At 40.0% G+C, this 68,067-nt stretch overlaps 1 protein-coding gene across 1 annotated transcript; it reads left to right on the forward strand.

Annotated features, from left to right (window-relative positions):
• The first annotated feature begins 23,346 nt into the window (after positions 1-23,346).
• BMS1 (BMS1 ribosome biogenesis factor) lies at positions 23,347-59,440 on the forward strand. Its single transcript, XM_060769056.2, has 23 exons — positions 23,347-23,435; positions 26,096-26,322; positions 27,325-27,515; positions 28,940-29,019; positions 30,307-30,495; positions 31,044-31,186; positions 32,540-32,661; positions 34,589-34,785; positions 36,233-36,372; positions 37,626-38,392; positions 40,488-40,589; positions 41,249-41,400; positions 42,921-43,002; positions 44,134-44,210; positions 45,648-45,833; positions 46,429-46,617; positions 49,686-49,866; positions 50,940-50,998; positions 53,609-53,731; positions 54,783-54,930; positions 57,400-57,575; positions 57,909-58,070; positions 58,966-59,440. The coding sequence occupies exons 2-23, from the start codon at positions 26,147-26,149 to the stop codon at positions 59,194-59,196; spliced, it is 3,873 nt and encodes a 1,290-aa protein (XP_060625039.2). The 5' UTR covers positions 23,347-23,435; positions 26,096-26,146; the 3' UTR covers positions 59,197-59,440.
• Positions 59,441-68,067: the final 8,627 nt, after the last annotated feature.

Raw genomic sequence — 68,067 nt, forward strand, 5'->3', positions numbered from 1 at the left:
ATGTATTTTTTTATTTTTTGGCCTTTTTAAGCCTCTTCCACTGTGTTTTTCAGTGTTTTTTTTAATGAGTGATGGTCACTCCTTGGCCTGATAGGTGTATTCTGTCCAAATTTGGTGTCAATCCGCTCAGTGGTTTTTGAGTTATATTAATCCCACAAACGAACATTACATTTTTATTTATATAGATTGCATAAATATTGTAAAGCAAGGGTTTGGGAAAATAAGCCATTTACAAGACAGTTTGCCCAGGGGACCACCTTTTGACTCAGTATTTACTCAGTCTTGGGGGAGGCTCTTTCCTGCCTTCCCTCCTGAGGCCGAAGGAAAGAAAGGGGAGCCCTTCCCACAATACATTAAACTCCCCCTTTGGCCAAAATATGGCCCTGATCCAGCCTGGTGAGCTGTGAGGAAACCCTCCAACTTCCCTTCAGTTCCAGATCCGGGGCCTTCAGAGAAATCTCAGCCAGGAAAGAAACGTTGGTTCAACGGCCCTTTTTCCTCCTCCCTCTCTTTGGAAACTTTTGTGCCGCCTTTCAGGAACATTTCCCCAAAGCACAGCACAATGTGGAAATCATGTAAACATTCAGGTGTCATTGAAAACATAAAGACATCGAACATTTCATAGGAATCACGCAAAAAACTAAACCCGAGTGGGGAGGTGAGAGGAGACAAGAGAGGGAATGGACTCTTCTGAAGGAAAGAAGGAGAAGAGAGAGAAGAGAGTCCCCCAAGGAAGGAAGGAAGGAGACCCAGTCAGGCTGGCCCTGGAGGGAGGGATTCAGGCCTCTTTCCCTTTAAATCTGGTATTTCAAACTGGGGTTTGGGAGGAAAAAGAGAATGAGAAGGGAATTCGGTTTGAGACTGAATGTGTAAGTTGGCATTGAAAGGTCTTCCCTTTCTTTCTTTTGAGAAACGAGCTTTCTGTCTTCTTTGAAGGAAATGCTCTCAAGGCACAACACTCTTGACATTTTTTAAATACAATATAATTAAAGAAAATATAATACACCAGGACAGAAGATGGAAAACATGACAGAGAGCACCAAAACCAGGAGGAAAAGAGCCCTGTGGGAGAGAAAGAGGGTCCAGAATGGGCTTGAATGAAGGGCCTGAGGATTTCTTCCCTCCTGAATTCCCTTTTTTTACATTCAGAAGGATGTTACAGGAGGGAAGAATCTATTTGTCTAAACAGTAAACAAATCATAGAATCATAGAATCAAAGAGTTGGAAGAGACCTCCTGGGCCATCCAGTCCAACCCCCTGCCAAGAAGCAGGAATATTGCATTCAAATCACCCCTGACAGATGGCCATCCAGCCTCTGTTTAAAAGCTTCCAAAGAAGGAGCCTCCACCACACTCTGAGGCAGAGAGTTCCACTGCTGAACAGCTCTCACAGTCAGAAAGTTCTTCCTCATGTTCAGGTGGAATCTCCTTTCTTGTAGTTTAAAGCCATTGTTCAAGTCTCCAGGGCAGCAGAAAAAGCTTGCTCCGTCTTCCCTATGATTTACTTAGACTGGCAGAGAGTTCCACTGCTGAACTGCTCTCACAGTCAGGAAGTTCTTTCTCATGTTCAGATGGAATTTGAAATTATTCATTTCAAATGCTTCCCACAGATAGGGGAAAGGAAAAAAAGAAAACATAAAAAGATGGAAAGAAAGTATAGGAAGAAATATATAAGAAAAGACGAATAGGAGGAAAAATGGAGCAAAAAACTAAAATAGATTTAAAAGAAAATTGGATAACAATGGCATTTGACACCACAAAAAAATTGGAAAGTATTACAAAAATACAAACAGGAAATGCAGGGAAACAGAAGGTTCATATTTCCACATGTGGTGAATGTGCAACAAAGCCAAAAACTACTGGAGAAATTCAGAAAAATATTCAAGAAATTTTAGAGAGAAAAAATCCATTAAAACCGGAAACTTTGCTACTGGGACTCTATGAACAAAAAATGGATACAAACAAAGATAAAATATTATTTCTATTAACTACCACAGCAAGGCTAGAAAATGAAAGAGATAGCCGAAGAGGAAGACTGGATGAGAAAAAAAATTCAAGATATAAGATATATGGATCAATTAACCTTCCTGATCTCCAAAAACAAAGGAAACCCAAAAAGAGAGACAAATTGGGACCCAGTTACAGAATATTTAAAAAGAAACAAAGAAATAAGATGAAGAGAAAGAAGGGGGGAAAAGAAGAAAAGAAAGGAAAAAAAAAGGGGGGGGGGAGGATGTGAGAAGAAAGAAGAAAAACAGAAATAGAAGGAAAGGGGGATACCTGAGAGCCAGACACCAAACCACTATTTTTTGTGTTGGGGGGGGGGGGTCTTTAAGGCACGCTTTTTTTACTTTCAATATTATTTATTTATTTCTTCCACCTTTTCTAGCTTTTCTTCGTTGCTTTTAATTGTTTTTACTGATACCCGAGAGCCAAATACCAAACCACTACTTTTTGTGGGGGGGGGGGTTTTTTGGGGGGGGGGTTCTTTAGGGCACGCTTTCCCCCCAATATTTATTATTATTATTATTATTATTATTATTATTATTATTATTTACTTATTCATTTATTTATTTATTTCTTCCACCTTTTCTAGCTTTTCTTCGTTGCTTTTAATTGTTTTTATGGATACCCGAGAGCCAAACACCAAACCACTATTTTTTGTGTTTTTTGGAGGGGAGGGGGGGGGGTTCTTTAGGGCACGCTTTCCCCCCAATATTTATTATTATTATTATTATTATTATTATTATTATTTACTTATTTATTTATTTCTTCCACCTTTTCTAGCTTTTCTTCGTTGTTTTTAATTGTTTTTATGGATACCCGAGAGCCAAACACCAAACCACTATTTTTTGTGTTGGGGGGGGGGGATTCTTTAGGGCACACCTTTCCCCCCAATATTTATTATTATTATTATTATTATTATTATTATTATTATTATTTCCTCCACTTTTTCTAGCTTAATTGCTTTTAATTGTTTTTATGGAAAATTTTCAATAAAGATTATTTTAAAAAATGTTTTCAGTGTTTTAAAAGGCAACGGAGGAGCAAATGGCGAATCTGGATCCTGTTATAACGGGTGGTTGGGGCACTGGGAGAACTGGTTAGGGAGAACTGGTTGTGCTTCAACACAAGAATCCTTGGTGCCATCCTTTTGGGAAATTTCAGGGCTGAAAATGCAGACCATTTAACATTTATTTATTGAAAACTTATTTACCCCTGAAAGGGCCAAGGAGAGCCTCCCTTCTTCTTAAACCCTCCAAACAAAGAACAGCAGAGGAAGGAAAAGGGTAGGGAAGGAATGGGGAGAAATGCGATTTATACAGAAGCACAAAAGAGCAGCCTTGGTTTCAGGGCCCGTCCACACAGACCTATATCCCGAAATATCAAGGCCGAAAATCCCACATTATCTGAGTGTAGACTCACATAACCCAGTTTAAAACAGACATTGTGGGATTTTCTGCCTTGATATTCTGGGATATAGGGCTGGGTGGAAGGACACAAAGAAGGATGAGATTGGTAAACATCCCTGGAAAAAAAAAACCCTAAATATATTAACCAATATACATTCTACGGTTTAGTTTAGTCGTGTATGTGTGTTACAGTAAGTGTATGTGTGTATCAAAACAGTATGTCTATATTGTTGTGTGGTATATATATATTTCAATAAATACATTTTTGTTCTTTGACTTGAATTCGTTTTGGGCTTCTGGTGACCCAAGTTCTATCAGGGGTTTTATATCCACATGCATATTTTATTTTATTATTTTATCATTATTTATTGACTGTATTTGTATACCACTCTTCTCAGCCCTTCAAGCGACTCAGAGTATATTATATAGTGTATGTTTTGATATAAGTCCGTCAAAGGGAAGTCTCAAGCTTGGCGTTTTAAGAATGATATTTTAATTACTTTTAACTTTTACTCAAGTTCTAATGTATATTAGTTCACTATTACAGCAGTCTTAGGATAGTGGTTAGTGTCTATTTGTGTACTTTTTCGTTTTGTCTTTTCTGTTGATATGGTCAGTGGACTAATCAATAAACTTCGTATATATATATATTTCAGTATATACATTGTTGTTGCTCGTTGACTTTAATTCGTTTTCGGCTTCTGGCGACCCCAAGAGAAACCTATCACGGGTTTTATGTCCACATGCATATATTATATAGTATATATTCTGATATAAGCCAGTCAAAGGGAAGTCTCAAGCTAGAATGCTTTAAAATATGGTAAAATCCATCTGGTATATACTATTCTTGATTCAAGGACATGGGGAAAAAAGTGTTCCTTTTGCAAACCCGCCTTTGAACATGAGAGTTGTAGCCCCCAGATATCTGAATTTCAGAGTGTTTGGCCTCAAAACTAGAGGCTTTTCTTACCCCAAAGCTGAAGATGTCATACTACCGCACGACTAATATTTTTTTCCTCATTAGGCTTTTAAATTTGTGAGTTGAGGGTGGCATTTTGGTCTTGCCTTCTTCAACCTTCCTTTTTCCCTGTTTTCCCTCTTCTCCTCTTTCCTTCCTTCCTTCCAACTAGATTCATTTCTGTCCAGTTCTGCCCCAGGCCAGTTGCCAACCAGAATCTGTCTCAGAAAAGCCTCCCCAAACCTGGTTTCAATGCACTCTGAAATCTCCATTCAGGCTTCCCTCATTGCCAGCATACTCTCTCAGTTGGCTGAATTCAACTGGTAGAGCAGTCTCTCTAGCAATAGAGAGAGGATTAAAGATGGATGACTGTGTGAACGACCAGAAAGTTGAGAAAGAAATTATTGAATTATATAGATGTAAGTAAATTACATGACTAATAGATTCCAAATTAAAAATAAAATAGTATAAATGTTGTATAGTTTTCGGCTGGCCCCTCCAAGCTGAAAACTAGCCATGTTTTGATTGTAGGTGAACTATAAATCCCAGTAACTGCAACTCCCAAATGTCATGTTTCCCCCCCCCCCTAAACTCCATCGTTGGTGGAGTTCAGAATGCTCTTTGATTGTAGGTGAACTATAAATCCCAGAAACTGCAACTCCCAAATGTCATGGTTTCCCCCCCCCCCCCAAGACTCCATCGTTGGTGGGGTTCAGAATGCTCTTTGATTGTAGGTGAACTATAAATCCCAGAAACTGCAACTCCCAAATGTCATGGTTTCCCCCCCCCCCAAGACTCCATCGTTGGTGGGGTTCAGAATGCTCTTTGATTGTAGGTGAACTATAAATCCCAGAAACTGCAACTCCCAAATGTCATGGTTTCCCCCCCCCCCCCAAGACTCCATCGTTGGTGGGGTTCAGAATGCTCTTTGATTGTAGGTGAACTATAAATCCCAGAAACTTCAACTCCCAAATGTCATGGTTTTCCCCCCCCCAAGACTCCATCGTTGGTGGGGTTCAGAATGCTCTTTGATTGTAGGTGAACTATAAATCCCAGAAACTGCAACTCCCAAATGTCATGGTTCCCCCCCCCCCCAAGACTCCATCGTTGGTGGGGTTCAGAATGCTCTTTGATTGTAGGTGAACTATAAATCCCAGAAACTGCAACTCCCAAATGTCATGGTTTCCCCCCCCCCCAAGACTCCATCGTTGGTGGGGTTCAGAATGCTCTTTGATTGTAGGTGAACTATAAATCCCAGAAACTGCAACTCCCAAATGTCATGGTTTCCCCCCCCCCCCCCAAGACTCCATCGTTGGTGGAATTCAGAATGCTCTTTGATTGTAGGTGAACTATAAATCCTAGCAACTACAACTCCAAAATTACAAAATCAATTACCCCCCCCCCCCACCCACCCACCCAACACACACTGCATAATCCGTTTTATCTTCACAATCACCCATTCTTTTCTGATCTGACACCATGCCTACTCAAAGGAAAGAACACAATGACACGGCTTCGCATGGATCGTAGTTTGCTGCTGCTTCATGCAGAATTGTTTCGCTAGCAAAACTGGCTCGTAGCCTCGGGGGAAAAAAGGCGGGGCTTTGGAGCCAGCTCTAGCACAAGCTCGCTCTCGCTTCCTGTAGTTTGCTACGGCTCTTAGATCACCCGAGTGCAATTGCCCATTAGTTACTATGGGGATAAATGGGGGGAAGAGAGGGGTGGTTTCCTTTTCCTTGGCGTCCTCTTCTGGGGTCCCTTTGGATGAGGGCCAGGGAAGGGCCCCAGGCAGGAACCAAGCAGAGGCGCCCCTTTTCCCATCCTCTGGGGTGCTTTGGGCTGCTGGGTGCCTTCAAATCCTTTGTGAACGATGGCGCCCTTAAGGGACACCCATCAAGGGGCTCTCTGGGCCAGATAGGTTTGCCTTGGCCTCTCTCTGAGGTTGAGAGAGTGTGACCAGCCCAAGGTCAACCCAGGAGTTTCAGCAGGTCGACTTACCAAACGAGCAAGCCAACAAAACACACATTCCCAAGTTCTGGCTATGTGTGGACTTGTAGGGTTGTAATTATTATTAGTAGTATTATTATTAGTATTATTATTACTAGCCGTCGCCTGCCACGCCTTGCTGTGGCCCACTCTGGTGGTCATGGGGGTTCTGTGTGGAAGGTTTGGCCCAATTCTATCGTTGGTGGGGGTTCAGAATGCTCTGTGATTGTAGATGAACTATAAATCCCAGCAACTACAATTCCCGAATGTCAAGATTCTATTTTCCCCAAACTCCATCAGTGTTCACATTTGGGCATATTGAGTATTCGTGTAGAGTTTGGTCCAGATCCATCATTGTATGAGTGCACAGTGATCTCTGGATGTAAGTGAACTACAACTCCAAAACCCAAGGACACTGCCCACCAAACCCTTCCAGTATTTCCTGTTGAGAACTGTGTGCCAAGTTTGGTTCAATTCCATAGTTGGTGGGGTTCAGAATGCTCTTTGATTGTAGGTGAACTATAAATCCCAGCAACTACAACTCCCAAGTGACAAAATCAATTTTTTTGAGTGAAGAACATACATTGGCTTGATAGGTGTCTTGTGTCCAAATTTGGTGTCAATTCGTCCAGTGGTTTTTAGTTCTGTTAATCCCACAAACGAACATTACATTTTTATTTATATAGATTATTACAATTCGAAGAGAAAGTAAAGCATTGCATACATATGTGTGTGTCTTTATACAGAGCTGTAGCAAAGGGAGGGGGTTAGGGGTTCACCCCTCCAATTTTTTTTTCAGGTTGAAAAAAAACCCGGTTTATTCACGAATTTAAACTGGTGAACCCAATCCCCCTGCTGCTAAGTCTACAAGAAGCAAAACTTAAAGGAGTCTCTCCAGAACTGCAAGCACTTTCTCAAGCAAATTTTGACCATGTATTCAGTCCTGACTTGCAGAACTAGCAGATAGAGTGGAAGCAACCAAGTCGGCTCATCCATAACTGGCAGGTAAAGTCTAAGGTAGTGGTTCTCAAAATGTGGGTCCCCAGATGTTTTTGCCTTCAACTCCCAGAAATCGTAACAGCTGGTAAACTGACTGGGATTTCTGGGAGTTGTAGGCCAAAACACCTGGGGACCCACAGGTTGAGAACCACTACCTTAGACTTTACCTACCAGGTATGGATGAGCCTACTTGGTTGCTTCCACTATAGGCATGAGAGGGATTTGAAGCCCCCCCCCCCCCCAATGAAGGAGACCAGAAAATCGATTTAATTAAGCCTATATAAAATATAGCATGAACCATACGATTTACATTATTTTGTGTTATGGAATTACTCTTCCTGATTCGATAAAAAAAAATTCTGGCTATGGCCTTGTGTGTATAGTGTGCGCGCTCATATAAAGGAACACAAATAGCCCAAAGCTTTGCCTAGAGAGAACTGCCTCAGCTTCCCTCTTGGGCTGAGAGAGTGTGCCTCTCCCTAGGATTTCCTGGGGCCCTTCTCTGCCTTTGGAGAACGAGGCAGTCCTTGAAGAGAGAAGCAGGAACTACAAAGAGAGCCCCCCCCCCCCACCTCCTTGCTCCATCCTCCCTCTCCCTGAGGGATGCCTGCCTGCTTACCTGGGGTCCCCCCCTTCTAAATGGGCGCAGCTGGGCCCCTCTCTGCCTGCCATGGGAGAAGTAGTTTCCCAGGGCCTTGAGCCTTCCCTGCCTCAAAGTAGTCTCCCCTCCCTGTGCAACGAATCCCACAATTGCATAAGATTGGGGCATACCATTTAAACGGATCTAATTCTACAACAGATGGGGAACCTTAATAGCCCCACAAAGTACCCATGGTGCCTTTTTTCGGGAACTGAGGCCTGAAACGGATCTGCATTTTCCCCTAGTGTAGAGCTCTTGTTAAGGCCGTGGTTAATAGGCGAGAAAGCGGAAAATAAGCACAAAGAAACACATTTTCCCAATTCCCAAACAAACAGACTAACAGTAAAGTGTATTGGTATCCCTCCTCCTCTCTCCAGGGGACTCGGGGCGGCTTACAACAGAGATAATACAATTATAAGTCAATACACGAAGCACATCTTCATTCAGTTTTGAAATAAAACCCTACCCCAAACCCTGGACTAAACCTCAAAGGGACTGAGTTTGAACCCGAGTTCCCAAGGCCCCCCTCCTTCCCCTCCTCCCCCAATCCTGGCAATGGGCCGGAGGGGAGGCAACGAGGTGCGAAGCGGGCCTTGGGGCTGAGCCCAAACAGGGGAAATTGGGGGGAGGGGTCAGAAAGGAGGGTCAAAGGGGGAGTGGCCAAGGGAGGGGGCTGGCCTATAAAGGCCGGGGTCGTGCTGGGGTCCCCACATTCCGTCGCTCAGACAGAGACCCCAGAGCAGCACCTCTTTCTCCTCCTCTACGATGAACAAGATGAACAACAGCCATCCAGCCGGGAAGCCAGCAGGCCGTCCAGGTGAGGCCGGGGGTGAGGCAGGCGGGAGCTCCTCAGGACGGGCCTTGAGAGATGCCGGCGGGGTCTCATCCCTATCCTACCCTACCCTACCCTACCCTAGGCTGGTCCTGCACTGCCAAGCAAGGCATTGACGGAGGCCAGTGCCCTTGGGGCCAACGGGCCTTCTGCCCAGTCCCTAACCCTAACCCTGGCTTCTTTTCCCGGGAACAAGCGAGGCAGGGCCGGGTCTGGACTTGGGATCTCTAGTTCTCCTCTCTCAGCTCGGTTGTGGGGCTCAGAGAGGAGAAGGGGGGCAGGAGGGGCTGGAGCCGGACTGGGTTATAAGGCAGTTTGATGGGATGGGGGCAGAGACACAGAATGCCGCCTAGCCCCCTTCAGACGGCACTACACGAGAGTCGACGCTGACCACACAATGGGTTTCACTTGGTGGTGTGGATCCAGCCTCAGGCCCCATCTCCGCTGCTCTATAATGCAGTTTCAGCATGCGGATTAACCGCGTTAGGCTGGATTATATTACATGCCGGTGTGCAGATTCATAGAATTCAGTGTAGTTCACTTGCAATCTGAACCCGCATGATGGGGCAGTGCAGATGGGGCCTCCGTCTCCTTTAAAGGGGAAACAGAGCCAGGATTCCAGGGTCCCTTGAAGAACTTGCCCTTGGAAGGGGGCGCCCCTATCATTTCCTTGGCTCAATTGAAAGAACATATTTTGGGGAGGGGGGAGATGTAGGATTCCCCAAAGCCTTTGCTTGGGGCACCCTTGGGTTGCTCTCTCTCTCTCTTTAAGGCGCAGGTCCTTCCACTGCCAGCCCCGTAAAGGAGGGTCTGGGGTCAGTGGGGGGGGGGTCTCTTCCTGGGCCTCTGACGAAGGTGGTGGTGGGGGGTGGGGGGAGAGCCAAGCGCCGGCTGAGAGGCTGACCCTCTCTCTCTCTCTCTCTCTCTTCTTTCTTTCTCATTCTCTTTTTTTCTCTCTCTTTCTCTCTCTTTCTCTCTCTTTCTCTCTCTTTCTCTCTCTTTCTCTCTCTTTCTCTCTCTTTCTCTCTCTTTCTCTCTCTTTCTCTCTCTTTCTCCCTTTCTTTCTCTTTTCTTTCTCCCTCTCCCTCTTTCCCTTCGGTAGGAAGCCCCGTGGCCTCAGGCAGCGAAGGACCGAAGGCCACGAAGCGGCGGCGGGAGAGGACCAAATTCAGTGCCGAGCAGGTGGCGACTTTGCAGGCCTTCTTCGACGAGGACCCCTACCCGGACCACGGGCAGTGCCAGGAGCTCGCCGGGAAGATCGGCGTGGGGGAAAGCCGGGTCTCGGTAAGGAAGGGAGAGAGGGAGGAAGAGAAAGAGAGAAGCGGGAAGGGGGCTCTGTTGGGCAGGAGCCTTGCTCCTTTTTGCCTTCTCTCCCAAGGCCATGGGAGCCTCTGCTGGGGACCTTTCCAGCAGGTGCTGCCTCTGCAAGGACCGCGTCTGGTGCTTTTCTTTGCAGGGACTTTTTGCAACCCCCTCCCCTCGCCTTCTTCTCCAAGCCACTACCTTGTCTTCAGCCTGGACCTGGTTTTGTCTCCCTTCTCTAAAGGAAAGGGAGAGCTGAGTCCAAAATGGAAAGCTTGCCATTCTTCGGGTTTCTATATATAATGTCCTTTCTTTACCCTGAGAAGCTTGGAAAGTGGAACTCGAAGCATACTTTTGTAGGCCTTTCCCTTTGGGGTTTGCTTTACCTTTTTCAGGGGGTGGCTTTGAGGCAGGAAAGAGGAGGCTGGGCAGGGCACTGTAGGACTCACCCAAGTTCTGTTTCCCTGCTGTTTATTCACCAAGAGATTTACCAAAAGGCATGTTTTATTAAACAAAAACTTAGTACTTCATCACACTAGAGAGTGAATCCACTTTAAACCGGTTTCTGCCTCCTGCAAAATTCTGGGGTTTGTGCTTTAATGAAGCTGTTAAAGAGTTTTCCTTAAAGTACAAAGCTTAAACTCCAGACCCTGCAGGAGGCAGAAACCTGATTTAAAGTGGATTCAGCCTCACTAAACTACAAACCCCAGAATTCTGCAGGAGGCAGAAACTGGATTTAAAGTAGATTCTTTCTCTAGTATGAGATATTGTATCACCAAGATGAGATCCTTTCCAGTGTTTGCAATGTAAAAATATAATTCTTATATTTTATTATTAGTAGTATTATATTGTATTACATTATAATATTATATATTGTATCACCAAGCTGAGATCTTTTCCAGTGTTTGTAATATAAAAATATAATTCTTATATTTTATTAGTAGTAGTATTATATTTTATTACATTATACTATTATATATTGTATCACCAAGCTGAGATCCTTTCCAGTGTTTGTAATATAAAATATAATTCTTATATTTTATTATTAGTAATATTATATTTTATTACATTATAATATTATATATTGTATCACCAAGCTGAGATCCTTTCCAGTGTTTGTAATATAAAATATAATTCTTATATTTTATTATTAGTAATATTATATTTTATTACATTATAATATTATATATTGTATCACCAAGCTGAGATCCTTTCCAATGTTTGTAATATAAAAATATAATTCTTATATTTTATTAGTAGTAGTATTATTTTATTACATTATACTATTATTTATTGTATCACCAAGCTGAGATCCTTTCCAGTGTTTATAATATAAAATATAATACTTATATTTTATTATTAGTAGTATTATATTGTATTACATTATAATATTATTATATATTATATATTGTATCACCAAGCTGAGATCCTTACCTGTGTTTGCAATATAAAAATATCATTCTTATGTTTTATTATTAGTATTATATTGTACTACATTATAATATTATTATATATTATATATTGTATCACCAAGCTGAGATCCTTTCCAATGTTTGTTATATAAAAATATAATTCTTATATTTTATTATTAGTAGTATTATATTGTATTACATTATAATATTATTATATAATATATTATTATATATTATATATTGTATCACCAAGCTGAGATCCTTTCCAGTGTTTGTAATATAAAATATAATACTTATATTTTATTATTAGTAATATTATATTTTATTACATTATAATATTATATATTGTATCACCAAGCTGAGATCCTTTCCAGTGTTTGTAATATAAAATATAATTCTTATATTTTATTATTAGTAGTATTATATTGTATTACATTATAATATTACTATATAATAATATTATATATTATACAGGGTTAGTCAAAATGCATAGGCCAATAAGCCATTCAATTGAATGGCTTATTGGCCTATGCATTTGGACTAACCCTGTATATTGTATCATCAAACTGAGATCCTTTCCTGTGTCTGTTTCACTGGCCTGCAGCACCCCCTGGTGGCCCTCCTTGGCCAGGAGGCTTTGGGACAAGAAGGGAGGTCACCTAAGCCCAGTCAGTGGCCCCTTCTACACTGTCCTGCATCCCAGGATCTTATCCCAGATTATCTGGCAGTGGAGACTCTTATATTCCAGTTCAAAGCAGATGGGATCAGATCTTGGGATATAAGGACAGTGTAGAAGGGGGTTTCTGGGTATCAGCAAACTCTAGGAGGGAGATCTCATTGGTGAGAAGGGGCAGCCATACTGGAAAGTCACACAGAGAGACTGGGATAATGTGCCTATATTCTCTGCAGAAAATGGTAATGATAAGCAAGTGCTCCCTATCAATGTGGAGAAAACAAGCCAGGCAGGCATCAAACCTAGTAACATGCACATTTTCTCCACAAGAGAGGAAATGTGCACATGGAGGATGCTATGGAAACTTGTCCCATCTCATGCCAGCTTCATAGTATGTTCAACCTCCAAATGTAGGGGAGGAAGGAGTAATGCAAATTTCCTCCACAAGAGCACATGAGCCCCATGTCATGCCAGCTACACTGCACATTCATCCTCCAAAAGTAGTTTTCACAGAAGGGGAGGAAGGAGTAATCCTAAAAACTAGGTAGGCTCTCTCCTGGGCTCCAGTGCTCTTGAGAGGCAAGTCTTTGATGTGTTTCTGTGTCAAGAAGTATGTATTCCCTGTCTGGAAATAATAAACAACATTCTCCTGTTTTAGGTCTGGTTTCAGAATAGGCGAGCCCGGCACCCAAAGGGTGAGGAAGGAGATGAGGGGAAGAAGGCAGCGAAGCGACCCAGGAGTGCCAAGAGGGCAGCCCCCCAGAGCCGGACAGGAGCCCTCCCTCCCCCCACAGCAGCAGCGGCAACACAGAGGATGATGGCGCAGTCCAGCTGGACCGGATATTTTGGTTCTCATCAGACCTGGGCAAGCCAGGACCAACTTCTCACAAGAAGCTACGAGTGTGAAAGCAGTCAGTTTGGGAGTGGGCAAGCCCCTCCTTTCAGCTACAGTCACCACTGGAGTCCCAATGTCCAAAATCCTCATTTGTTTGGCACTGGCGTTCAAGATTGGAGACCGCAACAACAGAGCCAGCCCACGCCTCAGGACTCAGGTTTTCATTTTGGCTCCTACTGTCAAGGCCAGGTTTATACCACAGAAAGCCAACAGGAGCCAGGACAGGCTACAGTTGTTGTCCAGGACTCTGTGCTAAATACCGGAAAAACAGGAGCCATAATGGACATCATACGATATTTAGAAGATGATGGTTGTGCAGTGCCCGCCACACCTGGGATCAGCCCGGCCCTCCCTGGAGAGGTGCCCTCCGTGGAGCACAATCCCTTGGGCACTTGCCAGCCACATCTTCCATCCACAGCACAGTGGCCATGTCCACAGTGGGGGACCCTGCCGGGGCAGGACAATCTATTACATCTACCAAGCTATCAGGGTCCCTTTTAAATGGCACTTGGCAATTGCATCCACAAGCACTAAAATAACTGCCTTTAATATTTATGCATTTACAGAGATTTATTGGATATTTCTGACTGATTTTCTTTTGCTAACATTTTGTAATAAAGTTTTTTCTTAAAAGTTGGGTTGTCTGTGATTTTTCTACAATTTTTACCCAACTCTTTGCTTCCTTCCTGGGCTGAAGAGTAGAAACCGGTTGCAGTTGTCATCAAGGGTCATCTTCTCCTCAGTTTAAGAGGCAACCAAAGTTTTAATGCAATTTAGAATTAAGTATAATGATTATCAGAATGGTTTGGACTATGATGGCACATTATTTATTTACAACATTTATATGCCGCCCTGGAAGGGGACTCAGAGCAGCTTACAAGATATACATACATACAATATATTATATTATTAGCATAGTACAATATCGGTATTCTATATTACTATATTATACTATACCATTATATTGTAATATTATTAGTAATATTACATGTAGTATAAAATATATAATTATATTGTAGTATTATTATTATTAGTAGTATTTTTAAAGATTTTTATTATGTTTTACACCAAGCCAAATTCCAAGTGTTACACATATAAATCCTGAGTAATTCAACAAATATTAAAGACATTATGCTAATTTACACTGGTGTATATTACATTATCTCCACCTTCCCTCTCTCCCTCTAGTAGTAGTAGTATATTGTGGTTTTATATAATACAATATAATGTGGTTTTATAGTAGTAATTTTAATGTTTTATATATTTTAATGTTTTATAATCTTGTTTTTAAACTTTTCATTGAAATGTTTATTTAATTGTACAGTATATTGGATGTTTATTGTTTTTAAGGCATTGAATTATTGCCTATGCTGTCCCCTTCTGGTTGAGGAAAGGTGGGATATAAATATAGTAAATAAATAAAATAAATAAACTTAAGGTGGTTTTTCTCTCCTTTTTAATACTGATGGGCTCTTCCTCCAAGTTTAGGAGTTACTCACCCAGTTAGTTAAGGTAGAAGTGAAGATTAGCACACTGGAAGGCAATAATGTGTCATTCTCAAGTTTGCTAAAACACTTAAGGACTGAAAGGTAAGGGGTCAGTAGAATGAAGACCTGGGAAGTTTAAGTTAAGCAGGAGCTTATCTTCATCAGAAAGGAATCAGCAGGAGGTAAATGTGCTTTGCCTTGCCATTGTTCCTGCCTATATCATGGTCTATAAACACAGACAAATAGACTACTGGCTAAGTCTGCAATCATGATGCTGAAAGATCTGGGGCTGTCACAACCTTTTCACTTTTCATGGCAAGTTCAATATTAGATCTATCTCAGACCAAAACATTCAGAATGTAAGGAGGTTATCAAAACCAGACAAAAATTTTCCTATGTTTAAAGAATCCAGAGTTCCTTAAACAGATGAAATCCCGCAATGCATTTTTCAGGTCTCCAAAAAGATAGGTTTTGTTTAGAATTCTCAGAATCCCCCAATCAGTCCCGTACATAGTTTGAATGCAGCTCTCTGTGAACCCAACCCCCCCCACCCCAACAATATGTTTTACCATATGATCCAAAATGTCATCAGAGTGTCCTTTAAGATGGCAAAAACGAGGAAGAAATGGGAAGGGCAAGAACCTGCCTCCTCCACTCCCCACCACAGCTGTGAGTATAACCAAGTTAGCATTTAAATCAGTTTGCAGCCATTGAAGTAACTTGGGAACAAAGGGAGAAACAAGGAAAAGAGAGAAATTAGAAGCAGTTGAAAAAAGTGGGAGGATAGGAGATGAAATGGAGTTGCCCATAGCCCCTTCCACACAGCTGAATAAAATTTCCACATCTGCTTTGAACTGGGATATATAGCAGTGTGTTCTCAGATAAACCCAGTTTTGTGGGTTATTCTTCCTTTATATTCTAGATCAGTGGTTCTCAACCTGGGGTCCCCAGATGTTTTTGGCCTTCACCTCCCAGAAAATCCTAACAGCTGGTAAACTGGCAGGAATTTCTGGGAGTTGTGGGCCAAAAACATCTGGGGACCCCCAGGTTGAGAACCACTGTTCTAGATTATATGGCTGTGTGGAAGGGCCCCTTGTTGTAAAGGAACAGTTAGAAAACATCTGATGTCTTTCCTCTTGCTGCCTTTTCAGTTCTGCATGCATTAACATTCCAGACATAGAATCATAGAGTTGGAAGTGACCTCATGGGCCATCCAGTCCAACCCCCTGCCAAGAAGCAGGAAAATTACATTTAAAGCACCCCTGACAGATGGCCATCCAGCCTCTGTTTAAAAGCTTCCAAAGAAGGAGCCTCCACCACACTCCTGGGGTAGAGAGTTCCACTGCTGAACAGCTCTCACAGTCAGGAAGTTCTTCTTAATGTTCAGATGGAATCTCCTTTCTTGTAGTTTGAAGCCATTGTTCTGCATCCTAGTCTACAGTCTCCTAGTCTCTATTATTATTACATTGTATTGTATGTGTATTTGTTATGCTGTTGTTTTATTGAGGTTCTTTGGCCTTTGTAAGCCCCATCGAGTCCTTTGGGAGATATTAGCAGGGTACAAATAAAGTTAATGATAATAATAATAATAATACAATAATAATAATTGTATTGTATTACATTATAATAATATTACATTATAATATTATATGTATATACAATATATTACAGTACATTATATTATTAGCATAGCGCAGGAGGTGGAGCTGTCCCCTGCCCCCCCCCCCCCCTTTCACTCTGGCCTAGCATTGGAGCATTGAACTCCAAAACTCCAGATGATCTCCCAATGGCTTAATGTAGATATTAAACAACACGGGGCATAATATTGAGCCCTGTGGGAATGACTGTGGGGCCGAGAATGTGTCCCCCAAACCACACCTTCTGGGAACGATCCCCCAGGAAGGACCAGAGCCACTGTATAACCCTCCAAGACCCATTCCCACAAAGTATCCTGGGTGTTTTGGCTTACAATTCACAGAAATCCCAGACAGTTTACCAGCGGTTAGGATTTCTGGGAGTTGAAGGCCAAAACATCTGAGGACCCACAGGTTGAGAACCACTGGACTACAAGCTACTTTCATTGCCTTTATTTATTTATTTAATATTCTCCTTTCTCCCAGGACTGGCCCTGAGATATAGCCTACAACACGTATTTAAATTTAAAGCACACACAGTTAAAATGCATAAAATAGCTAAAAACAAATTTAAATAAACACATTAAAGACAGTAACATTGGAACTCTGTTACAGCCATAATGCTCACCAAATACGCTTATTATGGTCTCTTGTTGTTGTGCCGAACTGAACAACAGCCAAATTATCTGAAAGTTGTGTTCTTGTCAAGATTTTGGTAAACTTTAATATTCCCTCAATAAAAGCAGGAATCTGAATCCAACCCCTTTTCTCTCTCTCTCTTGAAAACCAAATGAATTAAAGTACTCAAATCAATGCATCACACTGGTTCTCCTGTCCACCAGCTAGTCTATGGAGTCAAGCCCATTAATTTCAGATGTGAGTGGGCAACCTGAGGCAATTCAGATGCTGCTGGACTTGAACTTTCATTGACACTCACAACTGGCTCTGGTTTTCTTGGGCAGGGAGATGGGCTAGATGATATTTCCAATTCTTTGACCCAAAGTATTTCTGGATGACCACAAGATGCCCAAATTGCATTAGGATTCTCCCTATGGTAGTGGTGGGGAAATGCTACTGCTATTCCTGCCCCCCAAGTCCAAGAGATGACAGGTGTGATAATATACCAGTCAAAGTCTGGATTAGACCTGTAGTTGCTTGCTAAACTGCAGTCACAGGAGTATTCTTATCTGCACTTTCCTTTCTGAGTAACCTGGCTCAAGTGGAGATCCAAGGAGCTGATCTTTGCTTTGGTGCTATTGTTTAAGTGAAATCTTCCCTGAGGCAGGGAGACTGATAAAAGAAAGCAGGGGGGGCTTAGTTTAACAGCTTAACCAGAGAAGGACTGTGTATCCCATCCCCACAACACAATGCTACCAGTTGCTTTTGCTTACATCTTTATTTTGTTTTTGCTTAGGTCTGTGTTTATTTCAATGTATTTCATCGTGTTGAGCTATCAACCATACAAAACAGACAAACCTGGATAAAGTATATATTTTTAAAGACCTATTTCAGAAGATATTGGGGCAGCACACCATAGAATTAGACTGAATCACTTAATAAAACTTGAATTTATTTTTCATGTCAGGAGCGACTTGAGAAACTGCAAGTCACTTCTGGTGTGAGAGAATTGGCCATCTGCAAAGATGCTGCCAAGGGGATGCCCAGATGTTTTGATGTTTTACCATATTTGTGGGAGGCTTCTCTCATGTCCCCGCTGGAGCTGACAGAGGGAGCTCATCCATGCTGTCTCTGGATTCGAACCTCTGACCTGTAGGTCTTTAGTCCTGTCAGGACAAGGGTTTAACCCATTGCGTCACTGAGGGCAATTTCAATTTGAAATTGAAATTGTAACACATAAACTTCTAAAAACCATTGAAAATTTAGGAATTCTTGTCTAAACAACTTGTAGCCCTGCTGTTGGTCACCGGAACAGATACATTTGAAACTTTTTTTGTACTTCAATTTCATTTGCATTGTGGTATAGTGGTTAGTGCCTGAACTCAGACTGGGAAGATTCAGGTTTGTATGTTCCTTCAGCCTGGAGATTAATAAAATACCCTTGAGCCAAATGTGGCCTCTCAGCCTAATGAATTTCATAGGAAGGTTGTTTTGAACATAAGGGGGGCAGGAAAGATGTCATGCCTTGCCTTGAGCTCACTGGAGAAAAAGCAAGTAATGAATCTAAATAATAAATTAATAACAATAATAACCCTACATCATGTATTTTTTAATTTTATCCTGAAAATATACTTGCAGTCTTAGGGCACATCAACACTGACCACTTACTGCAAAGCAGGGGGAGTCAAACAGCTGTAGGCAACTAAACAACACAAAGAGCTGATCTGGGTTAATGTGGGCCAAATCTATCTAAAAGCAACCTTGAATCACATTAACCAGTGAGAAGTTGCTCTGAGATGGAACTGGTTGCAAATGTTTACATGGCTAACCTGTATTTCCTGGGTTCAATGGGACCACTATTTACCTCTTCACACTAGAGAATGAATCCATTTTAAAACAGATTGCTGCCTCCTGCAGAATTCTAGGGTATGTAGTTTAGGAATAGAATCATAGAATCAAAGATTGGAAGAGACTTCATAGGCCATCCAGTCCAACCCCCTGCCAAGAAGCAGGAATATTGCATTCAAATCACCCCTGACGGATGGCCATCCAGCCTCTGTTTCAAAGCTTCCAAAGAAGGAGCCTCCACCACACTCCGGGGCAGAGAGTTCCACTGCTGAGCGGCTCTCACAGTCAGGAAGTTCTTCCTCATGTTCAGCTGGAGTCTCCTCTCTTGTAGTTTGAACCCATTGTTCTGCATCCTAGTCTCCAGGGAAGCAGAAAACAAGCTTGCTCCTTCCTCCCTGTGGCTTCCTCTCACATATTTATACATGGCTATCATATCTCCTCTTAGCCTTCTCTTCTTCAGGCTAAACATGCCCAGCTCCTTAAGCCGCTCCTCATATGGCTTGTTCTCCAGACCCTTGATCATTTTAGTCGCCCTCCTCTGGACACATTCCAGCTTGTCAATATGTGTCCAGAGGAGGGTGACTAAAATGATCATTAAACTACAAACTCCAGAATTCTGCAAGAAGCAGAAACTGGATTTAAAGTGGATTCATTCTCTAGTGTGATGAAGTAGAAAGTCAGACTACACAGAGAAGCCACTGAAATCCACAAACATATGAACAATTTCAGCAGAAAATGAACAAAATCTGGCTACCAGTATTAAAAAAAACTCCAAAATTAGGACAGTAAAAAAAGAGCAACACTCAAAACACAGGGGAATTTCAGTCATGAAACAATCAGGGCCGGCCAATACCTCCCAACAAAGGATTCCCCTGGGCAGCAACTGGCCAGGCTTTGAAGCTGCAAGGCCATTCAACGTTAATCCAGGTGGCCAAGTGCAACATTCACACTTGCCTCAAGCAGACAAGAGTTCTTTCTCCCACCCTGGACATTCCACAGATATATAAACATCACTTGTCCTAGTTTCCAACAGACTCCTCAACCTTTGAGGATGCCTGCCACAGGTTTGGGTGAAACGCCAGGAGAGAATGCTTCTGGAACATGGCCATACAGCCTGGAAAACTCACAACAACCCAGTGATTCCAGCCATGAAAGCCTTCGATGATACAAATCTCAGGATGCTATAAGATTGTTAGATTTGCCACTCCTGGATATGTGGTAAGTGTAGATTCACCTACAGTGATTATGATGCCAAGTATTCGGGAAAGAAGTACACTATTAATAATATTTCTCATTCATCATAACACCTTTGTTTTCAAAACTATTCTCTGACATTTTGCAGGTCTTTTTGTCTAAGAGGTACATTATAATTTTATTTAATTTCAAGAAAAAAAGAAAAGAAAAGTGGGGGTTTATTTTATTTATCGTGTCAGAAGTGAATTGAGAATACTGGTGTGAGAAAGGGGAAGTGAATCACCCCCACCAACAATCAGCAAGACCCCTTCCAGAAAAAAAAAAACCCCAAAAAAACATGATGGCTATTCTTCTGGAATGTAGATGTTTTACCTGGGCCTTCTCTCTGTTCTATGCCTTCTTAACCCCACCAACTGATAACAGTCCACAGAAACATGGAGGCACAGGATAACAATATCTTTTCCTCTTTTTTGCAAAGGAGATGTGAAAGAGCATGTTTCTAAACTTGCCATTTATTAACTTGTAGAAAGCTCCTGATTATCCAACCTGATATAGATTATCAACTTTAAAAATGTAAATTTATAAAGTGAAAAGACAGTTTGTATAACCCCAGTCAATACAATTTTATTATTTTTATGCTTGAAATCCACGTCCTCTTAAAAGTGAAAAGAAGAGCTGAGATAAATTTAGTTTGTAGGTTGTAAAATTTAATGCAATAGTTAGCAACCTCAAATTTATAATTACTTTTACAGATCTTTCCAGTGTGTAAATATGCATTCCAAGGTCAGAGGGAATCATATTCACTTTGCAATCACCTTTTAAAATGATAGGTTGAGCTAAATGATATGATAAATCAATCTTTCAAGCGATTAGTAAACATTTGATTATTGATCAAGTCTCAGACCCCTTCCACACAGCTGAATAAAATCCCACATTTTCTGCTTTGAACTGGAATATATGACAGTGTGGACTCGAATAACCCAGTTCAAAGCTGATAATGTGAGATTTTCTGCCTTGATATTCTGGGTTATATGGCTGTGTGAAAGAGTCCTCAGTATAGATGCCTTTTTGAGAGTAAAGTGGGAATCTAAAGTACAATTTAATACATTCAGACATTGTTAATGGCTGAAAGGAAAATACAGTATGTTTTTATATATAACTTCTAAAATTAAGACTGTATCCCAAAATGCATTAGAGGGGAGGATATTTTGTTAATTTATAGCACTTTTGGGGGAATGTGTGCCTTCATGTTACCAGTTGCCATGTAGCAACCCCATGAACGTTACAGGATTTTCTTAGGCAAGGAGTTCTCAAAGGCAATTGCCATGGGCTTCCTCTGAAATATAGATTATGGCACCTAGAATTGTTTGGTGATCTCCCATCCAGGTACTAACCAGGACTGATTTTGCTTAGTTTCCAGGACCACACAAAATCTGGGGCTTACTGTGGCTAAATCAGAGCCACTTACTGATCCATGAAAAAAGAGCAGGACAGTCCTTTCCTTAGCTCCATGTTCTGAGATTCGGAATTCAGCCTGCTGGAATGGCAGCTGTATGGTACCTGTAAAGAAACAGAAGTTTATCAGAGATAGATTCTGTGGAATAATAGAGGCAGACTTGTTTTAATTCTCTCCCTTCTTCTGAGAATGGATGAGGGATGAGAGCTCTGAATAAGGAAAGGCCTATGGAACTAGCTCAAGTCCCATCTTATGAATTGCCTACCTTCAGGCCAGGGAAAAGCTCAGGAAGTAGGCCTAGGAATTTAGGCAGCCATTTTGTGAAATGGTGCATGGAGGCAGCCATCTTAGAGTACCCATTTCCTAGAGGGGGCGGATCTTAGGAGCAGCCTGGAGGGAAATGTGGAGAAGCTTTGTAATTGGCTGGGAGAGAGTGGGCAGAGCTTAGCTTGAGTGCAGAAAAAATTGCCTGTAAAAGGGGTTTTTAAAATCTGACATCTGTCAGGATCTGTGTGTTGAAGAAGAGAGTCAGGGTCTGAGGATTGAAGAAGAAAGGTTTTGGGAGAGTTAGGAGAAGAGAAGTCATAGAAGCCAAAGTTGGTCAGTTAGTAGAGATAGATAACTATTGGGAAGAATCGCTGATATAGAGAATAGACAGATCCAAGGGAAAGGACTGTCTGGAGTTTAGAAATACTAGTCTGAGGGAAGCCTGCTAGTTTCCTGAAGGAGGGAGTGAAGAATTGTGTCTGGAACTAAGTATTGAACTGTTTTAAAGTAACCATACGCTGCAATTCATTATTGCAACCGTTAAGCTTAAGTGCCTGTATTGTTGAAGTTCACACAAATAAACAACTTTGTTCTTTTGTTAAACAACAACTGTCTCAAGTGTGCCTCTATGTGAAATAGTTCCATAGCAGTTTTAGAGAAATAGAGTTTAAGATTGGTGGCAGCATGTATTTAAAAGAATCTCAGTGATATTTACCTCAGAGTTCAGAGCCCTGAGTGCAAATACACCACATTCAAGCAACTAAAAACCTCTGGCCTGAAACTGACTCATAGCTAAAGCTATTGCATGGCCCATGAGGCTGAATAAGGCACAGAAGGACTGAGGCCCTTTCTACACTGCCAGATAAAATCCAGGTTATTTGCCATGAACTGGATGCATGGCTGTGTACACTCATATGGGAGTTAGCTGCATTAAGATCACTACTGACAGAAAGGTCATGAGTTTGAAGTCACCCCGGGTCAGAGTGAGCTTCTGACCAATTTGTGTAGCTTGCTGTCAACCTTTGCAGCCCAAAAGACAGTTGCATCTGTCAGGTAGGAAATTTAGGTACTGCTTATGCGGGAAGGGTAATTTATCTAATTTATGAGGCCATAAAAATCTCCAGCAAGCATGCAAAGAATGAGGAAGTACTTCATCAGTGTCACAAATGGACGGTGAAGCAACAGCTCCCCTAGTGGCCAGAATACCCTCATGAAAAGCTGGATTGTTAAATAGCCTCTGTGTGTCTGTCTATATATGTTGTGTGCCTATGTATGGCATTGAATGTTTGCCATATATATGTACATTGTAATCCGCCCTGAGTCCCCTGCGGGGTGAGAAGGGTGGAATATAAATACTGTAAATAAATAAATATGATCCAGTTCAAAGCAGATAGTCTGGATCATTCGGTTTGATAATCTGGATTATATGACAGTGTAGACAGGCTTGAGTTTCCCGTCTCCCTTCCTCCTTTCCTCATCATCGAAGCAAATCATCCCAGGCTGTTGTTTCCGGGGGGAAAGAAGCTGCAAACGGACCGCACCTTTCCTTGGCTTACACAGTCTCCCTTTGAGGTGTCCTACCTGCTCTCTGCTCCGCCTACGAAACAAAAGTCAACATTCGGTTGCCATGGTTTCCTTTCGACGCTCGGTTGCCATGGTTTCCTTTCGGTGTAGCAAGCACGGCCTTCCCCCACAGGCGGAACCAAATGTTTCGGGTTGCTGTTTCCGGGAGGACGGAAGTGGGAGACGGGACGGCCAGACACGCTGCCTGCTTGCCTGGTCCGTGCTCTGCTGATGGAGTCAGAGGGCTCGGCGAGGACAGGTACGTTTAGGGAGGCCGGATCTTGGCAATGCGGGGCGAGGCTGGTGGGGTGTCACGAGGATCAGGATCTGCCCCAGGGCCCCTCCAGGTAGACCCTACATCCCAAGTTTTCTGCTTTAAACTGGATCATATGAGTCCCCACTGCCAGATAATCTGGGACAAACAGAAAACCTGGGATCAGACCTTGGGATATAGGTCCTGCCTGGAAGGCCCCCCAATGCCTGGGAATGTGTGTCTGGCCTAGATCTGAGGCTCTGCTGTTCTCATCCACGAATACAGCAGGACTTACCTCCATTTGCAAGGCTGCCTTGATTTATTGCTCTAACTTGCCAAGATTCTTGGGGAGACGGGGTTTCTGTGCATATTTAGACTCCTTCTACACTGTCCTTATAGCCCAGGATGTGATCCCAGGTTATCTTCTTTGAACTGGATTATATTAGTCTCCATTGCCATTGCTTCCTCCAGGGGCAAACCAAGAATGGGCAGCTTGGAAGTCCCTGAACAGATTCAGAAGTAGAGTGGGCAGATCAAAAGTCAACATGGCAAAATGCAAATGCAGGCCCACACTTCCCGGGACTGTGGCACAGCTGGCTGGGAGTCAGCTGCATTAAGATCACTACTGACCGAAAGGTCATGAGTTTGAAGCCAGCCCGGGTCAGAGTGGGCTTCCAACCAATTTGTGTAGCTTGCTGTCGGCCTTTGCAGCCCAAAAGACAGTTGTATCTGTCAAGTAGGAAATTGGGGTACCGCTTATGGGGGAGGCTAATTTACGACGCCATAAAAGTCTCCAGCAAGCATGCAAAGAATGAGAAAGTACTCCATCAGTGTCACTAATGGACAGTGAAGCGACAGCTCCCCTGGTGGCCAGAATACCCTCATGAAAAAAATGGATGGTTAAATAGCCTCTGAGAGTCTGTCTATATTTGTTGTGTGCCTATGGCATTGAATGTTTGCCATGAAATATGTACATTATAATCTGCCCTGAGTCCTCTCCGGGATGAGAAGGGCGGAATATAAATACTGCAAATAAATAAATAAATAAATAAATAAAATGGCACTGCCTAAAACAGTGGTTCTCAACCTGGTGTCCCCAGGTGTTTTGGCCTACAACTCCCAGAAATCCCAGCCAGTTTACCAGCTGTTAGGATTTCTGGGAGTTGAAGGCCAAAAACATCTGGGGATCCCAGGTTGAGAACCACTGCCCCTAAAAGAATCCCACACCTTGTGTGACAGTGGAGCAGATCAGACAACTCTGCATCTGTATGCTTGTCCATTGTGCCCTGCCTCATGTACAGAGGAGGAATTGTTGGAGGCTACAGACAATGCCATTGCTGTTGCCCATTTTTGGTCAAAAGATATTTAGCCGCCTGCGCTCCTTCTTTTTTTATCAGTTTTATACTAATTTATGCAATGCTTTTGATATGAAATAAATAAATTGCCATATATTCGAGGATAAGAAAATAATATTTGATCAGATCCTGTAATATAAAGACAGTGTGAAAGAGCCTTGTAAATAGATCCAGATCTTATAAATAGCCCAGGATCTGATCCCAGGTTATCTGCTTTGAACTGGATTATATGAGTCTACACCACCAGATAATCTGGGATAAAAAGATAAACTGGAATCAGATCCTAGGATATAATGCCTCCACATATCTAGATTTCTATAAGCCTTTCCCTTTCTTACTTATTTCTAACCTATTTCCCCCCCCCTCCCCCAATGAAAACTTTTCTTTTTACTCCTCATTTCTCAAATAGTTTACTTTGTTGTATTCTTGTTTGGAGATATACAGCCATCTTTGCCCCCTTCTACAATGCCAGATAAAATCCAGATTATCTGCTTTTATCTGAATTGTATGGTAATTTAGACTCATATAATCCATGGTTACCTCCAGGTTGGACTACTGTAACACATACTATATGGCCTTTGAATGTGGCCCGGAAACTGCAGTTGGTCCAAAGATCAGTGGCCAGGTTGCTAACGGGAGCTTGTTACAGGGAGCAGCCATCCCCCCTTTTTAAACAGCTCCACTGGCTTCCAATAAGTTTGCGGTCCCAATTCAAGGTGCAGGTTATTATCTAAAAAAGCCTTAAATGGTTCAGGACCTGCCTATCTTTGCAATTGCATCTTCCCCTATGAACCAGCACACACCCTAAGATCACCCAGGGAGGCTCTTCTCTCGCTTTCGCCACTGTCTTAAAGCGCAGTTGGTGGAGATGAGGGAGACGGCCTTCTTGGTGATGGCCCCCTGGCTCTGGCTATGGTTAATTTGTGCACTTTTGCTTGCATGCTAATGATTACACATGTATTCATCAGAAACTTCCAAGTGATAGCTACAGAACTGAAATGACATTGGTCCCATTGATAGGTAGCCTTCACCAGGAACCTTACTGGGGAATGTGTTGGTTTTGCTGGAATTCTCAGTAGCTCTTGATACCAGGAGTGTCCTGCTAGGTTGCTTCTCAAAATAGGGAAACTAGTGTCCAACACCAAGTACCCAAGGCTAACATAGAATATTGAATTGGGAGTGACCACAAGGGCCATCCAGTGCAACCCCCTGAATGTGTTGGTGTTAATAATTGTTAATAGGATTTGGCTTCTCACACATATGAAAATAACAGGCTTTACAGTACATTTTTGTTTATCTGGTATTGGGAAGGACATTGATTCTCCTGTTGGCTGTGGAGATAGCTGACCACTGAGAAGAAGCATGGAGGAAAATAACAAGAAACGGCATAGCAAGAGGCACAGTGGACCAAAGGCTGGGAAGAAACAGAAGCGTCACTTGAAAGACTTAGGACTTGAAGATGAGGAAGATGCCCGGAAACGAAACCCAAAGGCTTTTGCAGTTCAGTCTGCAGTGCGGATGGCCAGAACATTCCACAGGTATATTGCAACTATATTTTGTTATGCTACCACTGCCCCTGGTAACATTTCAGGCTCCCATCACCCAAGGCTGGCAGTGTAGTCATTGTGACACAGTGTTTCTCATAGTGCTTTGTAGAATTTCCATGTAATTTCTGTGTAGTATGAGATGTGATATAGAGCCAAATGTAACTGATATTCAGTTAGCATTTTGGGCTCTTATGGCATTTTTAGGTTATATGAAACATAAATGAAATTGTGTTTAGACTTGGTTCCTATCTCCAAGATATTTCATTATGAAAATGCTAGTATTTCAAAATTGGGGGAGGGGGGGTCTGAAATAAGGAACATTTCCCAGCCCAAGCCTTTCTGATAAGGGATACTCAATCTGTATTATTTTTTGGACAACTAAAGTGTAGAAATAATAATAATACTTTGTTTATAGACCGCTCTCTCTCCCTGAGCAGAATTTAATGTTTAAGTTTGAAGCAGGGATGGGTAGCTTAAGGCCCTCCAAATGTTGCTAGACTGCAGCTTCTCACAATCCTCAACATCAGATTTGCTGTGAGCTGTCACCCAACATCTGGGAGAACTAGGTTTATAAAGTGTATATATGAGACGCTTTATAAAAGGAATGTTGTGTTTTGACTTGGGTCCCATTTCCAAGATATCGCACAATGTTCATGTATGCAAATACAAGTATTCCAAAATTTGAAACAAATCCGAAATATTTCTGTTTTCAAGCATTTCAGATAAGAGATGCTTAACTTGGATTTCACTTTTATAAGACAGCTGCAATGCCTTTTAGTCTTTCCTGTAAACCCAATTTAAAATATTGGCCTTGACTTTAAAAACTCTACGTGACTTGGGTTTTGATTATATTGGGGAATCTCTTCACATGCCTCTGTAACTGTATTCCCCTACCGTTGTCGTATCCATGAGAGAGCTTGGCACTAGTTATGGTGCTTTCATTTGTTAATAGCAGCTATTTTAAAATAATTTTATTTTGTTTTAAAAAATCAGGACCCAGGATTTGAAGACAAAAAAGCACCATATCCCTGTGGTTGATCGTGCTCCACTAGAACCTCCTCCAGTGGTGGTGGTGGTGGTTGGCCCTCCAAAGGTTGGAAAGAGTACTCTGATCAAATGTCTCATTAGGAATTTCACAAGGCAGAAGTTAGTTGAAATCCGGGGTCCTGTAACTATTGTCTCAGGTAAGAATAGAAGTTCACATACAAATTTGCATTTTGCATTTATTCTTGTCTTCAATTGCGCAAAAGCATACGTAATACTCCTTGGAGTTTATAAGCTTAATCACCATTATTTGAACTTCTGCATGTAGAACAGTTGAGCAAAGTTTTGGATCGATTGCTTTTGTTTTGTAAGTTTATTCTTTTCCTTATAGTCTTATTGCTTCAAGAGCTGAAACTGTAGTTGTAACTTGTTTTGTTCTCTCAGAAATCATACCGAAGTGTAATTAGCACAAACTGTAAATTGCAAATTCATTTTCCAACCATGCCTGCTGATTCTAGCATATTGGCTAAATTATATGGTTTATCAACCATCATGATAAACCATAATTCAGCTTCCTTAATAATAATTTGGTGTAATTTATTAATCGGGCCATTGTAAATAGCTTTTATTTCCAGCAATGTAATCTAGGAGGCTCCATCCACTGAGATGCTATTTTATTTAGAGTTGAGGAAACTAGTGTGCATTCTAGCTTTAGAGGAAAATAAACAGTATTGGAAATGAAAGAAAGGTACCCATGATAAACTGAAAGCAGAGAATATATTACATTTTCCAAACTAATATCAACACAGCCCAACTAAAATTAATTATTGGTATCTTGGTTTTAAAGGCCTGTTTCTGGGGTTATTTCATGCACTGATTCAGAAAATTGCATTGGATAGGCTACACCAGCTCTAATTTCTTAGATATGATTATCATGTTTCTTTATGGGAAAGCAGATGGAGACTGGTATGTTACATTTTCTTACGTATCTCAAAAACTACAGCTGACAGAGGAAAACTGGTCCCGTTTTTGGAATCAGCAAGTCGCATATGCCCAGAAACAGATCTAATAGTTCAAGCACCAAAGTGTGTTGGCCAGTTTTATTGATAGTTCTACCTAGAGTAGACTCATTGAATCAATGGGATTTACAGAAGATTTTTTTAGTTCATCCAACAATGAATGTACTGTAGTTTAGTTTCCCAATAGAATTCAGGACTATGGGCAAAATCCAGCCAATATAGTTATGTCTTCTCATTGAGCATGGGTGCTATACATAACCATATGAATGATATGTACATACAATAATAAAATAAGCCAGATCTGTTTTGGTTTTACTTTCTGATAATCAGAGTTTAACAGAGTTTGCATTGTTTTAATTAATTGGTTTTTAAGATTGACATATTTGATTTTACTCTGTGTTTATATGTAGCATCAAATTGTGCTTTTTGTGTGAGCTGCCCTGAGTCCCCTTTGGAGCGAGAGGGGCGGGATATAAAAGCAGTAAATAAGAATAGCAGAAAACCATTATTTCTTGGACATATGGTTTTACTGCTTTGAAAAATGATCTTTACCCTATTATAGTATTAGACAATACAGTTTTGTGCTCTTTCCTTTTTCTTTACAGGTAAAAAACGTAGGCTAACCATAATAGAATGTGGATGTGACATTAATACAATGATTGACCTGGCTAAAATTGCTGATTTGGTAAGTTAGTACATTATTGGATGAACAGGTTTTTAGCAGGTTTTCTAGCTCTAAAACCTGCATTGGAAAAAAAGTCTGCTAATACCGAGATGTGTGTGATTGCTGTTCACATTGTAGAGTTGGTCTCTGTCCAATTCTACAAGAGCTTTGTTGTGTGGTCTCATACAATTACTCGGAAGAGAGTCCTATTTATTCAATTGCTTCACTGCATGCGTTTCATGTGTCATAAGCTTTTGAAAACTGCAAGTCATGCAAGGAGTTTAGCTTCAGTTGTAAACATATGAAATAAATGACTGCATGGGTTTGTAATGGACAGGGTTTTTTAACAAGTTCAGGAAAAAGGAAGTAAAATGTCAAATCTGTGAATGTGGAGAACTGACTATATATGTTTTATTTGAAAAGAAAGAAGGGGCTGTTGGTTATACTTTTAATTTGAATCACTTGATCCCTTTTCTTTAAATAATTATATATATATTTCCATATTTTTCTGCAAAATCCTATTGTTCTCTTCCCACATTAACTATCAATCCAGAAAGTACTGTGGTACAGAGATTAGATTGGAAATTATGTTGGTAATTCAAAAAACGGCCTTTTTTTAGCAGACAAAACTTAAACTTCTTTTCCTCCTGGGAATTACTATAAAGTAATTACTATACTATTACTATACTATATAATTACTATAAAGTAAAGCAATTACTGTGAAGAAGGGTAAGTTCTTGGGGTATGCACACAGTTCTGGCTCTTGAATATTTTATCTTTCTTAATGACTGTTACTTGTAGTTGTCTGTTTGTCTCTTAGATGTTATTGATGTTTAAGTGGACTTGATGTTACTTTACTATATAGCTCCAATGTGACATATTATTTTACTATATAACTCCGACGTGACATATTACTTCACTTTACTATGTACTGTTTTGTAGATCTTCCCTCCTTCTCACTCTCTACCTTCCAGTACTATACTAACAGAACACACTAACTGTCTCCCCAAGAAGCCAGAAGGCTCAGGGCTGAGGCTCCGCCCCTCAGAAGATCCTTAAAGGGGCAGGGCAAGGGAGGCTCTAAATGCTAATGGGAAAAGACTATCTAAACTGACCCTCTTCAGAACTGTACATACAATGTGAAACCCACCTACCTAAAAGGGCATGATTAAGCGTAATTAGTGAGGGTTTATCTGATGGCATGATACCTACCTTCTGAAAACCCAGTTGGGAATTAGTTCCTTAGACTGAGAATTTGTTGCAAGCCAATTGTTTTTTGGTTGATTTTTTTGGTCATTTCTTTCTCAGGTTTTGATGCTAATTGATGCTAGTTTTGGATTTGAGATGGAAACGTTTGAATTTCTGAACATTTGCCAGGTACACGGCTTTCCCAAAATAATGGGCATTCTTACACACTTGGATACCTTTAAAAATAACAAGCAACTTAAGAAGACGAAAAAGAGGCTAAAGCACAGGTTCTGGACTGAAGTTTATCAGGTATGATATTACAGGACCATTGTATATGCAAACTTCATCAAAAAGGGGGAAAAGCATAACTTCCCACATTATTTGAATGTGCTTTGGAGTTGCATTTAGCATTATATACTGAAACACTAATAGGCAGAGATCAATTTCTTTAGATAAATTAATTTTTTTTCCTGAGATGGGTTGTCTCTCGCAGCAAGCCAAGGAACTGGAGGAAACATGACTTTTTATGTTATAAGCATTATGCTGCTTCATGTTGCCTGCTCATAGCAGATGACAAAATAAATACACTGTGTGGCTGTGTTGCTAAATATGACAATTGAGAGATCAGGACTTGACATGGCGATGCTGGGTTTTAGTAGCAATGCTTTTGTGATTTGTTCTTGTGCCTGCTCTTTTCAGGGAAACTTGGTTATATATTCAGTATCATAATATGTGCTACTATTATTCTTGTATAAAGTTAAAGTATGAACATGACCATGTGAATGCTTTGATAAGAAAATCCCAGCTACACTGGAAAAACAATGGTATTGAGATGCTTTTTGTATTTGTGAATATAGGGTGCCAAATTATTCTATCTCTCTGGGATGGTACATGGAGAGTATCAAAAACAGGAAATCCACAATCTGGGGCGCTTTATCTCTGTTATGAAATTTCGTCCCCTTACATGGCAGACATCTCATCCATATGTTTTAGCAGACAGGTAATTTCTATTTGCAATATTTCTGATTGTATGCACCCAGTGTGAAATTGCTTTGGATCTTTCCAATGTTTATCCCGATAGAGGCAGCCAAGTTTGTTTTCAGACTTTCAGAAATGAGTTATGTTGACTGGGTAACTAATGCAGACATTTCAAATCTATGGGTCACCCTAAATATTGTGTTGCATAAAGTCTTTGCATGTATGTGAACTGTCTAAAGAACTATATTTCCTGTAAGCTGGGAAGATGTGAAATTTAACTGTCAATAGCCATTATCTTCAGTGTGGTTAAAGGTAACACGACAAATGGTAAAAAGTTGGGCTACACAAATTACACTATGTAACACAATTTAATTTTTTTTTCTGTTCCTGGTTTGAAAGTGTTATTTCCTGTTTAATTGTGCAGTACTTACTTTGAAAGTATATACTCCAGAAACTTTGTTTTTGTGGCTGCCACAAACTATGTTGAATTGGTTGAGATTATATGAGATATTAGTTGAAAAACTATAACAAAATGTTCTGTGGGATGTCCCACACAAACACATTTTGTACAGTTTAATAATCCTTTGCTATGTTTTTATAATAGAACTAATTAGGAAATGGCATTTATAACCCCGGAAGAAAAATGGCGTTACATAGTGTTAACAGCTCACATGCTACTTTTGAGAAAGATGTAAACACAACCTACTTGATATCATGAGTTTGAATAAGTACTGGGAATCATGTCATTCTCCAGATGTTGTTGAATGGCAACCCCCATCATTTCTAGTCCGCATCCAGTGGTGAGGAAGCCTAGAAGCTGAAGTCTAACAACACGTGAAGGGCTACAGGATTCTCATCTCTGGCCGTACTTTAAAGTCCTACTAATGTCAAAGTCATACCAGTGTAGATTATTAGTTCCTGTCATTGATATTTTAATTACAATTATTTAAACATTTAAAGAGGACCAAGAAAAAAATACGTTGAAACAGTGGATACCACAATATCTCAAGTCTTTTGTAATATGAGATAAAACAATAATATCCCATCTCTTTGTAAAACCCAGGTCACCAAAAGAGCATTGAAGTAAATGCTGTAGGAGAGACTTTACTGTGGTTTCTTTGTTCTAATATGCAGAAAATAATTACCTGCGTCTTGTCTTCCGTTGCCCCAGTGCCTAAAATTTTAATGCGGTGTGTAAAATTACATTTCACATTCTAAAATTTAGAATCATGCTGAAGATAAGACTTGTAAATTAGGAGCTATTGCAAGTGAGGGGTATCTGTGGTGTTAGATTGTAGCATGCCAAATTTTCCTGCTGTATTCTTTCTGAAAAACTAAGAAGTTCAGCACTAAATTATATCATTCTATCCCATAGAATGGAAGATCTGACAAACCCAGAAGATATCAGAGTTAATCCAAAATGTGACAGAAAGATTTCACTTTATGGCTACTTGAGAGGAGCCCACTTGAAAAACAAAAGCCAAATACACATGCCAGGTTGGATATAAGATTTTTTTTCATATTTTATTGTGTTTTAAGATTCTCAAAAGACAGACTGTCTTAAAGTCTAAGATTGCACCTTGATTCAGTGGAACACAAACAGAAATCTTTTAAAATGCATATTTCCTTCTTGTCAACTATGTGACAGGGGCAATAATACAGCATTCCATCTCTCCAGTCACAAAATGCTTCCATTTTAAAGAAGGGTTTACCAGAAGTCAAGTAAATATTGGCATTGCCGTATTTTGGAATAGAGTAATTAACATTGCAAGCTAAGTCCTATTGGGCAAAATGAGATTGTGTATAGATTTGCACTGTTAATGTGTATAGATTTGCACTGTACATTGTTTGCCCAAAGCTTCCCAGTGACTTAACAGCTGAGGTGGGATTTGAACAGGAAATATCCACTCTTTAGTTCTCCACCATTATCTGTTACACTACTCCAGCAAAAGCAAAATATTTGGAAGTAATTTATCATGTAAAATAGCGAGACTTCTTCTATTATTACTGTATTATTATTATTATTATTACTAGCCGTCTCCTGTCATGCGTTGCTGTGGCCCAGTCTATGTATATGTATTTTGTCTGTTTATATGTGTGTATATATATTTGTGCATATGTGTATATGTGTGGTTGCATATATGTATATATATGTGGGTTTGGCATGCGCTGTAATGTAATTTTTGTTTTTTGGTGTTTTAAGTCCCTTCTGTTGTGTTTTTCAGTACTTTTATGAGTGATGGTCACTTGTTGGCTGATATGTGTATTGTGTCCAAATTTGGTGTCAATTCATCCAGTGGTTTTTGAGTTATGTTAATCCCACAAACGAAAATTACATTTTTATTTATATAGATTACTAGCTGTCCCCTGCCATGCGTTGCTGTGGCCCAGTCTGTCTTTATGTGTTTTGTGTGTGTCTATATATGTATATGTGTGTGTGTATATATTTGTGTATATGTGTATATATGTGTGTTTGTGTGTATATGTGGTTTTGAGCATGCGTTGTAATGTTTTTTGTTTTGTTTTTGGGCTTTTTAAGTTCCTTCTGCTGTGTTTTTCAGTGTTTTTTTAGTGATGGTCACTCATTGGCCTGATAGGTGTATTCTGTCCAAATTTGGTGTCAATTCGTCCAGTGGTTTTTTAGTTCTATTAATCCCACAAACGAACATTACATTTTTATTTATATAGATTATTATTATTATTATTATTAGTAGTAGTAGTAGTAGTAGTAGTAGTAAAATATTTATTTATAAAGGCATTTACATCCAGACTTCTTTTGTGGGAAGTTTAAAAAACCATTCTGGACTTTGGAGCTTACTTGAAAATGATACTTGAAGGAATTACTTGAAAATGATACTTGAAGGAATATACATATATTTGTATACTGTATCTAATTTTTATTAAAAATGGAAGAAAATGTAGCCCAGAATGTATTGTCGAAGGCTTTCATGTCCGGAATCATTGAAGTGTTGTGTGGTTTCTGGGCTGAATGGCCATGTGGCCCAGAAAGTCAAGAAAAACAACAGGAGGAAACAAGAAAGATTTCCATGGACCAGGTCCTAAGAGCACCAACTACTATAAAAAGAAGGACAGTACAGTTTTAGTCACCCTCAAAAGCCTATTGACATCTAATTATGCTCATTTAAATCAAGGGGAGCATTGTGATGAGCCCTCTTAACCCACTATAGCTCTGTATCTCAAAAGGAGAAAGTTTCTTTCCCAACTGGCAAATTTGCACTCCCAGAAGCCTCTTGAGTGTCTGCGATCTGACATTCAAATGTTGTTTTGATCGCCAGGCTTCTATGAGGCCAGAAAATCTAGCTAATATCATGCTTCACTGGCATGAAATTACTGCCATGGTGTTTTTGATACATAAATGGTTATTTTTAATAGTATTTTTTCACTTGCATACTTTTCTGATCAGGCGTAGGGGATTTCAGTATAAGTGACGTCAGTTTTCTGCCGGATCCTTGTGCGCTTCCTGAGCACCAAAAGAAACGTTCCTTAAATGAGAAGGAAAAGCTGATCTATGCCCCTCTGTCAGGCGTTGGAGGCTTAGTATATGACAAAGATGCAGTTTATATTGACCTTGGAGGAAGTCATGCTCATCAAGTGGAGGAGGTAAGAATTTTAGGCTCTTGACTTAATTCATTGTCTAGTAATCCAGTATTGGTTCTTGAAGAAATCAATTCTAACCACTCTTGGGTTTCAATGCTATGGGTTATGATTTTGGATAATGTGATTTTAATAAGTGTTTTAAGGTTTGATTTATTTTTAATGACTGTTTTAATGTATGTATGTTTACATGGCATCGAATCATTGCCTATATATGTAAGCTGCCTTGAGTCCCCTACGAGGTTGAGAAAGGCAGAGTATAAATATGGCAAATAAATAAATAAATGCTAAATTTGTCAGGTTTTGTTGCATGTAACTAATTGTTTTGGAGAAAGTCTCCCATACTATGTAATATTTTGCACCTAGAATGAATGAAGCTACACTCCTCAGCAAGTTTTGATTATACTGGGGCAAAGAGTGTGAATAGACTGGCAAAAGGAATAGTCTTTGGATAAACTAGAATGGTGGAAATGGTTTTAGCTTGTCAAAAGGAGTGACTGTGTTTCTCGAACCGTCTGATATTGAAGACTAGCATTTTTCCTCCCAATATCACAGGGACTTCTACAGTTGTTTTAGAGGTCTGAAACACATGCCCTATGAGGAGTGACTTAAAGAGCTGAGCTTATTTAGCCTACAGAAGAAAAGGTTGAGAGGAGAAATGATTACCATGTATAAATATTTGAAAGGTTGTTATAAGGAAGAGGGAGCAGGCTTGTTTTCTGATGCATTGGAAACTAGGACTTGGAGCAATGGGTTCAAATCACAGGAAAGGAGATTCCACCTGAACATTAGGAAGAACTTTTTGACCGTGAGATGAGCTGTTCAGCAGTTGAACTCTCTGCCTTGGAGTGTAATGGAAGCTCCTTCCTTGGGGGCTTTTAAACAGAGGGTGGATGGACATCTGTCAGGGGTGCATTGATTGTGCTTTTCCTGTATGGCAGGGAGTTGGACTGGATGGCCCCTATGGCCTTTTCTAACTCTGTTACTCTTTGATTCTGGAGTTCTTCAGGAACTCAGCACAGATTGCTGTGGAACCAGCACAGGTCCATAGACTACCTTTTTTGTGTAGAAATTAACTAGAGTACATTCTGATGATTAATCTTTCTCTGTGTTGATTGTAATAGTTTTCTAATCACTCTTTCAGGAAAAAACAAGATAGAAAGTTGTCCTGTTGAGGTGGTTCAGTGCTCCGTGCTTTAAAAAAATCTTGGAACATCTTATAATTAAAAGCAGTACATTACATTTTATGTTTTTACTATTGATAATTGCAAGTGGAAACAGTCACATTGTTTGAAAAGGACTGCAAGCAATTAAAAAAATCAGATGCATTAAAAAATTGTCTGAAGGAATAATAGCCTCTTTCGCCCAGCTTTTTTGTATCCAGTATAATGTAATTAAATGACTGTTAATCAGATCATTAGAAAACAGTTTTGAAACAATTTTGTATTTTCAGGATGATGTAAAACCGAACCATGAACTTGTCCAGAGCCTCATTTCTACACACTCAACCATTGATGCCAAAATGGCCTCAAGCAAAGTATCTCTCTTTATGGATTCCACACCTTTAGAGGCTGGAGATATTGAAAACCAAGAGTAAGTTTCAGGCTTCTGATCAATTAAAGGCAATATTTCTTGATTACAAGCAGGAGCATTTTAACTTACAATTAAAAAAAATATTTACTCCTTCCAGAAAATGCAGTCCTAAAGCAGCTGGGTGCAACCATGTCAGAACTGCAGTTCTGTGGGACAATACCAAAAATTTTTGAAACTCCAGTATTTACTTGAATAGGGGCACATAGCCCTCATAGTGAGGGTCAACAATGTTTAGTGATTTGATTATGACTTGGGAAAGCCAGGGTTTGAATTTAGCTATGGAAAGCAAAGGGGGGATCTTGGGCAAGTTTCTCAGCCTCAGAAGAAGGCAGCCCTCCCTGAATACAATTGTGCCAAGGCTACCTTATTATAGAATTGCTGAGCTTGACTTGAAGGCACATAACAACAATAACATCAGTAAAGTATAAAGTTGGTTTTTGGAGTGGATTTGATTGAAAGGTAATAAACTAGTTCACATATTCAATCTTCATTATTCCAGTTCTAGAACTGGCTTATTTTTCTAGACCAGCAGATAGATTAAAAAGCCACAAATGTCACTCTAGCGAAGTAAACTTTTAACATCTTCATTTATGAATACCATATATACTCAAGTATAAGCTGAGTTTTTCAGCCCCTTTTTAAGGCTGAAAAAGCCCCCCTCGGCTTATACTTGAGTCAAAGTTATTTATTAATTTACTCTGTTATTATTATTATTATTATTATTATTATTATGTTTATTGTTTATTATTTTACTCTATTTTTATTACGTTTATTATTTTACTCTATTATTACATTATTACATTTACATTATTTTACTCTATTATTGTTTTTATTACTTTTGTTATTATTACATTTCCATTATTTTACTCTATTTATTATTATTTTTATTACGTTTACTATCTTTATTATTATTGGAAGAATATGTAAGGCCATTTACATTGAAGAATGTTAGAATAATGAGTTGGACAATCTTATCATAAATTACAGTATTATGTCAATAATCAAAAACATTTAACCTACTGATGCCTCAATTTATGTAATTGTATTGGTATCTATTTTTATTTGGAAATTTACCAGTAGCTGCTGCATTTCCCGACCTTGGCTTATACTCAAGTCAATACGTTTTCTCAGTTTTTTGATGTAAAATTAGGAGCCTCGGGTTATATTTAAGTCTGCTTATACTCAAGTATATAGGGTAGTTTGTGAAACTTGTCTTCACATTTGATTCTGCTTTTTTCTCCTTATTTTGAAAGGATTTTTTCAATGCCTGAAGAAGAAAAAAAACTTGACCCACATTCTGGGAGGGTACGGCGGAGGGCAGTGTTCAAAGATGAAAAAAATGAAGATGCGGGGAGTGATGAGGAAGATGAAGACATGTCTGAGGATGAGGATGAAGATGGGAGTGATGGTGACAATGACAACGAGGGAGAAGAACATAATGATGAAGATTTGTCAGAGCAACACTTGATTTTGTCACCTTCTAGACATCTTAAAGAAGAAACCAAAGAAGCAACTCTAACAGAACTGCCAGCCTTTGCTGATAGTGATGACGATCTAGAGATGAGTTCAAGTGAAGAGGAAGAAGGAGAGGAGGAGGGCCTTGATGGGGATAGAGGAGAAACAGATGGAGGGGAACCACAACATGTCGAAGAGGAGATAATGGATTTTGAAACTACATCCAGAAATACAGATTTACTTAATAAACCAATGCGTTGCAACAAAAAAGACAGACGGTTAAAAAATAGTAATACCCTTGGTAAAACAGTAGCTTCTACTACAGATTCTGGAAATGGGACCACTGAAGAAGCATCAGCATCTGAATCAGAAGATTCTTCCTTGGAAGAGGAAGAAGAATCAATGGATGATTCTGACACTGAAGAATCTGATAGTGGCGACTTCCAAACAGAAAGTGCTGAAAGCCGTGAACTTGGGGCTGTAAATTATAATGATGATGTTGAACAGCTCTTGAAAGAGGATGAGGAATACAAAGAGGCACCTGACCTTTCTGCAGACACAGATGGTATGTACATACCCATGTCTTCATTTGTATATCTGACGCTGTATTTACATGTTGTTGGCGGTTTCCCTTAATTAATTCATCATTCTAATACATATAAAGGCAAAGGTAAAAGTTTCCCCTTGACAATAAGTCCAATCGTGTCCAACTCTGGAGGGTGGTGCACATCTCCCTTTCTAAGCCAAAGAGCCAGCATTGTCTGTAGATGCCTCCAAGGTCCCTTTTCTGGGCAAGGTGCTGGAGTGGGTGGTCGCCTTCCAGCTCCAGGGTTTTCTAGATGACATCAACTACCTGGATCAGTCACAGTCTGGTTTCAGGCCTGGCCACGGCACTGAGACGGCTTTGGTCGACTTGGTGGATGACCTCCGTTGACAGCTTGACAGGGGGAGTTTGACTCTGTTGGTCCTCTTGGACAACTCAGCGGCTTTCGATACCATCGATCATGGTATCCTTCTGGGTCGACTCTCTGGGATGGGTCTCGGGGGCACGGTTTTGTCGTGGCTCCGGTCCTTCCTGGAGGGCTGATCCCAGATGGTGAAGCTGGGAGATGCCTGCTCGGACCCCTGGCCTTTGACCTGTGGGGTCCCGCAAGGCTCTATTTTATCTCCCATGCTTTTTAACATCTACATGAAACCGCTGGGAGAGGTCATCCGGAGTTTTGGAGTTGGGTGCCATCTCTATGCAGATGACACACAACTCTACTACTCATTTCTACCTAATTCCAAGGAAGTCCCTCGAGTGCTTGGCCGCTGTGGCTATCTGGATGAGGAGGAACAAACTGAAGATCAATCCCGACAAGACAGAGGTCCTCCTGGTCGATCGTAAACCGGATCGGGGTATAGGGTGGCAACCTGTGCTGGATGGGGTTACACTCCCCCTGAAGTCACAGGTCCGCAGTTTGGGAGTCCTCTTGGATTCATCTCTTACGCTTGAGGCTCAGACGTCGGCGGTGTCCGGAAGGGCTTTTGCACAATTGAGACTCGTGCGCCAAATGCAACCTTACCTCGCAAAGGCTGATCTGGCCAGGGTGGTCCACGCCTTGGTCACCTCTAGATTGGACTACTGTAATGCGCTCTATGTGGGGCTGCCCTTGAAAATGGCTCAGAAATTTCAGTTAGTCCAACGGGCGGCGGCCAGGATGTTAACTGGTGCTCCTTACAGAGAGAGGTCAACCCTCCTGTTCAAGGAGCTCCATTGGCTGCCGTTCATTTTCCGGTCCCAATTCAAGGTGCAGGTGCTCACCTACAAAGCCCTAAACGGTTTGGGACCTGCCTACCTGCATGACCGCATCTCTGTTTATGAACCTGCACGCTCCCTTCGTTCATCTGGAGAGGCCCTGCTCACGATTCCACCTGCATTGCAAGCGCGGTTGGTGGGGATGAGGGACAGGGCCTTCTCTGTGGTAGCCTCCCCCGACTCTGGAATGCCCTCCCCAAGGACATCAGACAGGCCCCTACATTGGCAGTCTTTAGGAAGAGTTTGAAGACGGCTATTTCGGTGTGCCTTTCCAGAATAGGAAACCCCAGCAATATGTCCCAGAAGCACTTTACTAGAGACTTAAGATTGTCTGCACATTGTACTTACCCAGAATTCCTTATATTTCATGTCTTACTCAGCACTTTTAATCTGTACCCATTCACACTTGGCCCGGCCTTAGTTTTATTGTGCTATGGTGTACTGTTTTTACTGTTTACTGTTATTGCTTTAATGTTTTGATTTGCTTTATGGTTTATGTGTATTGTCGTTTTATTGAGGCCTTGGCCTTTGTAAGCTGCATCGAGTCCTTCGGGAGATGTTAGCGGGGTACAAATAAAGATAATAATAATAATAATAATAATAATAATAATAATAATAGCCAGTATGACTGCATGGAGCGGCGTTACCTTCCCGCCGAAGCGGTACCTATTGATCTCACATTTGTATATTTTCGAACTGCTGGGTTGGCAGAAGCTGGGGCTAACAGTGGGAGCTCACCCTGCTCCCCAGATTCAAACCGCTGACCTTTCGGTCATCAAGTTCAACAGCTCAGTGGTTTAACCTGTTGTGCCACCGGGGCCTCCTCTAATATGGATAAGGAAACAATATTTTCTTCCTCCAGGTGCACTTAAATGGAAAGAAGACCTTACTCGAAAGGCTGCTGAGGCTTTTCTGAGGCAGCAACAGACAACTCCCAATCTCCGTAAACTTGTTTATGGCACAGGTAAAAATACTCTTCTTTATATTTGTCAGAGAAGACAAATGGGCTAGCAGTATGGCCTGGGGAAGGAGAGAGAGAGAGAGAGAAAAGCCTACTTCTGAGCCTACTTCTTATGCTTTTGTGAGCTAATCGTTCAATATCCGCTGATTTTTTTCTCGATCTTATAAAAGGTTCGCAAGGTCCTGCTTCCATAGGCTTTTGCTAGTCAGACTACTGACTGTAGTTTAAATGCTAGTTTATCCATAGAACATGGGCAACTTGAAAGAAAAGAGAACCATTTGTTTACACAGCATAGGAAAGCTGCTTTGACGGATTACATGGATTCTCATTTGTCACAGCCAAAAATGCCGATGGCTGCTACATACTAAACAGGGTTGTCTCCTGAAAGGCACCCTTACTTTCTAGGCTCTAATACAAGGGCAAAACTTGGAAAAGTTACTTTTGGGACTGCAGCTCTCAGAGTCTGTGGTGTGAGGGCCATGATGGTTGGAGGGTGTTTCCAGCTCTGGTACTGATTTTGGGGATAGTATTTTGGGTCATGGTTTCTTCGACATACACCTATTATTTAATAGCATGGGATAACAGATGGCAAAAATGATTGTTTCAGAAAAAACGGAAGCACACAAAACTTAAATGAACTAAAGTTTCTTGTTCTTATTCAGTGGCTGAAGATGAGGGAGATGAAGAAGAAAATGAAGAACTTGGAGGATTGTTCCATGTCAGCCGCCCCGACACAGAATCAAAGCGAAAAGCCGATGCCCTCGATTGCTCCAAATTTCATGTTGAAGCCCCACAAGACTGGGACTTAGATGAGGTGCTTCTACTAAAAATATTTTGCTTACAGTGTTCTTAGAATGATGTACTCTAGGTGTAGTCCTCTTGTGAGCCAACTGAGTTTAAGCAAATAAATAAACAAAGCTGTTCCAGGATGCAGGTGCTCTGGGATTGCTATACAAACGTCATCCTCTCCGTACTAGTTCCTGGAAACAGTGAAGGCTGGGAACAGAGGGGTGGTGATGGACACCAAATGTATTAATTTCTGGTCTCCCGGAATTGTTGAATTTGCTGGTGAAGAGGACAGTCATGGTTGGGGTTTGGAAATGGAAGAGTGGATGGTACACCAGAATTAGAGGGGACATACCTGGCAATGCTTTTCAAGGAAAAAGTGCAGGTGATTGCACCTCAGTTGTAATGGAACTACACTCAGATAGGATGGAGGCATTTAAGATAGAGATTGCCTTTTTCTAAATAAATAAAAGAAGACAATACCATATTCAGGCATGAGATGATACAATAACAAAGCCCTCACTTAGGTGTTCAGCTGAGTCAATCTTACCAAACCAGCAAATCTTTCCTTGTTAAAAAAAATTGCTGCAGCTAAATTTTTATTTTGGCTTTTTTCAAAAAGTTATGAATTGGCTGCAGCATATGATTTTGGAAGTAGTTGGGATTTGTAGTATGTTGAAGCCCCACAAGATTGGGACTTAGATGAGGTGTTTCTACTAAAAAAGTTGAGATCTTTGTAATTTGCCACCTCTAGTATGAATCTTCAGGATGCGAAAAGTATGTATATGTTCACACACAATATATTAATATGTATGTTTATATATAAAAGAGGGAGCCCCCAGTCGCGCAGCAGGTTAAACTGCTGAGATGCTGAACTTGCTGACTGAAACGTCGACAGTTGAAACCCGGAGAGCAGGGTGAGGTCCTGCTGTTAGCCCCAGCTCTTGCCAACCTAGCAGTTCAAAAACATGCAAATGTGAGATCAATAGGTACTGCTCTGGCGGGAAGGTAATGGCACGCCATGCAGTCATGCAGGTCACATGACCTTGGAGTTGTCTTCAGACAACACCAGTAATATCATTATGCTTCTCATATCATTGAGCCCCTGGTGGCGCAGCTGTTTAAACTGCTGAGCTACTGAACTTGCAGAATGAAAGATAAGCAGTTCAAATCCGGGGAGCGGGGTGAGCTCCTACTATTAGTCCCAGCTTCTGCCAACCTATCAGTTCGCAAACATGCAAATGTGAGTAGATCAATAGGTACTGCTCTGGCGAGAAGGTAACGGCGCTCCATGCAGTCATGCGGGCCACATGACCTTGGAGGTGTCTACGGACAACGGCAGCTCTTTGGCTTAGAAATGGCGATGAGCATCACCCCTCAGAGTCAGACACAACTAGACTTAATATCAAGGAGAAACCTTTACATTTACTTACATATAAAATATGTATTTGAGACTGTAAAATACAGAATATAATTCAATTTGTTTTAAAGGTGTTCACACAACTTTTTCCTTTTTATCTAAAAAGTTCATACTCTATCCTTTGGCAGGTTATGAACAGTATCAGAGACTGTTTTGTGACTGGAAATTGGGAAGCTGATAAAGATGCAGCCAAACTACTGAAAGAAGATGGTAAATTAGAAACTTTTTGTTGCTGGTTAGCTAGTTTGCTCTGATAGCTGCAGTTCAAAGTTCTTGTTTTGTAATATTGTAACTGAGTCTTTATTTAGCTGTGAAGCTGTTTTGAAGAAAAAAACAAAAATAAATGAACTGGAAATAGCCAGTGAATTTTATGTAGAAAGAAAAAACAATGTTTCAGGGTATGTAAAAGAAGATTACAAGTCCTGAAATTGCTTTGAGTATATCATAAATGAAGTAAAGGCTCATGGAAATATGTCAAGGAAAGCAACAATTGCAGGAGTGATAGGGATGATTTGCTCAAAGCTGCCATTTTGAGAGAGAAGCAGTAGGTAGGAAAAGATTTTTGTTCAAATTTGTTTCTAGTTAAGAAGGAATAGTCTCTTGGGTATCTGATTCTTTTGCTGACAGATTTGAGTGACAGTGTATTCCTCTCCTTGTTTTTATGAGAGATGGGGATGCAGACATGTTTGGGAAACAGGTTTCATATAACCTCTGTTAAGTAATTGGCATTAGACATTTTTTTAAAATGATGTGTTGTTTCTTATTTATATATTACCATAACTTACTCTTAGCCTAAAAGGAAGGGCACATAGCCAGTCTAAGTAAATCATAGGGAGGAGAGAGCAAGCTTGTTTTCTGCCGCCCTGGAGATTTGGACACAGAACAGTGGCTTCAAACTACAAGAAAGCAGATTCCACTTGAACATTAGGAAGAACTTCCTGACTGTGAGAGCTGTTCAGCAGTGGAACTCTCTGCCCGGGAGTGTGGTGGAGGCTCCTTCTTTGGAGGCTTTTAAACAGAGGCTGGATGGCCATCTGCCGGGGGTGCTTTGAATGCAATGTTCCTGCTTCTTGGCAGGGGGTTGGACTGGATGGCCCATGAGGTCTCTTCCAACTCTATGATTCTAATATTCTATGATCCATATACTGCTTTCTAATAGGTTTCCTTCCTTATGAAGAGATCCAAAATAGAAACACATGGGGAAGATAGGCATTCAAGCTTAAAAGAGAATGCATTAATAAGCACGCACGATTCAAAGCTTTTTTGGTGATATATCAGGTGACTTTATAATGAAGAATTGTTGAAAAATATTGATGATGTTCCTGTTTCTGCTTTTAACAGAAGAGTTATACGGTGATTTTGAAGATCTTGAAACTGGAACGATACACAAAGGAAAACCAGAAGATCAAGGAGATGAGGTTTGAGGAAAATACATATATGATTGTCAGGGCTTAATCTTTTGACAAGATTTAAAGATGCGTGTGTAGAATACATAATTTATATGTACTACTAGCCGTCCCCTGCCACACATTGCTGTGGCCCAGTCTGTGTATGTAAAGAAGTTGATTATAAATTATATGATTTTAACTGTATTGGTGTTTAGATTGGCTGCAGTAATGCTGGAGCGGCCTAAGTCAGAGGAGTGCGTTGCCATGGAGACGGTGCTGTAGAGAAGTGGGAGGAGCTTAGAGGGGAGAGTTTGAAAAACGACAGTTTAAGTTCAGTCAGAGTTAGGGTTTAGGGTTAGAGGAGTGAGCAGTCAGGAGTTAAGATTGGAGGGTGAGGAATTGGTAGAGGAAAGATTAGGAGGTTATAGCTGTAAAAGAGTGAATTGTGAAGCAAAGTTTTGAGGCTTTGGAAAGCCAGATTAAACTACTGGAAGTTTCTTAGCCTAGAGAGGCTGATAAGGGAAACATAACCAGTATTCCGTTAGTCTAAAGAAAGGCTAAAGAATAAGCTTATTAAGTATCTGATCAAGGGAGGATCAGATAAGGGAGGCATCCCTGTATTGGAACTTTGTTTTGTAATAAGTGCTTCACCTCAGGAAGATACTGTATAACCTGAAAAAGTGTAACATTCAACTAACCAAGCATTATTCTGAGTTCTATAAGAAAAGTTACAATTTGCAACCACACGCTTTGTGCTCAATAAACCTGTTAACTTTTGTTTGAAGACTGCCTCACCTCCATTAATTCTGCGTCCAGTGTGCCATATCTCCCAATAATACCTCACATCACACGTTGGTGGCACCATTAAGAGTAATAAATAATAAATTGTCCCTCCTCTCTCCTAACTCGTTACAGTGTATATGTGCTTTGTGTGTGTATGTGCGTGTATATATTTTTGTATATGTATGTTTGCGTGTGTGTGTGTGTATATATATATATGGTTTTGCGCATGCATTGTAATGTATTTTTTAAAGTCTCCTCGGCTGTGTTTTTCAGTGTTTTTATGAGTGATTGTCACTCATTGGCCTGATAGGTGTATTGTGTCCAAATTTGGTGTCAATTCGTCCAGTGGTTTTTGAGTTATGTTAATCCCACAAACGAACATTACATTTTTATTTATTTAGATTCTTCAGTATTTATAATTAATTAAATGTTGCTAAACACATGGCTCCATTTCTGTCTATGCCTATCCCCTTTTGGATGAACTGCCTTTCATTGGATAGACTTTGGTGCTACATTACATAAATTACATTAACACCATGCAGAACTATCACACAAACCATGGTTTGTCATTTGTGGAATGATAAAATCCTCACTTTCAAGGCATGTTCTTACATTAACTACTAACTGCTCGAATCCCTTTAGACAGAAAGTCAGAGATAAGAAAAACATTTCTCTTTCCCTTAGGGAGAAAATGCAGAAGAAAAAGAAGACAATGCAGATGAAGATGCAAAAACTGTTGGGGAAGAAGAGGAAAAGAAAAAACGCATGGATAAGAAACGTAAACTGAAAGAAATGTTTGATGCTGAATATGATGAGGGGGATGCCACCTACTTTGATGATCTGAAAGGGGAGATGCAGAAACAGGCTCAGGTATGAACATTATGCTTGAGAGAGTATTATATAAGCTCTAGTTTGAATATCTTTTTTTCTGTCTTTTTTAATTAAAGGCTGACTACTGTGTGGTTTGAAATCTCTTTGAGAGAGGAATGTGAATTTTTCCTTCTTGTGATTTAATATGTGCTAGGAGAAACATAATGCTAGTGTACATTTTAAAAACATTTTGCAATGTTTGTGGAGGATAAGTAATGGTGGGACTTTGCTTCTTGTTAGCAGTTCTTCCACTATGTTCTGATATATATTGTGTTCGCTTGACTATGAATATCGAATTTCTAGTCTTGCACCTCCCACTTGGCTGAATGCTGTAAAATTCTGTAGGGGCGAAACTGTTGGCATGTCTAATCAACTTCTTTTAATATGGCATCTGTCCAGGATCATTCCCAGATTTGTGGCAAAGTAGTCCACAGTGCCTCTCAACATGTTAACCCCCCATTGGATTTTGGCAAGAGGGAGAGGAACTCCATTATTCTTGCCATTACCTTCATCTCTGCAACACAACTGTGGGACGATTGCTGCAACTCCTTGTTCTGAACTTCCTTTTCTTTCTTTTTCTGTTTCTGTCACACAGCTTAATAGGTCTGAATTTGAAGATCAAGATGATGAAACCAGAGTTCAGTATGAGGGTTTTCGGCCAGGAATGTATATCCGGATAGAACTTGAGAATGTCCCTTGTGAACTGGTCCTGAATTTTGACCCACACTATCCACTTATCCTGGGAGGCTTGGGAAACACGGAAGGAAACGTGGGATATGTTCAGGTATGCAAACTGTGCTGTTTGCCAAAAATATGGCACAAGTCCTCTTATGCATAACATTTTCACATATGCAAATTCCCTGTCTGTGCTGTGTATTTGATTTTAAAGCGCTCAAATGAGTGTATGTGATATGCCTTGACTAAATATGATCCTTCCAAACATGTGGTGGAATATGTCTATTAAAATACCGTGCAAATTCTTAGCTTGTTCTTCTGCAAGATTTTACAAAATAGTAGGCTGGATATCATTACTAGTACCTACTAAACTAGATCCATTGATTCAGTGGAATTTATACAAGCATTGATTGATTCATTGGTTGAATCAATTGATTTAACCTAAACAGGTTTATATATTAGATTCACACATATTGGGAGCTGTTGTTGTCACTTACTGCTGTGGGAGGGGGCAACCAGTGATGTCGCACACAAGCAGCTTTTGAGGTATCTTTGGCATTAATGTTTCTTAACTATCTGTCAGCTTGGAGGATGCTGGATGCCTTCTTTTAGACCAGTGGTTTTCCACCTGTGGGTTCCCAGGTGTTTAGCCTACAACTCCCAGAAATCCCAGCCAGTTTATCAGCTGTTAGGATTTCTTGGAGTTGAAGTCCAAAACATCTGGGGACCCACGGGTTGAGAACCACAAGAACCCCACAGAATTAATGTCCACGGTGTTGCTTTTAGGGAAATGATAATGATTTATTAACAGCACTTGGGTCTTCTACCATCACTTTATTACGGTCATGAGAAGAGAGACACAGTCCCGCAGAAATACATCAGGTCTAAAGGTCGAGAGATTTAAAATTTTAAAACAAGTGCATCATTGCCATGACATCAAGACAATTAACCCAAGAACCTAAGTCAAAAGGCATATACAGGAATATATCAAAACCCAACACAATTAATGGATTTAGAAGGAAGGAAGTCTGAAGGGAGGGGATTGGAGTGCTCATGTGGCACAAAGAAGGGAAGTCCAGTCAGACAGAGGGAGGAACAACATCCATACTATAATTAAAAGACAATAATTAAAAGACTTTATTTATTTCATATCAAAAGCATTGCATAAATTAGTGTAAAACCGATAAAAATAGAAGTAGCATAGGTAGCTAAATATGTTTTGCCTAAAAACGGGCAACAGCAATGGCATTGTAGCCTCTAACAATTCTTTCTCTGTACATGAGGCAGGGCATAGTGGAGAAGCATACAGATGCGGAGTTGTCTGTTCTGCTCCACAGTCACATAAGGTGTGGGATTATTTTAAGTAGGGATAAAATAAATAGGGATTATTTTAAGTGGGATTATTTTAAGTGGCCATTTTGCCAGGTTGTCTTTTGTTCTTCCCAGTCCACTTCTGAGTCTGTTCAGGGACTTCCAAGACTATAATCCCAGTTTTCTGCTAGTTTGAAATCTTGACTTGTGCTAACTGGTACTATTAGTCATCACTTGCTGGATTTTAATCGCTGCTGTGAAGAACTTGGCGATATTATAGATTATAGCCTAGTTCTTATCTGAAAGCAGCAGGAAGATGTAAAATTGTCCAGAGCGTCCTGGGTGTTTGAGTAACCATGGTGTAATGGGACGCAATTGAATATCTCTACAGAATAGGCACTGAAGGAGCACATGTTCTGTTGTCTCTACTTGGGTCTATCTCCACCCTGATACTAACTTGGTTTCCCCACAACAAAGAAAGATAACTGAATGATCCTATAGCTTCCAGGCGTTGATGTTTCTGAGGTGAATAGATGACAGTCTTCCTTGTTCTCAGTCTCTGGTATAGGGGCCCCTGAGGCACCCTATGCCCAAGGTGATAACCAGTTGCTGTTTAACTGTTAGTTGATGAAAAGGTAACTGGTTGTAGAGTAGACTGGTTTTAGTATTGACTTGAATTGGCTTGTCAAAGCCTGGAACTCTGAGACCAACTAAAGACAAGTCCTGCCTCTAGAATTTCCTGGTGGTCTATGATCTATAACGGCTCCGTTTACCTCAGGCAAAAGGGGATGTGGCCAACTAACTGGTATAAAATGGCTCCCTTTTCCTCAGACAAAAGGGCTAACAAAATGGCTGACACAAACTAGGAAGGGTTTTCCTAAGCTCCACCCTCATAAAAGCTAACATAAAAGTAAGTGCTCTAAAACTATGGGCGAGGAAGCCAGACAAAGGGATCTGGAACTGGTGCAGCTCCAGCACACAACCCTTTGAGCATCTGTTTGGGATGAATGCTGTGGAACATTTTCTGTATTTCTTTGATCCCTGAGATCAATAATCATAATTTTATTGATTACCTGCCTCTCCTTCAGCTTAACTTAACCTGTTTCCTATTTATTTATTTATTTATTTATTTATTTATTTATTTATTTCAGGTATTTTACCCTGCCCTTCTCAACACCCTGGGGGGACTCAGGGCGGCTTCCAGCCGGCACATATTTGATGCCTACAATTAAACACAATAGAATACACAGCAAAACAGTAATTATAAATAGTTAAAAACATTGAGTGAATGCAATGAAATCTACTAGAAAAGAGAGCCAGCCTTGTGGCCGTTGTCTCGCCGAGTTCTGTAATTAGAGATTCCATTCAGCTTGTCATAATCTGTTTCCATAGCTATTGTCGTCATTGTTCTTGTCAAGTCTGCAAGATTACCCAAAGGCCTGATCCCACATCCATGTTTTTAATTTCCTTCTGAAGGAGAATAGGGATGAAGATAACCTAAGTTCCTCAGGGAGTGAATTCCACAGGCGGGGGGCCATCACTGAGAAGGCCCTATCTCTCGTCTCTGCCAATCACGTTTGTGACAAGGGCGAGGCCAAGAGCAGGGCCTCTCCAGAAGATCTTAAATTCTTAGGCGGGATGTAGGAGGAGATACGTTCAGATAGGTACGCTGGGCCGGGACCGAATAGGAGTTCACAGTCATATTTCCTTTTACATTATTAATTTTGAGCCAGTGGCTAGCAAACCTCCAATATTTCATTGATACTTTTATATACTGCAGATGTAGGGATTGCTATACTGACCATTGTTAACTGTGAGGTTTACTTTTGCTGGGATAAAGACACACGGGTTCTTGGTTTTCCTCAGATGCGCCTGAAGAAGCATCGTTGGCATAAGAAAATACTCAAGACTCGTGATCCCCTGATATTCTCATTAGGCTGGAGGCGGTTTCAGACCATCCCTATGTATTACATAGAAGACCATAATGGGCGTCATAGACTACTTAAGTATACGCCACAGCATATGCATTGTGGGACCATCTTTTGGGGTAAGAGCAAATGTCTACCATTTTCTCGCTTCAATAAAAGTATCAGGAATGTCTTATGAGATTATTTGTAAACAGGACTGGAGAACTTTTTTCCACAGTTGTTTTGCACATCAAGTTACATAATCCCCAGTCATAGGGATTATGATAGTTCCAATCCATAATATGTGAAGAATAAGAGGCCCCCATTCCTGACATTGAATAGCCATGGTGTACTGTGTAAAATGAGAGAAGTATTGGTACAAATTGTAGAGCTGGGAAAGATGTGAAAGCTGTCAGGTTCTCTTTGGGGAGGCAAGACTGTTCTGTCACCAAGCATTTATTGACAGGCTAGTTTATATTATTGATTTGTTATCTTTGGGCTTTTTGTGTGTCAGGAGCGCCTAGAGAAACTGCAAGTCCTCAAGGAGTTGCAGTTTCTCAAGGATGCAGTATTACCATCCTGTGGGAGGCTTCTCTCAGGTCCCCACATGGTAGCTGGAGCTGACAGATGGGAGCTCACCCTGCTCCCCGGATTTGAACTGCCGACCTTTTGGTCAGCAGTTCAGCCACACAAGCGTTTCACCCATTGCACCACCTTTGGACTGATACAATGCAAACAAACATTTTTTTTGTGTGCACGATGAAAGTTAGATTCCTTGTTGGTAAGTGTTTAGAGCAAGGCTATAACAATCAGAGAGTTGCTGCACCCCCCTCCCCCCAAGATAATTCTGCGATACTGAAGAGGAATACAGTGCTGGCAAATATTTTTAAAGAGGTGCCAGGCAAACTTTATACACACGAGATTGCCTCCTCTACCTTTTAAGTTATATAAAGACTCTCCCCATTCTGAAACAAGAACCGGCATTAATTTTAGGAAAAGTTTCCTGAACTTGTAATATCTTGATGCCTCATCGAAGAAGCTTGTGTATTTTTTAAATATTTGAATGACATCCCCCTTGATGTTTATCTATGCAACTATCTGATAAATTCTTTATATTGGTTTTAAAAGGAGAATGCTATCATTTGTTTACTTTCTACGTTCTTTTCAACAAAATGTAAGTCACATCCTTTAACCAATCTTTACTCCTTTCCAGGTCCTATCACACCACAAGGGACAGGATGTTTGGCAATCCAGTCAGTGAGTGGTGCAACAGTAAGTATGTCACTGTAGACAGTTTTCCTCAACCTGGTGTCTTTCAGGTATTTTAAATACTGGCTCCCATCACTTTAGTCAGAGAAGAAGAAATAGAGATTTCTGACGCTGTGCCTTAGTGCTCAATCGTTATGAACAATGAGAAAGATTCTCAACTTCTGCATACTTTAAAGTTGTCTTGGAAAAAGGACTGGAAACCAGTTTGTCCAAAACATAGCAGCTACACTCCTGACCACACTCAAAACCTGGCCTTTACTTACTTACTTACTTACTTAGGCAATCCCTCGTTTTCTGAGGATTATTGTCTTCCAGTATTCTTGTGGGTCCGTTTGTGGCTGTGGAGCCCTGTTCTTGCTCTGCATCTTTTCCGCAGTGAGGGCATTGGTTTCCAGGTGGAAGGCGGTCTTGGTCGGGGTTGGCTTGATGCGCCTTCCTCTTGGCATGTTTCTCCCTTTCGCCCTCCATTCGTGCCTCTTCAAATTCTGCAGCACTGCTGGTCACAGCTGACCTACAGCTGGAGCGCTCAAGGGCCAGGGCTTCCCAGTTCTCAGTGTCTATGCCAGAGTTTTTGAGATTGGCTTTGAGCCCATCTTTAAATCTCTTTTCTTGTCCACCAACATTCTGTTTTCCGTTCTTGAGTTTGGGCATGCAGATTCAATTCCAGGGCAAAGGATACACGTACCTTGTAAGTCTGAAGTTTCAAGGGGAGCATAATTGCATAGACCACAGGTGGAATTCCTGTTTCCAGATGTACTTTGCAATTGATCGAGAGCACCTCTGTCTTGTCTGGATTAAAGTTTCAATGTTTAGTTATCCTCATCTAATCAATTACAGTACAGAAGGAGAGATACAATTGGGTGTCATCCATGTAATGGTGACAATCCTAAAACTCTAGATAACCTTTCCCCATAGTTTGATGTAAACATTAAACAGTATGGGGGACAGAATCAAGCCTGAGAGACACCATATTCCATTGACCAAGTTGTCAAAACAGCCATCCCTTTGCACCACCGTGTGATTTCACCCCTCCTATAACCATTAGAATTACTATAGAATCCCAAGTCAATCCAGAGAAGTGGTCAAGCAGGATACCATTATCCATGATATTGAAAGCTGCTGATAAATTATTATTATTACTACTACTAATAATAATAATAATGGGGATTTAAAAATATTACTATTATCATGAATAATAATGTGGGAATTCAAGGTGACTTTTTTGTGTCAGGAGTGACTTGAGAAACTGGAAGTCGCTTCTGGTGTGAGAGAATTGACTGTCTGCAAGGATGCTGCTCAGGGGACGCCCAGATGTTTTACCACCGTGTGAGGAGGCTTCTCTCATGTCCCCACATGGGAAACTGGAGCTAACAAATGGGAGCTCAACCCACTCCCTGGATTCGAACCGTCAGCATTTTGGTCAGCAGTTCAGCCGGCACAAGGGTTTAACCCATTGTGCCACCAGGGGCTCCTTCAAGGTGGCTAACATTCCCATACTTAGTCAAGTTTAAAAAATGCAATGAAGAAGCTAAAAAAACAAATTATAACAGTGTGGTAAAAACAGATTAAAACACCATAAATATACTTAAAATGGCCTTTCAAACTTACATCCTCCTCCCTTCCCTAATCTCACCCACACCTTCCCAAAGTTTGCCTCTTATCCTTCCCCAAATGCCTGCTGGCCGAAGAAGGTCTTGACCAGCAGAACCATTAGGGATATACTTTCGCTTTTAGGTCTGCAAAGGAACCCAACGCTGTTTCTGACATGGGTTAGGTTAAAGGGTAGGTTGAAATTGATCTGGATGGATAATCTGTTTCATCCAGGAACCCAGAAGATAGTAGGCCACCACACAGTGGAACCTTGTCACCAAAAAGGATTTTGGAGACTGGCTGATAGCTTCCCAGTGTGGATGAGTCCAGGAAGGATTTTCCAATAATGGCCTCATCACAGCCTCTTTTAGGCAAAACAGAACTTCCTTTGGCTGTTTTTCAGAGCCAAGAAGGAATTGGGTTCAGGATGCAAGTGGTGGCTCTCACATCTCTACCAGTATGTATGTGGCAGCTCTCACTTCTTTCCATTCTCTGCAACCCATTTCATTTTGATGTTATAGTCTACTGTTTTTAGTCATGATTTTGTTTTACTGTTGTGATTTATATTTTAGCAGTTTGTGCATTGCGCAGAAAATTCTGGTTGGGGCATGGTTTAAAACTGGACTGATAAGCTAAAGAAAAAGATGGTATCCAACTTTGGGTCTACAGATGTTGCTGAACTTTAGCTCCTTGATATCCTTACCAATATGGCTAGTAGTAAGAGGTTGTAAGAGTTGCATAACAACAACTTCTGAGGACCCACACGTTTAGAACCATTTCTTTAAAGCATAATATGAATCCCTGCCCAGAAACACAAAGTCAATACTTGTAAGCTCCTGATCCTAGCCTAACTAAGCTGAAAGTAAAAGACACTTTATATGTAAGATTTTCAGATTTTGCTTAGTTTTGAAAAAGTTTATATAATATCTATATCTATATCTATCTATCTATCTATATATATATATATATATATATGTACAGACACACACACAGTAAACCTATCTATACTTTGATGTATTTCAGCCTGATTTTCGGATAGCTGCCACTGGAGTTGTGCTTGACTTAGATAAATCCATTAAAGTTGTGAAGAAATTAAAGTTAACGGGCTTCCCATTCAAAATTTACAAGAATACAGCATTTATCAAGGTTTGTATTCGAGAAGTAATGTTTGTGTAGATTTGTGATAGGTAATCTGTGTGATAATTTCAATTTGGAAAAAAATGTTTCTTAGATGTTACAATTCTAAATAAGCTATTGGCAATATGCCACAATGTTTGTGAAAGGCTTTGAAGCTAGCATATCTGTTTAAAATATTCAGGGATTGGTCTACAGCATTTAGCAGCTGCTCTTTCTTATTGAACTCCAAATTTTCTGGGTTTGGTACTGAGAATTTTGTAAAAGTCCCTATGTTTGAATGCCTAGGTTAATGTGTCAAGGCAGATCTACCAAGGATTATAATTTTGTAGATTCATAATTTTAACCATACATAGAATGGGAATAATAATTTTGGCTTGCTTTACAAAGCTGTTGTAAGGTATATTAATTGTACAACATTAAAACAACGTGAGCTGATAATTATTCCAGCACCTCATGCTCAATAAGTGAAACAAAATGTTCTCTCATATGTTTGTGGAAAGTAAAGCGGAAAAAAAAATCAAAAGTTTCAGTTTGGTTGTTGATTTGACTTTCACAACAAAAATGTGAATCCATAATTCACCATTGTCTTGGATTATTTTGTGTATGTATTGTTTTGCGTGACTCTGAAACTGCCAAACTTTCTTACTAATTGTATTAATTGTTATTAATGAATTTTATGATACACACACACACATATATAAAGAAAGTAAATATAAGCAGTGGATTGCTTTCCAGCCACATCACTGCTGTCCAGTGTTTGATTAGGAAGTGGGATGAGGATTCACAAATACATTCAAATTCTGTTCACTCAAGAAAGTCTTAGATGTGTGTTTCTTTAAACAGACAGGTCTCTGAAACAGATAAAATTTGACTGTAGCCCTGCAAATCTAAGATTGTTGTTTGGATCTTGACCAGCAGCTATAGTGCTTGGAAATTTTGAAGACTTTGTGGTGATTGTTATCTGTATTTTGATCTTCACAAATAAATCTAGGAATTTATTAAGGTGTGTGAAAATTGAAAATCCCTTAATTTCTCCATTGTTTTGTTGTGTATTACATAGGGGATGTTTAACTCTGTACTGGAAGTGGCAAAGTTTGAAGGAGCAGCAATTCGTACTGTGAGTGGTATCCGTGGGCAGATTAAGAAGGCTGTTCGGACACCGGAGGGTGCATTCAGAGCGACATTTGAAGATAAGCTGCTAATGAGTGGTAAGTTGCATCTACTGCTTGTGCATAACATATTTAATGGAATATTGATTTATGTGACTTCTTTCAGGCTGATTTGTACTCTTGGAACAGTATTAATTGAATCGATACCTCACTGTTTTCTGAGAGAAGCTGTATTTGGACTCATTTCATGTAGAGCAGAGCTTTCCAAACTCTTGTGTCGTGACACATTAGTGTGTTAGCCACAGTGTGTAGATGTGTCGCGCAAAGGTAATAAGAAATTACAAAAATCTTGGAAGTGTATGTTAATATCTTTTAATCATTTTAAAAACATATATAGAAAAGAAAGGTTTTTATGAGATACGTTGTATCTCGATACATATTACAATTTATGGATGTGTCTGTATCTTTTCTAAAAAGTTGGTTTAATCTCTGGTTTACTAGTAAAAATGAATTACTGTTTCTTAAATTTTGCCTTTTGTGTTTATGTGTACTTTTTCTAGGCAATACCCACTCAAAGCCATTCCTATAACAAAATACAGTGATACCTTGACTTGCAAGTTTAATATGTTCTGTGACCAAGCTCTTAACTCAAATTGCTCTTATGTCAAATTAAATTTCCCATTGAAATTAATTGAAATGCTATTAATCCGTTCCAGCCTCCCAAAAAGCACGCCAATTTTTGTTACCTGTTTTTAAATAAGAAAAATGTACATTATAAATAACATATCTATATATATAAATTTGTTAGGGGCATCCAACGAGGAAACAAAACTCAAAAACCCCCCAACGAAACTTAACCAAAATCCCCGTGCCCATAACACAACCCACAAGGTATAAACATATCTACTCAAAATGAAAAACAACACAACAACACACTCACAAAACGGCAAAACAACAAAACTCAAAAATCCCCCAACGAAACTTAACTAAAATCCCCGTGCCCATAACACAACCCACAAGGTACAAACATATCTACTTAAAATGAAAAACAACACAACAACACACTCACAAAACGGCAAAACAACAAAACTCAAAAATCCCCCAACGAAACTTAACCAAAATCCCCGTGCCCATAACACAACCCACAAGGTATAAACATATCTACTCAAAATGAAAAACAACACAACAACACACTCACAAAACAACAAAACAACAAAACTCAAAAATCCCCCAACGAAACTTAACCAAAATCCCCGTGCCCATAACACAACCCACAAGGTACAAACATATCTACTCAAAATGAAAAACAACACAACAACACACTCACAAAACGGCAAAACAACAAAACTCAAAAATCCCCCAACAAAACTTAACTAAAATCCCCGTGCCCATAACACAACCCACAAGGTACAAACATATCTACTCAAAATGAAAATGATGCTATTGTTCCTCTGAGACCCTTTTAGGGGGAATGGGAGAGGTGTCAGGTCCCAGAGGCAATGCATTGCATTATTGTTATTGTTATGATGGTGGTGAAATAAAAGGAAATAAAAAGTGAAAGAAGGAAGCAAACAGGGAGGGAAGAAAGGCAAAGGAAGAAAGGGGGAGGGAATGAAGGAAAGAGAGAAGGATGAAACCAAGGAGTGAAAGAAGGAAAGAGGTAGAGAAGGAAGAAAGGAGAGAAAGGGGGAGGAAAAGGGGGAAGGAATAGGTAGGGACCTCTCTTTCATAATAGTCCAGATATCTACCTCAACTTTGATAAGTTTTACTATAGGCCACAGCAACGCGTGGCAGGGCACAGCTAGTAATGTATAAAATAATAATGCATAATAAAAGAGAATGTAAAGAAATAAACTGGATTTATTCAGTGTAGAATATGTATCTTCTGTTAGGTTTCACTTAATCTTCTTCTCATTTCTTGACATTTGCCTTTCCCCCCACACTTCCCTCAATTTCACTTGGATGGCATTTTAATAAAAACCTGTCCAAGGAGATTTATTTCTTCCTCCCTTTCAAAATGTTTCTAAAATGAGAGAGGCAAATGTCGGGAAGTAAAGCGATCAGAAAGGAAGGGAAGCTGTCTCAGTATTGGAGGAGCAGGAAGGTTCTAAGTCAATAACATAAGTTTCGTTTTCCTGCAATGAGTGGAATACTTCACTAACATTGTTCTGCAATGATCAATTAGAATGAGAGGTATCTATTTTAATCAGGACAGAAGTTTACTGACGTTAGTCTTCTGGCCTCTCAGCTTTCCTATAATTTTCCAAAAGTCCTAGGATTGCAGAAATAACAGCAAGGACAAGAGCAAGGAGCTTTCCTGGCTGTTTCCTTAAAGCCCTGTTTATGATGGCGTGTGGCGTATGCTTGCTCTCGCTTGTAACCCAAATCTCGGCTCGTATGTCAAAGCAAAAAATTGACTGCATGGCAGGTTGTATCTCAAAAAACTCCAAGGCCTGAAAACATTGCGCATCCCAACACAGTGATTTAAAAGTAATTTTAAACTAATTTAAATAATTTAATAATGAAGGAGCAAAGCCTTTAAAAAAAACCTTGTCCTTCTCTTTTTAGATATTGTCTTCATGAGAACCTGGTACCCTGTATCCACCCCAGCATTCTATAACCCAGTGACTTCTTTGCTAAAACCTGTGGGTGAAAAACACACTTGGGCAGGAATGAAGACCACAGGCCAGTTAAGGCATGAGAAAGGCATCAGACTGAAACAAAACAAAGACTCCTTGTATAAGGTATGGTTTTCTGTGGGGTGAAGAGTCCTGTGTTTGTGTTAAGGTTGTATAACATTGATATTTAGCTCAGCAGTACTCAACATCAGCAAAAGAGGGAATGTTAGCATTGATTTTGTTGTGAAGTGGTCTGAGTCCTTCTACGGAGGTAAAGAAGATCGGGATATAAATATTTTAAATAAATAAATAAAATAATTGTCAGCTAATAGAACATTTCATCTTAGAAAGAATCTTTACGTAACATAATTTTTAAAACAACCCCCATTGCATGCATAGATTGTTTTGGAAAAAAATAGAAACATGGCTCTTCAGTTTCCTTTCTTTCTTTCTTTCTAGCATATTGTGCGAGAGAAGAAACATTTCAATAAGTTGCATATCCCCAAAGCTCTTCAGAAGGCCCTACCATTTAAGAGCAAACCTAAGATGCAAGAAGGAAAAAGAAAAGTCACAAGGGACAAGTGGAGACCTGCTGTTATCAGGGAACCTCATGAGAAGAAGGTAAGTTGCTTTCTGTACGCTGTGTCCTTTTCTTAAAATAACTCTTTGGAGTTCAATCTTGGCACTGCTCAATTACATTTTTGCAGGCTAGCTTGTAATTTGGCATTTACTATGTATTTCTGTTAGTTGAACTCAAATGATTTTAAGGATTGCAATTCACCGAAATGTTGATTATATCATACATTGGTATATTTCTGTTATACCTGCATATTTTAGTCTCAAGTAATTCATTTTTTTTGTTTTCTGCATGTTTATAATTTCACTTTTCTCCTAACAATGGTATAGCAAACATCATATAAAATCAGAGCTTGGGAAAATCGTTTTATGGATTCCAGTTCCTAGACTCCTGGCCATTCTGGCTGGAAAATTCTCCAATTATAGGCCAAAATTATTATTGGTTTTTCATTTTCTATATAAACCTTAAGTCCCATTCTAGTGGTATATGTTGAAGCAATGTACAACAGTTTAGATGGATTCAACTTGCATTGAAGCCGGAGCCCCCGGTGGCGCAGTGGGTTAAACCCCTGTGCCGGCAGGACTGAAGACCGACAGGTCACAGGTTCGAATCCAGGGAGAGGCGGATGAGCTCCCTCTATCAGCTCCAGCTCCTCATGCGGGGACATGAGAGAAGCCTCCCACAAGGATGATAAAAACATCAAATCATCTGGGCGTCCCCTGGGCAACGTCCTTGCAGACGGCGAATTCTCTCACACCAGAAGTGACTTGAAGTTTCTCAAGTCGCTCCTGACACGACAAAAAAAAACAAACTTGCATTGAAGTACCTAATTCTTCTTTTTGTCTGTAGTCATCAGATGCTGACAATTTTGTGATGTTTTTCAGTTTTGTCACTATGTAGGTACATTACTTTCTCACACAACATTTTGTTTTTGTTTAGATTGCAGCACTTCTGTCTGCGTTGAGTACAGTACACAGTGACAAGTTGAAGAAAGTCAAGCTAAAACACCGTCAGGATCTTAATGAACGTCTGAAAGTGAAACAGAAAGAGGAGGAAGCAAAGATTAAGAGGCAGAAGGAAGCAAAGAAGAAACTGTTCCGCATAATTGGACAGAAGGATCGGAAGAGGCAAAAGTCAAGCCTGAAGGGAAATGCGGAACAAGAGAAGTGAGCTTCTTCCTGCCATCTTCAGGAAATGAGAAAACTTTTTATTGTGATGTGTTTGTTGGGAAGGTCCTGGCACCTAAAATATTGCAATAAAATTCTGAACTCCATAGAACTTGGAGGAAATGAAAGGAAACCAAGATGACATTTCAAAACAAATAAGAGATATATATTATTATTTGCAGTGTTCACCACAATATGCAGAGAGGAATTCAATTCAAACATTGGGCTCATTAAAGTATTTTACATTATATTGTTGAATGGGATTTATTTATGCTTTAGTGTTGGAACAATTTTACTTGCCAGCACTGAACGAGAAATATATTTGTATATGCAGTGTGTATGTGGCTTTAATGCTGACATATGAGTGACTAAGTCCCTTGAAAGCTTCAAGAATATCCCCAGGATTAAACTGAGTTGGCCTATAAATGGTTGTTTATGTTTACACATTAAAATATATGTCAGGCTTATTCTTCCTTTTTGTAATATGTGGTATGAGGGTGCTATTCGTATTGCAGAATAATTGGGGGGAACGGACCACAGAGCCTACTTCTGATATAGTTTAACCATCTCAGTTTATTTGGGTCATTATTCTATTACTTTCTTGTCCCCAGCAATAGCGGTTAGTTGTCGAAGAGATTAAAGAATCTGACTTTTAGTTCTTACGAAATATGATTCTATCCTGAGATAGTACTGGTTTACTTAGCCAGCAGAAGGGAAGACTGAGACATGGTGGTCATGCATAAATATGTGAGGGGAAGTCATAGGGAGGAGGGAGCAAGCTTTTTTTCTGGTATTCTGGAGACTAGGACACAGAACAATGGCTTCAGACTACCGGAAAGGAGATTCCACCTGAACATTAGGAAGAACTTCCTAGCTGTGAGAGCTGTTCAGCAGTGGAAATCTCTGCCTCGGAGTGTGGTGAAGGCTTTCAAGCAGAGGCTGGATGGCCATCTATCCGGGGTGCTTTGAATACAACTATATTGCTTCTTGGCAGGGGGTTGGACTGGATGGCCCACGAGGTCTCTTCCAACTCTATGATTCTATGATTCTATTCATAAGCTAAGAGGAGTGACAAGTAGCCAGCTGAGATCTAAAGTCCAGGTTCCTGGTTGTTTATCTCACATAAAAGGAAAAAGATTAATTAAGTGTGTATGACCTTTGATCGTTACGTACTGAAATCTATAGAAGTTTATTGGTAACAGTCTTCAGAAGGAAATGGAACTAAAAGCAAATGGTGTATTTTGGCTCCTTGTGGGAATTAATTTTGTCCAAAGCAGCAGAGCAGGTAAGAGAACATGTGCAATGTGTTGTTGAAGGCTTTCATGGACGGAATCACTGGGTTGTTGTAGGTTTTTCAGCCTCTATGGCCATGTTCTAGAAGTATCCTCTCCTGACATTTCACCTGCATCTATGGCAGGCATCCTCAGAGGTATTGAGGTCTGTTGGAAACTAGAAAAATTGGGTTTATATATCTGTGGAAAGTCTAGGGTGGGAGAAAGAACTCGTGTCTGTTGGAGCTAGGTGTGAATGTTTCAATTGGCGGCCTTGATTAGCATTTGATAGCCTGACAATCAGGGACAGCTAATCGCCTCTCAACAAAGGATTCCCTCAGGCAGTAACAAGTCACACCAAAGAACTGTCAGGCCATCAAATGCTAATCAAGGTGGCCAGTTGAAACATTCACACCTAGAAAAGAAAAGTTGAAATATAGAAATATTAAGACTGTAACACAAGTATTATATCTGATTGCCTACATGAGATGAAATATTTCAGACAGAATTTGTTGATATAAGATGTCTTCTGCTTCATCAGGATGCTGTGGACGTCTTTCAATACTACTACTACTACTACTACTACTACTAATAATAATAATTTTATTTCTTACCTTCCCCTCCTCATGGCTTGAGGTGGGTTACAACATTCTTAAAACACACAATCAAAACACACAATCATCTTAAACAATGTAAAATACACATATTAAAACATATTTACATACTCACTCAAAGAGGTTGGCATATGCCAATGACAATTTAACAGCAATTAATAATAATAATTATGACTATCCTACCTGAAGGTAAAAGACTCAGTTTTTTTGGTGAACTTCTGAGGTTCTCATTGGACGTCCAATCACATTGGGCATCACTTGATTTTACTAAGTGGCTATCTAAGATGTGACAGACAGGGACACAGTTGGATTTCTAGAAATACTCCATTTGCCACAAACGGAATTCAAATTCAAAATCCAGATCTTATAGGGCTGCTGCTTCCTTTGCTAGCATACATAATAGTAAAGGATTAAAAAAAATGTCACCAACAATATATGGAAGTTGCTGTTTTAACTCTTCAAGTTGCTTTCACTATGGATTTGTTTTCATGTGCCTTCAAGTAATCTGTGACTTATGGTGCCCTTATAGGGTTTTCCTGGCATGATTAATTGGGAGTGGGGGTGGAAAGCTTGGCATCACTTTCCTGTAAGGTTGAGAGCGTACTCCTAGTAAACTGAGGTGATGCCCAGTAGACTTCCATTCAAATCAAAAAGAGCCTCCCAGAGTTCTATTCCAACACTTCCAACTGATATTCCACGATGGTGCCCTCACTACAAATTAGTTACACCTCTTTTCTTCCATTGATTCTTCTCCCGACTTTGTCATCAGAAGAAATGATGAGGTAAGTTCAACAAAGAGTGGTCCAAAATCACCCATAAATTTCAAGGTTTAGTTAGGACTTGAACCTGGCCTTCCACTTCCCAGATCATCAATGTACACCACAGACTCTGAAGGTTGCCCTGAAGAAAGAATTGGCTAACATCAGGGACATTGTGTAAAAAAAAAATCTTTGTAAGTGCTCTGTTTAGAAACCTTTTCTTTTTGTGCAATTAGAAAATGAATTGAAGCTTGACCAAGCCCTGCTTACTGTCAGCAATTACCTTCCTGAAAGAATTGTTGCTTTCTCTGAATCTGATGGATGTTACCGAGTAAGTAGATGGGATTTTACTCTGTTCCAAAAGTAACCAATATTCTTTTTGTAATATGTGGAAAGTTACCTGCATATGGTGAAAGTGAGAACTGAGAGCGGTGTGCCTTTTGTGTGGGTTTAGGGAGCAGAATTGTGCTTCTGTGTCTAAAGCAATAGCAATCACTGCAGACGTATTGAATATCTGGGAAATAAAATGCAAAATACATGCCATCTAGTTCAGAATCTGGAAAAGTTACTCCTGTGGACTATAAGTATCTGAATCAAGGAAGGATTTTTTGTAATTGTTTCCCAAAATATACATATATTTTCTAAGGTATTCCAACACAGTATTGCCAATAATGACCAGTCAACTATTTCCTCAAAGCCTACACTTGGGGCATGAAAACAACATGCATCTTCATAGTTTGTCCTCAGTTTGAATTATTTTATTTTGTCAGCCAACTCTTCTCACTGATTGTCCTCACATATGAGGCGAAGAAGAACATGCACTTTTTCTGTCTGTTATTTCTCACCATTCCCTGTCTCATCTCGTCTTTATAGCCTTGTCTTCATAGTCCTATGGTCTGGTCTGCCATCTTGCATTTCTTGAATACAAGCATTTTCTCTTTTACATGATCCCAACCCAGTCTTTTCTCTTTGTCCTTTGTCTAACTTGCATTTTTTAAGCAGCGGTAACAGTGGGAGGATGTGAAAGGAGGACTAGAAAAACATATTTTTGTACTGGGTTGCAGAAATTTGTCTGTAATAAACCACACAAAGATGTTAAACTGGGAAAGAATGAGATTCTTCTCTAGGTGGTTTTACTGTAGCTGGGTTTGTTTGCCTACAGCAGTCAAGGTAAACAGCAGCTGTACTTGTACTGATTATATGTAAAGAGCAAAACAGAACGAAAAAAATGGAGCAGATCAGCCTTCCTCACAAGCTATCCCTGGCATGTAAAAAACAAAACAAAACACAGATCAACATTGAAATCATAGGACAAATGGAGGCTAGTGAAATAAAGACAATATATTGGCTGCATTTTGGAATAAGCTTTACAATGGTGTTTAGAAAGTTCAAAATGTTTTAGTTTATATATATAAGGTTTATCTGATTTTTAAAAAGTTTCATTTCACCTCTACTTAACTGACGTATACCTGTATTTATTTCCTATACCTTCTGGTTCTTTGCCTTTTCTGATTCTTGGCTCTCTCTCTCTCTCTCTCTCTCTCCCCCCCCCCCCCCCCAATCTTCCTACACCTCTTCTTTAAAACCATCTCTACACGCCTTAACTAACACTAGTAGCTACAGACTACAGGGCAAAATGGTTGAGTTGAGTTACTTGTGGCCTGATACATCTTTCTGCCTGCTAAAACCCCCAAAATAGAGCAAAACTATTGAAGAGCGGGAAAAAGAGCGAGAGAGAAATAAAGAGATATAAAAATAATACCAACACAGTTTTCTACTAGTTGATAGAATTGCTGTAAATTCATAACTTCCTGATTTAAGTATGCTTTCTTATTAGTATTATGATGGAATAAGATAAGCATTTTGTCTGTGACCTGAAAACATTAAATGCAATGCTGTAGTTCTCAAGCAGTGAAACTTTGACTCAATATCTTGCTTCCTTTGCAAAGTCTTCTAGGGGTTAATGAGCATTTATCACCTTAGAAGATGACTCCCATTTTTTCCAGTTTGGATCTACTGAATATTGATCGAAATAGCCACATCTCTTCCACCTAATGGCATTTCTGGGCAAAGTAATTGTTTTTTCTCCATTCATCTCACTAAATCAGGTCAATAGCAAGGACAGAAACAATTGAGTTAGTTTTAAGTGTTCTTGGCATCAAAGTTGGCAACACAGTTGGATTCTGAAAGCACAAAACTGTGATTTATAAACTACAGGAAGGCTTTCCAAGAATTCTAAATATTATTGAAACAGTTGCATATAAAACATTAGGGTTGTAGGTTGCAGGCTATATGAGTTGAACACACTTTTTTTTAGGAATGAAAAGAAAGAAGGGGGGCTTTTTCTTTTCTGCTTTCTAGAAATCTCTCACCCACCTTCAGATGAAAATGACCAAGATCAGGGCTGCCAGGGCTTATAAATGAGATATTTTGTATTTTTAGCACTGTGGGAGAAAGGTTCAAGGAAAAGGAAAGCAACCTTTTGTATACTACCTCTCTTTACAAGTCAGAAAGAGATCTTTAAGGTCCCTTCCACACAGCTGTATAAAATCCACATTGAACTGGATTATATGGCAGTTTGGATTCAGATACCCCAGTTCAAAGTAGATATTGTGGATTATCTGCCTTCATATTATGAATTATATGGTTGTGTGGAAGGGCCCTAAGGCTCCTCTTCTAGGATAACTGCAGCCATGATGTTTCTTCTAGATCTGATTATTCACCATGCCATTTTGTTATTTGGATCATGAAATTGTTCTTCAGATCTACCCTCCTGTGATCAATTTCCTCCCATCCAAATTTTGTCTCACTCTCTATTTCAAAGTGTAAACAATTATTTTCTTTCCTCCCGCAGTGTTTGCCACAGCCTCTCCTTGTGGTCCCACCAGCATCCACCAGAGTGCCTTCTAACATCAGTGTGGCTGTTAGTTCTCACTTTGATCTCACAATCAAAGTATTTACAGCAGCAAATGCCATTGACCCGGTTTGCAGGTACATGGTGTGCAAAATGTTGACAATGATTTCAAAGCAGGACAGGTGCGGTGAGAGAGATATCAGCCATTTGTGGTTTGGTCAGCCTCTGTTGGTGGCTAATCCAGTATTGAGTCAGAAAATGTCTTAGATTAATAATAATAATAATAATAATAATAATAATAATAATTTTGTAAGCTGCTTTATCTCCCCGGAGGGACTCAGGGCAATTTCCAACAAAAGAGGCAAACATTCAATGGCAAAAACAGACCAACAACAAATGAATTCAAAATCAATAAAAACAAAATACAAACAATCGCAATATAAAACTTATAACTAACTAAAACTTATAACAACTAATTCTGAATTTAATTCAGCTGAATGTATAAACTGGATGTAGCATAGGAATTTTAAAGCTTTATTTGGGGGTAGCTCCCTAGAAGATGGTGGGGAGAGCCCCACCCCCATGCAAACACTATAAAGGTTTTTATTCATAGATAACCTTTTTTTTGGCCCCCAAATGGACTCAAAGTGTGAGATTTTAGTCCCAAGAGAGGTCCTTTTTAACAACAGAAAGAGTGCAGAAGTCACTTTAGCCTTATTAGAGGGTATTTGGGGGCAATTCATGCTTAAGCAGGGTCTTTTTATGCTTTAGACCAGTGGTTCCCAACCTGCGGTACATGGACCATCAGTGATCCACAAGAACCAAAATATGATCTGCAGCCTCACCATTGCAACCAGAGTGATGGCTCTCGTGAAACCCTCTTATAGTGCTGGGGCTTATTAAATATAGTTTTCTGTGGGCAAGCAGATGGTGAATACAGGATGCCATATGTTCTGTGTCAGAAACTAAAGCTGATGTAGTCTATCCAATGCAATTTTCTGAATCAGCACCCCAAATAACCAAACCAAATTTAAAGCTGACCAAAAATTGATTCGTAACCCTTTGGGTACTAATGTTGAAGTGTTGTCCGGTCAAAGTAGTTCCTGGTCAAGTGGCTCCTGGTCAAAAAAAAGGTTGGGAACCACTGCTTTAGATTGAAGCAAGGCCTCTCTTGGCCCCCTCCTTTCCATAAGCTGCACAGAGAACTTTGCTGACATCATCAAAGGTGCCTGGCAACAGAGATCCAGAGGAGCTCTCTGGAGTTCCATAACTATTACTATGGTGATAAACAACAGAAAAGATGAAGATGACTGTTCAGCAGGATAACTGGATTTGACTTTTCTGGTCCTTAGCCTACTGTCCAGGAAAGTTTATGCTACCAACTTAATTTTCTCAATTAATCACCTTGCTGCTACAAGATCCCTTTGTATATTGTTCATCTGTACTAAGACAGCAATGTCTTTAAAATTTACCATCAGACCAGGTTAGTTTGTAGGAGCTGAGCTAGAAAGAGGAGTAGGTTTTTATAATGCATTGCTTGGCATTGTCAAAAGTAAACAGATTGATGTCGGGCCATGGCTCTGCTCTTTAGTTGAAGGTTTGGAGAAGAAAGTTTCTTGAGCCCTGGTCTGAGAGGGCAATTGTGTAAAATGGTCAAAGGTTAGCAGACATGGAAAATGGACACTATACACCTTCTAGTAAATGCATTATAACTCTGCTCCTTTGGTCATTACATTTCTGTGGAAGCCCAAAGTCCCACTGGGGCTTTAAAAACCTTTCTCCACCTTTCACAGTGATCACAACCCTTTTCAAATTCAAATAGGAACCCTTCCTGAATTAGCTTATGGTGTAACATGGATAGGATATCTTAGAGGTCCCATATATGTTCTTGCTAGTTTTTGACTGGTTTGGTCAGCAGTCCCTCGGAAATCAGCTTGTGTTTTAAAAACATGATTGAGAAGAAAGTGAGCTGAACAATTTTGAGGCAGAACATATAGATGGCTGTATATCTCCAAAAAAAGCATACAACAAAGTAAATTATTTGAGAAATATGGAGTGAAAAAAGTTCACATTTGGGGGGGGGGGGTTAGGAGATTAGAAATAAGTAAAAAGGGGCAAGGCTTGTAGAAATCTAGATATGTGAAGACATTTCACAGGTTGGATCTACATTGCCCTATATCCCAGGATCTGATCCCAGATTATCCGGCAGTGAGGACTCATAAAATCCAGTTCAAAGCAGGTAACCAGGGATCAGATCCAGGGATATAGGCAATGTAGATCCAGCCCTATTTATAAAGAAGTCTGTGCTATGTTCATTCTCTTTCTAATTTGTGTTTGCACACTTTCCTTTAGATGGAGAGCAATTTATGGAGAACAAGGTCGGTTTTTGCTATCTGTTGGACCTGAACCTGCTGGAACAAATGTCTCTTGTACTTTAAGTGTGGAGAAAGACCCTGTGAATGGTTACATTCGTAAGTGCTTTCACTACTAAATCATAATATGAAGGGAAGGAATTCATATCTCACTAAGATGTTGACCAAACTGAGTTTGTTTGAATGTGGATTTCAATGAAAAACTTCACAAAGAATTTATTTTATTTATTTGAGCCTACATCCAACTGTTAGTCTTTGAACAGATACGTCTCATTCATCATTAAATGTTAAAACATTGCTATTTATGACCAGCAATTTGATTTAGGCTTTCAATTTTTGATTCTAAAAATCTTTATACCCTGTCTTTATATTTGTAGTTTAGAATTTGATATGAAAACAACAAAAGCAATATCAGCTCTTTTTGATCAGGTATTTACAGGATTTGAATGTTGGTTCTTTATTGGCATATTGACTGGTTTGTGAGTAGACTATATTGACTGGTTTGTAGTATTATTTTATAGTAGTAGGTTGTTATGAGATTTTTGGGCTGTATGGCCATGTTCCAGTAGCATTCTCTCCTGACATTTTGGCTGCACCTGTGGCTGGCATCTTCAGAGGTTCTGTTGGCAATGAAATATAGTATTTTATTAGAGAATCATTACTTAAGAATTATAACTTTCAGGGGCTTTAGGAGATACAGTACATAGGGCATGAAAAGTTGGCCTCCTCACAGATCCTACATTTGTCTGTACCTCTGCTGATTATTTTGCCTTTGCAAATGGGGCTCAGAGAAATACAACACTATTGCCTTTGCTAGTCTTGCTAGCAGTTACCGAGTGACTAGCCATCCCCTGCCACGCGTTGCTGTGGCCCCATCTGTTAATCTGGAAAATAAAGTAACGAGAAAGTGTTGATTTCTAATATATGCTATGTCTTTATGCTTGTGGGTATACAGTATTTCTTGCTATTTCTTTGTCAGTGTTGATGTGGAGATTGTCTGGTTTGC

Source organism: Anolis sagrei, chromosome 3 (genome assembly GCF_037176765.1).
Source record: "Anolis sagrei isolate rAnoSag1 chromosome 3, rAnoSag1.mat, whole genome shotgun sequence".
NCBI classification, from domain to species: Eukaryota; Metazoa; Chordata; class Lepidosauria; order Squamata; family Dactyloidae; genus Anolis; species Anolis sagrei.

Coding starts and splice junctions, on each gene's coding strand:
- BMS1 (XM_060769056.2), top strand. CDS start 26,147: ATGGAGGAAAATAACAAGAAACGGCATAGCAAGAGGCACAGTGGACCA. Junction 26,323..27,324: donor ATGGCCAGAACATTCCACAG/GTATATTGCAAC, acceptor TTAAAAAATCAG/GACCCAGGATTTGAAGACAA. Junction 29,020..30,306: donor TGGCTAAAATTGCTGATTTG/GTAAGTTAGTAC, acceptor TTTCTTTCTCAG/GTTTTGATGCTAATTGATGC.